General features: G+C 45.7%; 1 long non-coding RNA gene and 1 pseudogene across 1 annotated transcript; both read right to left on the bottom strand.

The window, feature by feature from the left end:
- Positions 1-3,098: 3,098 nt before the first annotated feature.
- LOC146177463 (uncharacterized) lies at positions 3,099-14,633 on the bottom strand (annotated as a pseudogene).
- Positions 14,634-36,404: 21,771 nt separating this feature from the next.
- Positions 36,405-45,149, bottom strand: LOC146177462 (uncharacterized). Its single transcript, XR_014701322.1, has 3 exons — positions 44,951-45,149; positions 41,909-42,007; positions 36,405-36,482 (listed from the first exon to the last, which is right to left on the bottom strand). It is a non-coding gene; the product is annotated as an uncharacterized LOC146177462 (long non-coding RNA).
- Between the last annotated feature and the right edge of the window lie 26,940 nt (positions 45,150-72,089).

The following is a 72,089-nucleotide window of genomic DNA, read 5'->3' as shown; positions in this document are numbered from 1 at the left end:
ACATATACTTTCTTCAATTATACAACTTCCGCAACTTGATTGCTTCTCTGACACGCATAACCACCCATTCGGCAACATCTATTGATCATGCACTGAAAAATATTGACACCGGTGTACATGCTGGAGTCTACCAAACACCAATTTCGGACCACTTTCCAATTTTTGTTAAGGTAGACACACCTACAACAGTAAAAGGTATGAAACCAAGAAATACAGCAAAGTTAAATTATGAACCATTCCGTAACAAATTGTTATTACTCAATACTGACTTAATATATCATGAAGATGTCAATATAGAGTTCTCTAACTTGATTAGCGCTCTGGTTTACCTTATAAATTGCAGCAGCGAAAGTGTAGCGTCTTCCCAGCGTCATAAACCAATTTGTCCCTGGATGAACGAAGAAATATTGAACATATTAAGAAGAAAGGACTATTGGTATCATAAATGGCTACATCATAAAGGCAACGAATATTATCTGTATCAGTAAAAATGCGTGCGTAATAAATCAGTGTCCTTAATGAGAGCCCGAAAAAAAAAAGAATATTTTCCTAGCCGAAATCAAGGTTCGGCTGAAAAGACGAAAAAAATGTGGGAAGTTATCAATGAGGTCACTCAAAACATGAAAAGATGTACCACACTTCCTTCTAATATTACTCAAAAAACTGTTGATGAATTCAATACATTTTTCACAAGTGTCGGTCCAGATCTAGCTGCAAAGCTTCCTGATGCCAGTGCAAACAATAATCTTCCAGCGTCAGTTGTTAATTCTTTCGCTCTGCACGAAGTTGAAATCAATGAGGTGTTGTCGGTTGTCATGGAGTTGAAAACAAACAAGGCAGCAGGCTTGGACGGCATTTCTGCAAAGCTTATTAAGGAAAATGTTGATATCTTAGGGCCCATACTATGCCGGCTGTTCAATCATTCCCTGCTGAATTACACATATCCGTCACCCTTAAAGGTAGCCCGAGTTACCCCTGTAATTAAAGATGGTGACCCTTCTGACCCCACTAGTTACAGGCCTATTTGCGTACTTAGCGTTATTAATAACATATTTGAAAAATTTCTGTCCAAACGTATTCTCCTTTTTCTTGAGAAATATAATATTATCTGGCCCCAGCAACATGGATTTCGCTCAAAGCACTCTACTAGCTCAGCAGTAATTACACTCACCCAGGCAATTAACAGTGCATTAGATAACAATGAGCTGGCCGCTGTTATATTTCTGGACTTAAGAGAAGCCTTCGACACAGTGAACGACGGCATTATGCTTAATAAATTAAGAATATATATAATTTCGTGATAGGGTGCTCGAATTTTTTTCTAGTTACCTTACTGATCGCAAACAAGTTGTCTCGGTGAATAACCTAACATCAAATGTGCAGTGCTTATACCCAGGAAAACCGCAAGGGTCAACACTCGGTCCGTTACTTTTCTCACTTTACGTCAGCGATTTTCCTCAGATATTATCCTCAGCCAGTGTTCTCATGTATGCTGATGACACTGCCATTATCGTTACTGCTTGTTATACTGCCGAACTAGAAAGCATGGCAAACACGGAATTGAAAAAAATTGCAGACTGGTATCTCGCGAACAAAATAACATTGAACACTAAGAAAACTAAATACATACCGTTCCATTCACGGAAAAAAATCACTGGACTCGAGTCATATTAGATTAACTATCAGTCAGACCCAGCTTGAACCAACCACTGTCTTTACGTACCTTGGAGTGACCCTAGATAACCATTTACATTGGCAACATCAGATTGACTCGATTTTCACGAAGATTGCATCGGGTTGCTATGCTCTGCATCAATTTCGCCAATATTTTGATGTCAATATTCTGAGAGTCCTTTACTTCACATTAGTACATACTCACCTGTCATATTGCATTGAGTCGTGGGGTTGGACTTATAATACTTACCTAGAACCCATTAGACGTTCACAAAAGCGAGCACTTGGAATAATCTCGTTTTCCGACTACTCTAGACCCAGCAAACCACTATTCATTCAACTACGCGTGCTGCCTTTTGACCTGCTTCGTCAGAAAAACACTGCTGAATGTATTCACAAAATAGTAAGTAACAACCTCCCCTTCGATATATCTATATTTAACATCCCGTCACGTGCAACCCGAAGCCACACTTACGGAAATTTTAATTTACCCATAAAAAGAAACGTTTATGGTGAACGTATGCTGCAGTTTAAGGGCGTCAAAATCTGGAATTCTCTACCCTATGACGTAAAGCTTGCCAAGAACTTTTCCACTGCAATAAAAGAATACTACCTTAAAATGAATGAAACACTTTGAGTCCAAACTTGCACTTGCCTACTGTAACTTTACATTGTTCGCCTGGTATTACCCATGTAACCCCTACATATAACTGTATTTTACCTGATGCGTTATTTTTCTGTGACATGTGACATTATGTATTTTTATAGTGTGGTGACATTATGCATTCATCTTTCTTTGCTTTAATTCTTGTATAAGTTCTACGAGCTTTTGTTTGATTTGTGAGGTTTTAGTTAATATTTTCTTCTCTTCATTGGTAGTTTTACGAATGTATAAGCGATAACTAACTTTCTTTAAGTTTATTGTAAAGTTCCTTCTTCTGATGTCTCTAACTTTGACGATCGGGTGTCTGCAACCTGTGCACGTTTACCATTGGACCCTTTACTAGCCGCTGGCTATGGCTCCGAGCAGTGTCTGCCGATTTTTCTGTAGCGCACCAACTATAGCGGCTGGCTGGAATTAGTGGTCCGGTGAACGTCACGGCAACCCTTTAAAGAACCCCAGGTGGTGGAAATTTCCGGAGCCCTCGACTGCAGCGTCTATCATAGCCTGATTCGCTTTGGGACATTAAACCCCACAAACCAAAATCAAGTCAATCCAAAACCAGGTCAAGCACAAGCTGGTGGGCATGCCACTTACATTGGTACCACTGCTAAAGTCAACACTAATGGTGGGAGATTATCAATGTGAAGGAGCTGGTGCGTGTTTATAAAACCGGGACCGATGCACAGTCACTAGCTCTACCTTTGACTTCCTTTCTTGATTTAGCTGCACCATTGGCAGCTTTTCAGTGCTCCTTCTGAGTTCAGTCTGCCTTCTTGAATGAAGCACTCATGGCACAGTGGTGGAGCATCTCTTCAATGAGTTTGTCCACATAAGCTGCAAAAGGTGATGCTACTAATGGCACAGTGTAGATGGCTTTACATACCATAGGTTGCCTTTGTCTTCACTGGGCAGACAACTTCATCTTTTTTTTGCACGCTGCATTTTCTTCTTCCATTTGGGCTCATCATTTGCGGTGGTTGCTTGCAGTCGGCCTGCATTTCATTCTGGTGCAGAGCTGCAAACTGCGTTCTGAATATTCCATATCACAGTTATTAACTTCTTCGCACAGGGAAGAAAGCACGATGAAATCTTAAACCTTGAGCATACCTTGCAAACATAATCACTGGTGTGAAAGCGACGGACTTTGGGGCAACTCTGGTTATCAGGCTGTAGTATGACTCGAGACTCGAAGTTTGCCCAAAAGATGAGAGCTGCTCGATATCATTTAGCAACGATTTGTCCAGAGCGATCGCCACAAGTCGCGAATAAGGTGGGGTACCTGGAAATGTTTGCTTTCTTCGGTAGACTGCATAAGTGTGCCACATGTGTAACTTACCTGGCAGCAGCCACTACCCATTCGGTATGTCATGATGCAGGCACCTTGGATAAACATCCCCATGACCAATGTGCACACTGATGACGTGGTTGAGCATGCCTAATGAAAGTTTCGGTGGTAAATATTGCCAGAGCACAAAGGACAGCAACTAAAAAGTGATGTTTACATCCTCAATGAGAAAAAGAAATTTGCCTCATGTATTGGACAATGAAATTGCAAGAGCAGTGTCTATCAAAACAGGTCAAGTGTTGTTTTTGTAAAAGCGTTTTCCGACATCTGTTTGAAGCCTCTGTAGCAGTCTAGTTGTCATCAGCGTAATGAGAATTTTTATTGAAAGGCAAAGGCCCCTTCCACATTTCTCTTACTGAACTTATCACATGCCTGCGGCAACCACCGTATGTGTGCATGACTTCTACTTGGTAATGGGCACAAAGACATACCGTGGCGTCACCTCTCGGAAGCACCGGTGTGACAAACTAAGTGGGATAATGCGCGTTGAACTGCTGCTGTAGAACGGCTTTCCAGAGAGTTTAGTTGCGCGTTAGTATTATGTTCGTTTATTTATTTCACATACACCTCGGTCTGGGCTGTATAAGCTTAATTTGAGGTAGTAAGAGCACTCAGTCGATAACAAAGTACTTCACCGAATTAGAGTTGCCGAAGTTGGCGAACTTTGATGACGACGCGCACCGCCTGCAGCTTTGCTTCTGCTTTTATGGCAAAAGAAAAAGACTGAAGCTGCCACACAACCAATAAGATGTAAGCGGTCACTGAACAGGTAATGGAAATCATTCGCAAGAGCAGCGGAGCGGAGCTACCATATATATTTGGAGCGCCTTCGAATAGCGCCGGTGGAAGCAACAGTTCGCCTGCTCCACGTAGTTGAGCAGACAAGCTTTAATTTGGGGAACACGTGGATTAATTTGTATAGCAAGTGTGAAGAAATGCGTTCCACGCAGCAAGTTCTTACGCTCTGACTAGGTCACTGGCACATCTTGGTTCAAGCGGATATTTGTCTTCCCCGCGCACAGTAACCTTCTTTGCGCATACCTCAACATATCACAACATTCATGTAATGCTTTATCTTTCGTTTATTCACGTACGCTGTCATTTGCAATCACTACTGTACTGGAGACGCTGCCTGAGACAACTCATCATGCATAACATTGCCCACGGTGGCAGAATCTTCTAGTTCATTTCAGTGAAACACCTTCATTCTGAACTACTTGAGACCTTCTGGCTATCGCACGATCCTTCGTTTTTTAAAGAGAATACTGCACCGTGATGAAGCCAGCATCGTTTTCATTCTTCCAACTATAGGATCGTTACCTTCACAAGTGATAAGTGGAAATTAAAATGCGCGCATCGTTCCTCCTGCCGCTCACCGATCTGTTTAGCGCTAACTCCATTGACTAAAATTTGCTCGGTGGAATGTATGCTGCACGCATTAGAATGGCCACTCTCTTCTTTGCCTATTCAAATCTTGTTTAGCGAAGGCTATGTGAGCTTAGTTTTAGGGTAGCAGTGGGAGCTTGCGCCAGGTTCTGTTGCTTACGTCCGGGTACAGAGCAGTAACGGACCATATAACAACAGTTTAAAAAAACTTTAGCAGCCTCAACAACTATGCAAGACCAAAACGTGTAATGCTGGTACTCCTTATCAACCAAAATTCGACTGTTAGCTTTTAAAACGCACCAATTCAATCGAGCTTCTGCTCCAGCAGCAGTAAGAAGAGTCACGTGAACCCACTTGCTCCCCTAGATCGACACTAGCGCCGTTCACTCCAGTGGTGGCGCTCACGCCCAATAGTGGAAGTTGTACAGCCTCTCTGTACAGAACCGGCAAGCACATTCATGGGCACCATGAAAAGTAGGAACGCACTTTCAAGTAAGAATGTGTTCCGTTGGTATAACTAACTAAGTTGGTATAACTAACTAACACTCGAGCACAAAGAGAGTGTTAATTTGTTTGTACAATGTGCGAAAATTTCATAATTTGTCTCTATAGACATTGGCGCATACTTGAAAAGTTTAGAGTGCAGTCAAAAGTATTCCATAAGGTTGCAGAAGCCAAGTAAAATTTAAAGTATGCGAAGATCAATGACAGTCTGCATTGCGAGTTTTGGGGAATATTGAAAAACTATGTAAAACCTATAAATATATCAGTTCAGTTCAATCGTTCAGTCATGTCCGACTCTTCGTGACCCTATGGACCATGTCACACCACGCTTTCTGGTCTATCACTACCTTCCTAACATCACATAACTTCATCTGCAGTCACCAATCAGGCCAATGTATCTACAACCGTTAAAGTTTGCAATCAGCTTACGCATCTAGTTCGCCGCATAGTCAATAAGCACGCCGGGCTACGCGAGGGTCAAGTCAGGCAGCTTGTCCACGTATTAGCACTTAGTAAAATTTTATATACGATTCCTTACCTTACACTAACTTGTCGTCAAAGACATAAGATTGAGGTTGCGCTTCACATAATGTACAACGCCGCCCTTAACGTCCCTGTACACACGTCCACGGAGCGCCTATACACTACGGGGCTGTTCTAGCCCCTGGGAGACCTCATACAACAACATCGCGACCGGCAAATGGCACGTCTTCCTAGCACCAAACAAGGACATTGGATACTACAGCAGGTTGCACTCAAACCTATAGACCTCCCTATAATAACCCTTCCTTCTTCGCTCCCGGAAAACCTCAGAATAATCCCCATTCCAAAAAAACGTTGCACCCGACACTAACACAGGCATACGTTCCGCTCGCGTTTCCAACCATGTTCACCCAACAGATACCACGATCATCTACACAGATGCATCACGAACTAACGTCGGAGCGGCTGCTTACTCAATTCAGAGCTGTAGCGATGTAGTGACGCATACCCTCGGTCCTTACATAGATATTCCTCCTACAGCGACTCTCGAGACCCTACCAATAGTTACCAGTATTCAAGACCTCGCACAAGCACCCCCTAACCTTTCAGGATATACCATATACACTGATTCAATACAAGCTGTACGCGCCATTCACACGAGTCGCATTCCTGAAGAACTACACGATGATCTACACAGACCTCTTGCCAAACTACGTCCCCACACTGTAACATTGAGGTATTCCTGGTCACGCTGGAATCCCAGGCAATGAGGTAGTACATCGCCTCGCCCGCGAACTTCAACACCTGGGCGCCTGGGATTCCCTGGCCTTATCCACCAACGTGGGACACTACTCTTCACAACAAAAATGAAATCAACGTTCACTACGACAACATTAGAGAAACTCTCCGTACACTTCCTCTTCCTGATAAATCTCTCACTACCACGCAAATCCGCATTCTTAGACGCATACAACTAAATACACTGCTTACTCCTGCCCGATCTTTTCTATACAGAATCATACATTCCCCTGCATGCCCAAATTGCCCAGAACACTATGCAAACTTGGAGCATTGCATCTTTTCATGCCCTGTCGCCCTCCAATTTCCTCACTTTCCACACCCTCCTCCCCCAACGTGGCGGGCTTGGTTAGCACTGACCAGCTGCAAGATCAGTTGGCCTTGGTGACCCTGGCCCAGGACATTCTTAACGCTTAATGTAATGCGTTAAATAAAATTGTTTCCTCCTTCTCCTCCTCATCTGCAGTGCCTCAAGGATGCCATCTAACCATCGCGTTCGCTGCCTACCCCTTCTTCGGCGACCCTCAACCTTTCCCAACATCAAATCTTTCTCCAGCGACTCCTCTCTTCTCATTAGATGACCAAAGTAGCTGAGCTTACTTTCGAATTTGACCCTCCAATGAGCAGTCAGGGTTTATGGTTGACAATATCGACTGATTTGATCTTCTGGCAGTCCAAGGAACTCTCAAGAGTCTTCGCCAGCACCAGAATTCAAACGCGTCAATTCTTCGGCGGTCAGCCTTTTTCACAGTCAAACTCTCGCATCCATACATCACAACTCGAAAGACCATAGCACGAGTTATACGGATCTTGGTTGGCAGACTAATGTCTAAGCTCTTTACTAGGCGGTCAAGGCTAACCATTGCTCTCTTTCCCAGAAGCAGGCGTCTCCTAATTTCATGGCTGCGGTCTCCTTCCGAGGTAATCTTGGAGCCTAAGAAGAGAAAATCTGTCACAGCTTCCACTTCTTGTCCATTGATGCTCCTCGACTTGATAGGGCAAGACGGCATGATCTTTGTCTTTTTAATGTTCAGTTTAAGGCCAAACTTCTCACTCTCTTCTTGTACGCGCATCAGAAGTCTTTTAAGTTCCACTTCACTTTCTGCCATTAAAGTGGTATCATCCGCATATCTAAGGTTGTTGATACGTTTTCCAGCAATCTTCACTCCAGCTGAAGACTCGTCCAGACCGGCCTTCCTCATGATGCACTCTGCATATAGGTTAAATAGGCAGGGCGACAGTATGCAGCCTTGCCTCACTCCTTTCTGAATCGGAAACCAATCAGTAAGATCATGCCCAGTTCTGACTTGTGGCCTCTTGGCCTGCAGGTTTTTGGGTTATGTTCATACTTCTGATGCTTTAGTGACTGCTTTGCCAATGCTGCCCATCCACTGACGTGCCTTCTCGACAAAGGAGCTTTGTTTGAATTGATGCCCCAGTTTGCCTTATTCTACCAGCGGAACTTCCTTTTGAACTCACATCTTATCCTCCAACTTTTGGCCTCTCAGCACCTACGGAAGGTCACATTGATGCCGGTGGTGTTGGCATATCAGCTCCTTTTTGTTAAATGCAACTATGACCAAGAGTATGTTATTGCATATGCAAGCCACTTTCTTAGCAAGCCAGAGTGCACCTACAGTTTTACGGAACAGGAATGCCTTGCTGGGATCTCCACTGCGCAACAGGCCCAATCATACATGTTTGGCCGCTCATTCACGATTATGACTGATCATCACGCCTTCAGCTGGCTAACCTTCAATATATCTATGTAGTCACCTTGAATGTAGCGCCCTCTGTCTATAGGAGTACAACTTCACTGTTGTATACGACAACAGGAGGTGGCACCCCCAAAAATGTCATTCTTGAATGCCTTTTTTTCTCAGCCAAGTGTGACAATGAAACCTTCTATCCTTACATATCAGCCATCATCCTGTACTTCCCTGTCATTGAGGTAGGTAAAACTGAGCAGCGCGAAGGTTTGACTCTAGAGCTCCTCCTTGCCACGCTATGAAAGCTAACGTTTTACGTCTGGTGCAATCTTATCATCGGTAAAGCTTTTCTTCCACAACAAAAGAGCACATTTGCTGTGTTGACAGAGCATAGGACATGCAAAGCCTCTAGAAAAGTTGCGCATGATTCAATTAGCTCATGTAATCAGGGGTCATATTAATGGCACGTCTGTGTTCCTTACTTCAAAAAACATTAGGCAAAGATAAAATTGCTTCATCATCACTGCGCTGTATGCAAACAGAATGAAAACTACAAGCAACGCAGATATTCCTGCAAAAAGATTTTAAGAGCGTTGAGAAAATTTTCAAGGAAGGGATAAAAAGGAAATAACATTAGTGTATATACTTATTCTTCGCAACATGCCATGCATCGAATTTGTGGTCAATGTCAGGCTTCTTGGTTTTCATGTGTTTCTTGATTGAAGGGTGCCTGTCAGTGGTGAGCGTTGTCACTTTCATTTTGTGTTTTTTTCAGGTCCTCAAGCGCCTTCACCAAGTCATACTTCTCTATGTTATTGCTTGTTTTGACCTGGTCATTCTACAAAAGATTTGCACAAAGTGATCCAGTTTAGCAAAATGGCATGACCAAAATATGCAAGCAAGAATGTTTTAAGTATTACAAAATAGTGAAAGCCAACCTCTCCAACTTGCACCTGGCCAAAGTTGACGACTTTGCTCGTTAAAATGTCCATGAAGGTGTAAGTGAGGAACTTGACGCCAAATGCAGGGGAGTCGCAGTGGCCATCTCCTGCCAACTCCACTTGGGCACTCAGGCTTCCCAAAACAATGCCTTGTTCAGTGTCCCAAACCTGCAACATTGGTAAAACGGGAGAAGGAATATGATTGCACAGTATAAAAGAATACCGAACAAGGGTTGAAGAGGCACCTCAGCCCAGACAAAGACAAGTCCCGTTGTCGAAACATTGGCTCGACTTGCGAAATGAGGCTCCCCGTGGACCCCGATTCAATGCTCTTTCAAGCCTGGAACATAATTCAGTGGTCTGAAGATACCTGTAAAATCGAAAAGTTCGCTATGCTCAATGCCAAATGAGCCTCTATAGCCGTGCAATATGCACTGTTTCATGTCTTAGTGAGCTCAATAACTATGCACATTTCATTTACATTTTAATTCCCAAAATGAACAAAAACTAAACCAAGGCAAAAAATGTATGTTTTGCTGGGTGCATACATGCTGGATGGCAGGCTGAAAAAGTATCCTTTGGTATGTATAAAACATACGGGTTGATGTCACCTGAATGTTTTCTTGCTTTAGCAGCCTGAATGTCTTCTCTGGGCTTGCACCAGAGGAGCAAATGGCAGCACATAATTCTAAGCTCCCGACAGGCTTCCTTTTAAGCATTGGCTGGCTATGCCAGCTTACTTTATGCTTGTATGCGCACATAACATCCACTCTAAGCATACAGCAACAGACGGAAGTGCAAACTTTGATTGGTGCCTCGCACACCTTGCACAATTTGAAGAGCTCCAGCAGTGAACTTTTAAAAATAATGAACTTCCTTTCTTCCACTGGAACATCAGAACGCTCATATCTGGAAACGGAAAGTGTCACACATCACACGTTCTTAGCACAGCAGCAGGGTATATACAAGCATGGCAAATATTTTGCAAGCACACAAAGTGCACAAGCAACAATACTCAGAAAGTGGTACCACTGCGTATGCAAAGTCAAATGATTGAAGTCTTACGTCAATCATTCTTCAAATGAGGGCTCATAGGTCACGTCATGGACATCTGGAAGAGCTGGCATTGATGGTTCAGAAGGAGGCTCAATTCTGTAAATACAAAGCAGGGACAGAATAAATAGGAGGTCTGGGCTACAGTGAATGCACCCCACCCCTAGGAAGTTCCTTCTCTCTTCCATATTAGACTTCTGCAAAATATGTCATTTCACCTTAACTACACCAACGTAAAACAAAGCACGGTGTGATTAGAACCAGAGTGATATATTCGTTTCGCAGCACACAAAACACAACCACAGCCCATAATCCTCAGACGAGGCGGTATAAAATAACAATTAAGGGATAATAGTCCAGGATGCCCCCTGGCCCAGCCTATTTTCCTCTCTCAAAGTGATCTATGGAGCTATTTGAGAGAGGTAAGGCAACAGTGATGGTGGAGGTTGAAAAGAATTTTTCTCCTTATCTAATCAACTGCTCCAGTTACATTTTTTAGATGTTACCCCCAACCAGAAGATGGAGGATGTCTCACTCTTCTCTAATACCTAAACAAGAAAACCTTAAAAAAAGGACCCCCCCCCCCCGCCCAGAGTGTTCCAAAAGATCTTTCAAAAGCTTGACGGAGTCATATTAGGTGAGGGTCCAGTCTTTTTGTTCTGGTTTTCTCTCTTCATACCTATCTCTCGAAGTTTCATTATTTGTGTCTTTACATATGAAGCAAGTCAAAACGAATGAGCCCCCTCCTCTTACCCTTGAAGATGAGGTCCTGGGCTGCAGCTTTCTTAACCCTCACCTTAATCCACTGCTGATTGAAAGTTTTGCATAGACTTAGCTGGACTGCTGGCCATTTGCAGGTACCAGAAATTCACTGAGCAAGCACAACTTGCTGTTACATCAATAAGGTGCAAACAGAAGACTTACATGAACGATTCCTCAAATGAGGCCTCATGGTTTCTGGCCTCTTTAAGACCACCCGCTGCATTTGGTGTAAAGCACCTGGGAGTCTCATGGTTACAAGATACACCAGAACTTCAATATGTCTCCTCCCGTACTGGCAATGGTGGTGACTCTGTCTGTGTCCCCTTTGACGTAACAGACTTCAAAAAAATGCCAGCCTGCACACCGCTTCGGTAGGCTGCTCATCAACAATGCCGGGAACTGCGCCGCAACGAAGCCTTCTTCGTTTTGAAGGATCGGGTGCGCCTTTGACGGCGTTCTGTTCAAAGTGCATGGAGCAGACCCTACGCGCAGTTTGGTTCGGCAGACCAAGACCCTCGAGCCATCGTTTCCGTTGCTCAGCGGCGGTCGCGAAGCGATGGAACATGACTCCCACAGTACCATCGGTGCTCATGCAGCCGAGGGCTGCGCACCGCCTCTTTGCCACGAGAGCAACAAACCACGAAGTTAACGTAGCAAACCACGTACTGTGCGCACTGTAGGCGCAATGAATGCAGCGAAAAGAAACGACGAACGGCGACGAACGTAACCGCGAGCTCACAGCGGTGATGGGCGAAAAGAGCAGAAAGGATAGGGTGGCTAATGGGTCGGAAGCGTGAGGATATAGATAAATAAATTACTTCAGCTGCTTTGAAATTCATAAGAAATGTACGCCCTATTTTGATGGAATGATTTGAAGCAGATAATAGACTAGCCCTTGTCACGTCACACGCATTTGATTGATATTAAGATATGTATTGGTGGGCATGAAGTGAGTACGCAGGAAGACAAAAACAGGCTGTATTTATTTTTCTTACAGCAACTTCAAGCATATTACTTGCGAAACAAAGAGTGTACGCTCAGCTAATCACCAGACCAGCGCCCTCAAAAATGTGATGTCATATCCGGTGACAAAAATTGCCGTTGCGTGCCGCCCGCGCCAGCGCGAAAATGCAACTTCGGGAGCCGGTTAAATCACTAAACGACACAATTTTGCCGTTCTCATTGTCCGTTTAAACATCACCATGCACCATTCTACACATATAAAGCATAACATGGTTAGCCTAAGTAGCGGTGCCCCTTTAAGGCATGAACTGAGGGAACTAGAGGATAGCCTAGTTTATTAACCAAGAGTATGAGAAGCGAAAAGTAAGAACGAGCAGCTTGATACAGAAAACGAAGCACTAAAGAAAGCAAATGAAACACTTGCAGACGAGTGTGAGAAGGCAAAAAAGCAGTTTGAAGAGCATGAAACTAGAATCAAAGCTAGTGAGAAATACGCAAAGAATCAAAACATTGAAATCAAAGGCGTTGAAAAGGTGGACAGTTAAGACCTGATAAAGATTGTCAGTGAAATTAGAAATGTCCTGAATGAATCAGTGACACAAGAAGACAATGCACTGTGTCACAGAGTGAAAACTCGCAAGGAGTCATCTGAGAACACAATTGTACAATTTAAGAACAGATCTAAAAGAAATGCCTTGCTTCTTAAAGCAAGTAAAACACGTGTTTCCATGAAAGACCTTGACGAAAACTACGACAGTACACCCATTTACATTAAGGAGCATTTATGTCCCGTAATTAAGCGACTTTTGGGACTGACTGTGGCAAGGACGAAGGAATGCCAGTGGAAGTGGACCAGGGATGACAAAATGTTTGCTTGAAAAGATGAACGGGCTAATGTCGTCAATGTACGTGCGAGCGTGACGTGCTGTTGATTGTCTAAACCCACACTGAACTTGCACCCAGTTTTCATTTTTTGTCTAGAATGGCATTACAGCCGTGGGTTATCAATACCATTTTAATTTCTGAAAAGACAATTGCTCTTAAGTGCTTCCATTTAAATATAAGATCCGCAGTAAATAAGGAAGATCAGTTGCATACTCTTCTAGAAAGTTTTACTTTTGATATTATAATATTGACGGCGACTTGGTATTCCAGCGATAATGATGTCATGACGGATCAAAGACGTAATACCTACTTTTTTAACAGAGATAATAAGCGCGGTGTTGGTTTATTGCTTAATGTGAAGAAAAATGTAAATAGCGATTTACTTGAAAAGTTCTGTTTTATCACTGAACACATTGAACGTCTTGCTGCGATCAGCTCCAGAAACCTTTTTGCTGTTGTCTATCGCCCTCCTGACGGCAATATAGAAAACATTTTGCTAGCTTGGAAAGTCTGCTATGGTACACAAATGAAAATGGTCTGACGCTATATTTAGGAGGTGACTTCAATATGGATCTTTTATTTCACTCAGCAGCTCAACGTAACTTTCAAACTACACTCTCCACAAAGGCTTTTAGCAATTTATTACAAACAGCAACCAGCATTATAATAAGCACGAATACTTTAATAGACCTGTTCATTACAAATTTACCTAGTCACGAGGTTTCCGCAGGCGTGTGCGCTGCAACCATAAGTGACCACCTATCCATCTACATGTGCACGAAATTGCCATTACCACATTCTGATACAGAAGCTGAAGACCGGTGCGAAAAGCAAAACATAAATGAACGAACTTTAAATAATTTTCGGAGGAAAATAATGGAGAAAAGCTGGGATAACTTTTCTAAACTGAACTCTGTATATGACGCGTATAGCGATTCTCTCAATCTCTTCACACCTGCATATTCTCAATTTTTCCCTTTGACGCTGAATACAAAAGCTAAAAAATCTCGCAAGCCTTGGATCACGAAAGAATCCATTAAGATGATAAGAAAGAAAGACAAACTACTTAAGCATTTCCTAACCACGTGTGATCCAAATGACTGGAACAAGTTTAAGAAACATAGAAGCAGAACAAATTTTGTCCTAGGAAATAAAAAGCGTAATTATCTATATAATGTTTTTGAACTCGGCTGCAACAAAAAACCTGAAGTAATGAGGAACAAAAAAATATTGGCTGTGGCTTAGCTTGGTTAAGCCTGGGGATTGCGAAGCAATACGTGGTACTACTATTGTACCGCTTGTGGTGATGCTTGGCTGTGCTATATTCACCATGGTGATGCTCCGGTCATGTTTGCTGTTATGGCTATGGTGACGCTTGACTGTACTATGTTTACCTATGGTTTTACTAACCGCTCAAACTCCGCCTTGAGAAACTTGTCCGGTTTAGGCTCCTTGTGAGTGAACATGCGGCACCCTTCCTTGTTAACAGATAGAAACCCGTCTAGGCTCGTAGCCCTGCTCAATGCGACATACACAAGTTTTTGCGAGTGATTTGGTGCATACTCGTATACAACGGCGTCAAACGTCCCTCCCTGTGATTTATGAATTGTCATAGCACTGGCTGGGATGAGAGGAAATTGTGTACGCTTGACTGCCATATGTTTCGCCAGTTTCCCCTTCAGTTGAAATTGCACGGACACCAGATCTATAGGTATCCAACTGTTTATATGACGGCCGTATTCACGTTGCGCAAGCTTAGCCTTAGCTACGATGCCAACTCCAGGTGGGCAACGCAGCCAAATCCGACACGGCTCTTCCTTGGCATCATAGTAATCGCTTTGACTGTAGGCGGCATCTCATGGCTTGACGAGAGGAGCGTAGTCAGGCCATAACTGCCACCGCGCAAGGTGACGGTAAGCGCCCGCTCTTACACAGATAGTATGACGTCACGCAGCACGCAGCGCCACTGATGAGAGGAGCAGAAGTCAGGCGGTAACTGCCACCGCTCAACTCTGCGGCGCGAGTTGAGCCCCACTCTTACACAGATGGTATGACGTCACGCAGCGCCACTAGTGAGAGGAACGGAGTCAGGCCGTAAGTGCCACCGCGCAAGGTGACGGCGCGAGTTGATCCCCCACTCTTACACAGATGGTATGACGTCACACCGCCAGGTCACGCTAAGTGCGGAGGATGCGGAGAAGAGCGCCCAGATCAGGGACACACCTGCGAAATAAAATGTCAGCTGTGCGGTAAAGACCATTCGCTTGGCGACAAGAAGTGCAGAGAACTCTACAGGACTCCCTACCAGACCAAAAAACGTCAATGGGAGCAGAAAATTGCCGAACAGCAGCAGCAACAGCAGCAGCAGCAGCAGCACAACGAGCAGCACCAATATCCCAACACCACACCTGAGAGCGGCCGCAGAGGACGCTCGAAATTCAGAAGAGACCACCGTGACCAACGCGGATATTCTCAAGACAGGGACGGAGGCTTCAGGGCGCAGAGCGGGGACTTCCCGCAGTTGGAGGAGGCCAACCGACGTCACCGTTCAAGCTCCCGCAGCAGCAGGGAGTGGTCCGGATCCAAGTCCAGGTCGGGGTCCAAATCCAGAGTCACGGCTAACTCCAGGGACCCAAGGAACCCGTCGGCCACCCAAAAGCGAAGCCCGAGCGGGGACAGTAAAACCGTGAGTTTCAGCAGTGGGGTTCCCCAGGCTAAAGATTAGGAAAACAAAGAAAAAGATAAAGAAATAGAAAAGTTAAGAAAGGAAGTTTCGGAACTGAGGGAGATAATTGAGAAACTCACCCAGGACCAATACCAATCTAAATCACAGCCAAATTCCGGGGCTCCCCCGCCTTCACAGGCTCTCCCCGCAAAACAAGTAGCCAAACCGACACCTCCACCTGCGACGCCAAAGGTGCTAACACCACCCGCGGCGTCAGACACGGAGGAGGACGCTATGATCACTGAACAGTGCAGGCCACCTCCCCCGCAGAAACGAAGAGGCGGGGAAACGGATCCGCTGGCGGCAATAGAGCGTAGACTAGACGCCAAATACGGGGCGAGACTCGAGCGGCTTGAGACAGGCATGACCAATATCATAGGCGCCCTAAACCGAATTCAGGAACAATCTAAACAAACAAACGCGGCTCTTGCTGCTATGGCAGAAAGGCAAACAGTGAGAGAAGAGATACTTGACCAATTCCAACATGGGCAAAACGTAACCAAAGATTAATTCGACGGTATGGCAGTGGAACTGCCGAGGATTCCCGCGCAAGCGAGCGTTAGTGCAACAACATCTCGAGCAAATAGTTGAAAAACCTCTAGCCGTAGCCCTACAGGAAACTGGCAAAGGAGTAATTAAATTATCAGGATATCAAGCGTTTGCTAGTGGCCGGGGAGAAAAGTCCCGGGTCACTACATTCGTCAAAAGGAACGTAGCGGTGATCGAACATGAAATTAGTTCTCGCGACATTGAAGCGGTTTTCGTTGAAATCATCACGGGCAGGAGGAAGGAACCCAGTATTTTCGTCCTAAACATATATAGCTCTCCTCAGCAGCGCAAAGTTAGGTTCAAGACATTATTTCGCAAAGCAATGAAGGCAGCCGGAGCTAACCCCCTGCTATTTGTAGGAGACCTCAACGCCTGCCACCAAGAGTGGGGATATAATAGGCAAGATCCGAAGGGCAGGAAGTTATGGGAAGATTTTCACGAATTAAACCTCATCCTGCAGACAGACTCTGGCTGCCCGACGAGGGTGCGAAACAGTGTGAGCAAAGACACAACCCCAGACTTAACATTTACCAAAAACATAGAGGAGCTTAGGTGGAACAACACAGAGCTCAACTTTGGAAGCGATCATTACGTCCTCGAAATAACGCTTAAACGGGGAGTCAAAGTAAGACGAGAAAAGATCATCAGCGCAATCGAATGGGAGAAATTCAGACAAATTAGGGAATCTGCCAACATGGACCAAAATATTGAAAATATCGACGATTCGGCAGAAACCCTCATGCACCACGTTAAATCCGCTACCATTACCCTAGAGGGGGACGATGCACCGAAAACAGTTGACAGGAAACTCCTACACATGTGGGAAGCAAAAAAAGGTATGGAAAGACGCCTCCGGTGTCAGAGATGGAACCGAAACCTAAGGCGAAAAATAGCCAGGTACAATCAGGAAATTGAGGATTATGCAATTAAACTCTGCGAGCAAAACTGGTGTAACAGGTGCGATGAAATGGAGGGCAACATGAGCCTTTCAAAGACGTGGAGCCTGCTACGATATCTTCTTAATCCCGACAGTTCGAAAACACAGTCAAACACAACAATAGCAAAGGCAAGACACGCGTTCGAGGGGACTGAAGCGGAACTAATGACTAAACTCGTAGACACATATGTCGGCGAAACACCATCCCTCCCTCTTAGGCAATACGCGGGCCCACCGAACGAGGCCCTCGACGCGCCCATCTCAGAAGCGGAAGTTAGAGCCGAAATCCTTAGCTTAAAGACGCGATCAGCTACCGGCCCCGATGGAATAACAAATAAAATGCTACGAAACCTAGACGACGCTTCCATAACGGCCCTGACCAACTACATGCAAGAAGTATGGAGTAGCGGTCGTCTTCCCCAGCAGTGGAAAACTGCAAACGTTGTGCTAATTCCAAAACCTGGCAAGCCCCCGAAATTGGAAAACCTCAGACCTATTTCTCTAACCTCATGCATTGGAAAGCTTATGGAACGCGTAATCCAAACAAGGCTAACTAATTTCATGGAGAAAAACGACCTGTGGCCGCATGAGATGGTCGGGTTCCGACCGGGCCTGTGCACACAGGATGTAATGCTCCGATTACAACATCACATAATTGACTCGAAATCCAGAGACGCGAAGGTAATTCTAGCACTAGATCTAACAAAAGCATTAGACAACGTAAAACACCAGGCAATTCTCGCGGGACTACAGGAATTAGGAGTCGGCGAGAGGACATATAATTACGTAATGGATTTCCTGACAAACAGGATGTTGAAACTAAAGTTGCAGGACCTAGAATCCCCCACTGTCCACCTGGGAAGTAAAGGAACTCCGCAAGGCTCGGTGCTCTCCCCCTTCCTTTTTAACGTGGTGATGAGAGGCCTTCCTGCCGCCCTTAAAGTCATAAAAGACCTGAAGTTCAGCATTTACGCGGACGACGTTAATCTCTGGATGAACAACGGCAGCGATGGCAGCATAGAGGAACGCCTACAGGCGGCGGCGGACACCATTGTGTCCTACGCGGCCGAAAGTGGTCTTTCGTGTTCTCCGCAAAAATCCGAACTTTTCATATATAATCCAAAATCAATGAGGTGCAAGGGCGACTTTAACGTAGAAATAAAGGTCGACGGCAAAACCGTACCAAGAGTCCAGCAAATCAGAATCCTTTCAGATCAGAGATTCTTTATTTCTCTTTCAAAAAATGAAAGAAGGAACTGCGACAAAAGGCGGTTAGGCCTGACGGGGTCACAGTTCCCCATACAGTTCACAGCGGCGCGCAACACGGAAAAACAAACGATAACAGAACATTACAGCAAACGCGGTAATTAATCATACTGGAGTAAAACCTAAAAAAAAGGAACAGTGTACACTGTACACTCAAAAAGAAACAACAGCATATGGCACACAAAACACGGAAAAGAAAAAAAAATGTACAGTAACATAACATGATGAAAATTTGCATTTGTCAAATACAAAACCAGACTAAACAATTATTCCACTTCGGAGAGTATCAACTGCTTTTTTATTTCTCTTTTAAATCTGCGTTTAGAGAGATTGAACATTGAACATAGGGATGGGTTTTTGAGAATAGTTGGAATCTGGTAATTAAGCTTCTGTTTACCGTAATTTGTCCTTGTTTTTGGGACGAGGTTTCTGTGTTGTCTGAGAGGGTATTTAGTAGGAAATCGATTAGGAGAGACGGAGAAAAGCCTATTGCTATGGATATGTTGTAACAAGCGGTATGTGTAGACTCGGTTAGCTTGAAGTAGATTATGTTTTTGGTATAGAGGTGATGTTGGCAAGTGTTCCGGTCTTCCATGATAACCCTCAATAGCCCGGAGTGCCTTTTTTTTGCAGAATCAAAAGCTTGCGATAATTGCTATTTGTTGTGGTGCCCCACACCAGTGCACAATAAGATAACTTAGAAAAAAATAGAGCATACTACATAGATACTTTTAATGAAACAGGTAAAAGGTCACTGGTCCTGTAGAGACAGCCAACAGTTCTGCTAAGATCTGTGGCAAGTTTAGAAATATGTGTATTCCAGGATAGGTGTTCATTGAACCAGACACCGAGAAACTTCTGAGTGGTTACCTGCTGTATTTGTTTGTTAGCATACCTTATAGAAAGTGAGTAATGGATCCTCGGACTTTTTATTCAAGAGGACGTGTATAATGACGGAACGATAAAAAAACTCACAACCTACGCGACGCAGGTAACAGGAATATTTAGGAGGATTGCATTCAAAGGCTGAGGCCTAAAAGAGAGAAGCCTCTTGAGACTGATGCAGGCGTACATAATAAGTCGAATATGCTATGCCACACCGTTCCTCAACATCAGGACCAATGAAAAAGAAAAGATAGACGCACTCATCAGGCGCTGCGTCAAGAGGGCGCTGGGTCTACCCATCTCCTCTTCTACGGAACGCCTGATAGAAATGGGAGTGTATAATAGCTGGACGGAACTTGCTGAAGCGGTGAGAATCGCCCAACATGAAAGATTAAGTAGGTCGAGCACGGGTCGAACCATCTTAGAATGGGTGGGTCGAAAAATAGATAGGGGCACAGCCGACAAGGTTTTCCTACCACCGCAATGTCGCGAGAACATCATTGTCCGTCCTCTCCCCCGCAACATGCACCCAGAATACCACAAGGAGAGACGGGAGAAGAGAGCAGAAGCACTGGTTAAAAGTGCAAAAGAATTCAGAGTAAAAGAAGTTGCCTACGTAGACGCTGCAAGCGGCCTATCAGGGGCGGCAGTCACCGCGGTAGTCGATGGTAGCGGCGCACCAGTCGTCTCCGCCACCATCCGAAGTAGAAACATAGACACGGCTGAAGAGGTCGCAATAGCGCTCGCTTGCGTCGGAACGAAGGCTAGATTGATCTTTAGCGACAATAAAACTGCTCTCTGGAATATCGGAAAAGGCAGGGTCTCACAAGAAGCCGCCCGAATTCTAAAAGCTGCAACTAAAATTGATCGCAAAATCACCCTAATTTGGGTCCCAGCACACACGTCCGTCCCCGGCAACGAGGCGGCCCGTGATTTAGCCCGAGATCTCTACTTCCGGGCAAACGCGGAGCCGCCCGACTGCTAGGCGATGGACGAACGTTTGCAAACCTATAAAGAAATAATCGAAAATTATAGATTAGGAAGACGTCTGATGCCGCCACCGGATCCTAGCTTAAATAATAAAGAGGCCATAGCCTGGCGGCGATTACAAGCCGGAAATTTCCCGAACCCTGTCTGGTTGTTTCACACCCAGATAGAGGAGAGAAAAAAACGATAAATGTAAAGCCTGCGAAGCGAGGGGGACCCTCGGCCATATAATTTGGGAATGCCCTAAGTCTCCGGGCGCTAGGGACAACATTAAAAGTAGAGAAGCCTGGGTAACCCTGCTGCGAAGCGACGTCCCCGCTGACCAGCAGAAAGCCGTCCGCCTGGCGGCTGAGGCCGCGAATAACCAATGTATATTCGCCAGTCCTTAGTCGCGGAGGTTCCAGCCACCGTTCCTCAGGCCTGCGTGCCAGGAGCGGGGAGTAGGGGGCCTCCTAAATCGGTGGAAATTAAAGTTTTAATCAATCAATCAATCACGCTAAAGGTCAAGCGTGGCTGCCACCACCGCGCCTTTTACAGGCTGAGGTGGTAGCTAAAGTAGCATTGCTTCACAGTAATAAATATAATGTTACGCACGTCCCGCGGTCCTGTATTGTAGGAAGGTGAGGGGTTGCTGGAGAAGCTGAAGAGAAAGAGGAAGCTGGTTTTGGTTCGCCCTGGGCTGGCCAATCCACCACTGTGGATATGTGCCATTATAATGAGGGAGACGAAGTTCGCTCTGGGTGCGCTAACAACCAGGGCATCTGACACCCAGCGTGTAAATAAACCACGTAACAGCTGTGGTGCAGTTAGCGGGTATCGATCACCACGGAATCTCTCCTACCCCGTCGAAGCAGAAGGATAGCTGGGCTACACCCTCTACTGACGGAGATGGCGCAAGTAGATGTTCCAACGCAGCCAATGCCAGCAGCTCCACCGACCACCCCACAGCCCTATCGGGAACCCCGGCGCTTCTACGGCAATCCCGGGGAAGACGTGAATGGCTGGCTCACCCACTAATATCGGGTGAGCAAATACAACTACTGGGATGCGAAGACCAAGTTGGCGAACGTCGCATTCTTTCTTGAAGAAACTGCGCTAATAAGGTTTGATAATCATGAAGCATCCCTTATTACCATGGATCGCTTCATGGAAGAAATGATAGCGGGATTTGGCAATACGGATGCTCGAAAAAAAAAGCGCTGAACAGACTCTGGCTCAGCGAGCGCAAGTACCGGTCGAGACCTCCACAACTTGCATAGAAGTCTTCAAGCTGTGCAGAATGGTTGATGCTCGCATGACTGAGGAAGACAAAGCGGGCCACCTCCTCAAAGAAATAGCGATAGACGTATACAGTTATCTCATCTGCAAGGATCATTTGAATAACACCTCTGATGTTACCCGACACTGCCGCACGTTTGAAGGCTCGAAGTGACGCCGTATCATCCCGAAGTTTGGTCGGCTGCCGAATGTAACAACTGTCGCCAGTGTGGATGTGCCTGAAGCGACGAGCATGGCAGATACAATTCGACAGATTGTCCGCGAAGAGCTTCGCAGGCCTCGCTATAGAGGGGTCATGGCAGACCCGTCTACAGTGGAATCGCTTCGCCAGACGATCGTCCACCTTCTGCCTGTTATGCTCCTTCTGATACATTTCCTTGGGACTCCGATGCTCTGCTGCTCATGGCCCGAAAATCCAACTTGCCACCATCAACGCCTACTACAGCCAGCACGCTCGTCTCGTCTACATCCAGGCCATGAAGCGTTGGACCCAAGCCACGATGAGCCTTACTCATCACGTGAATGTGAGCCGCCGGTGTGCTATACCTGTGGAATGATGGGCCACATTTCCTGCTTTTGCCGCAATCGCCGTCCATACCAGCAGTAGCGCTGGCAGGGGGTGAACTCCCGTACAAGGTTTCCCTCTGACAATGCTAATCCATATAGAACAACGCCTGGCTGTAATGAGTACAGAGCAACATCTAGCCGACAAGAGCACAGAACGGCGCGGTACCGAAATGAATCACCGGCATCTGAACGCAGCCTGACACCACCATCTCGGCGCTTACAACGCTCGCCTGCCATTCTCCCCGACGATGGTCGCCACCTCCGGGAAACTAGTCAGTGCGGCCGATGGTGGTGAGGTCGCAAATTATTCTAGCTTACCTATGGCTCTGCCTGTTTCAATATTAAAGAACAGATTTGAAGTTTTTGTGGACGGTGTACGTGCTATGGCGTTGGTGGACACACGTGCAACCATTTCTATTATAAGCCTCGCTTTTAAAATCTGCCTTGGTCATAAAGTTATGCTTTGTTGGGATAGAGCGACGACACTGTGTGGTGTGGGTGGCCAGCCGCTTAACCCACTTGGAGTCTTGTCCGAGAACTTCGCAATCGCCTGCCGCACATTCTTAACCGAGCTTGCAGTAATTGGTCGAGCAGCGCAAAACGTCATTCTTGGTCTCGATTTTCTCGAACAATGTGGGGCCACTCTCAACTTTCGGAATGGGGACATTTCTTTGAATACTTGCTTTGAATATGCTTTGTGTGAAAATTCGCAAGCCAATCCTAGCACGCTTTCGGTTTCGGACGACATAGTCATTCCTGCGATGTCAGCAGAGTTTATACGAGTTGTTTGTTCAAGGTGTACCAGTGATGCGTTCGACGCTGTAGTTGAACCACTCACTTTCAACTGCGCGAAGAAAAATGTTCAGATTCCCCGTTGCATCGTTTCAGTCAGGAATTGCCATTCTTCTTTGTGGACAACTAACTGCTCGAATGAACCTTTTGTATTACTGCGTGGCCTAAAACTTGCCAACTTTGAAAATGACGCTATTGAATCAGTGAAAGTGCTGAGCACAGACAATTCCAAGCCTACTGCATGCTCCGAATTAGATAAGACAAAATTTCTTGCCATGATTAACAAATCCCTGCCAACAAGTGACCGTTACATTTAGTGGAAGTTCTGTCGAAAAATGTTGCGGTTTTCGATTTCTCTGGACGCTCGCCACCACGATTCCCATTTCCCGTACTCAGCACAGAATCAATGCTTGGACTGCTGATCCAATCCGTCAGACGCCTAATTGTGTAATCCCCATCAGAGTGTCAGACGACCGAAGAACAAGTTTCTTGATATATCGCATAAGGGCACCATGCAAGAATCATCTAGTCGTGCGCTGCCCCTGTGATATTTTTCAAAAAGAAAGATGGCACATGGCTGTTTTGTGTCGATTAGCGAAGGATGAATACTGTTACTATGAAGGACGTGTGTCCTCTGTCACGTATTGATCACGCCATTGATTGTTTGCATTCTGCCTACTATTTTTCCTCAAGTGATCTGCGATCAGGCTATTGGTAGATTCCCATGCACCCAGAAGATAAAGAAAAGACGGCATTTACCACCCCATATGGACTATATGAATTTAATGTGATGCCGTTTGGATTATGGAACGCTCCAGCCACCTTCGAAAGAGTCATGGATACTGTTTTGCAGGGACTGAAGTGGAACATTTGTATGTGCTATTTGGACGATGTAGTAATATTCAGAACTACCTTTGGTAAACACAAGAGTCGATTAGAGGTTGTATTGGAGTGTATTGAGAAAGCTGGTCTGGTACTTAATTCCAAAAAATGTCCTTTTGGAGAACGCCAGACAGTAGTACTTGGACATCTCGTAGACAAGAATGGGGTCAGGCCTGGTCCGAAAAAAATTGAAGCTGTCACTTGTTTTAAACAACCGAAATTGTTAAAACTGGTCAGGAGGTTTTTGGGGCTTTGCTCCTATTGGCCGGCGTTTTGTTCCGGCGTTTGCTGACCTAGCATATCCACTTACTTGTCTTCTGCAAAAAGATGTGCCTTTCAAGGGGACTACTGATTGTGAATTCGCCTTTCGTCAGTTAAAATTTATTTTAATATCAGGACCTGTACAACGCACTTCTGCCCATCAGCTCCAAAAGAACTTCACACTGACGCCAGCGCAATCGGAGTTGGTGCAGTCCTCATACAGCGCCACAATGGCAATGAGCATGTCGTTGCATATGCAAGCCGTTCTTTGAGCAAGGCTCAGCGCAATTAGAGAGTAACTGAAAAGGAATGCTTAGCTGTTGTTTTCGATGTGCAACGGTTTTGGTCATATCTTTATGGATGTGCATATAAAATTGTGACGGACCATCATTCCTTATGTTGGCTTGTAAACCTCCGTGACCACTGTGGATGCCTTGCGCGGTGGGCTTAGCGCCCCCAAGAATTCAATTTTGTGTCTTTCAAGAGTGGTCGTAAGCATGGCGATGCTGACTCCCTGTCACGGTTAGCTCTAATTGCGAGAGTGAGATCGGATGAATATATAGCTGCTACCTCTCCAAGCTTCCCCGATGTTGGTGAATTCAAGATTGAACAGCGGAACGACAGCGCGTTGGCGCCGCTTTTTGATGCCGCACGTTCCCCAAACCCTGCGACCTCATTCCGCATTCGTGATGGTCTGCTATACAAGAAGAACTACTCGTCAGTAGGTGCATGGTTTCTTATGGTTGTTCTTACACGTCTTCGGTGTCAGGTTCTTCGGGCAATGCACGATGATTCCATGGTTGGACACTTGGGTTTTGCCAGGGCATTGCACAGGACTAAGGAACGTTTTTACTGGCCGAAGATGAGTCAAACTACTCAACATTATGTGGCCAGCTCCCTTCAGTGCCAGCGTTTCAAACACCCAACCTGCTCTCCGCTGGGTCACCTTTAGCCTATACCGCCGCCACGAACTCAATTCGAACAGGCGGGAATTGACCTTCTAGGACCATTTCCCCGTTCCACCAACGAGAATCGCTGGATCATCGTCTGCGTAGACTACCTGACGCGGTACTGTGAAATTGCTGCCATACAGTCAGCCACTTCTGATATCTCGGCCGTCCTCCTACGGTCCATCATTTATTGACATGGGCCTCCTCGTGTGCAAATAAGTGGCCGGGGGCGACAGTTTACGGCAGAAGTTGTAAAACTTCATCTCTGCTCTAGCCACTTTCGCCATTCAACTCCTACATCATCATCATCATAATCCGCCTAACTATACCCACTACAGGGCGAAGGCCTCTCCCATATTTCTCCAATTAACCCGGTTCTGTGCTAGCTGCACACACTTTACCCCTGCTAACTTCTTAACCTCATCTGCCCACCTAACTTTCTGCCGCCCCCTGCTACGCTTTCCTTCCCTTGGAATCCAGTTTCTTACCCTAAGCGACCATCGGTTATCCTTTCTTCGCACTACATGTCCTGCCCATGTCCATTTCTTCTTAATTTCCACTAGAATGTCGGTAACTTGAGTTATTTCTCTGACCCACTCTGCACGCTTCCTATCTCTTAATGTTACCTCTACCATTTTTCGTTCCATAGCCCTCTGAGTTGTCCTCAACTTAAGTAGAACTCTCTTGGTTAGCCTCCACATTTCAGCTTCATAGGTGAGTACAGTTAAGATGCAACTGTTGTATACTTTCCTCTTGAGCGATACCGGCAAGCTGCTAGTCATATTCTGCGAGTGCTAACCAAATGCGCTCCATCCCAATCTTAATCTTCTTGTTATTTCTTTTTCATGGTCCAGATCTGCGCTTACTACCTGTCCTAAGTAGACATATTCGCCTACTACTTCCAGTGCTTCGCTACCTAACGTAAACTGCTGTTCCTTTCCGAGGCTGTTGAACATTACCTTAGTCTTCTGCACACTGATTTTTAAGCCTACCTGTCTACCTTTCCTGTCTAGGTCATCAATCATTATTTGCAGGTCATCCCCCGAGTTACTTAGCAAGGCAATGTCATCAGCAAATCGCAGATTACTGAGGTATTCTCCATCTACCCTTATCCCTAACTGCTCCCATTCCAAGTCTCTGAGTACTTCCTCTAAGCAAGCTGTGAATGGTATTGGGGAGATCGTCTCTCCTTGCCTAACACCTTTCTTTGTAGGAACATTGTTACTTTCTTTATGCAGAACTATGGTTGCTGTGCAGCCACTAGATATATCTTCCAGCACTTTCACGTATGGCTCGTCTACACCCTGATTTCGCAATGCCTGCATCCCCGCCGTGGTTTCAACTGAGTCAAAAGCTTTTTCATAATCAATGAATGCTATGTATAAGGGCTGGTTATATTCCGAGCATTTTTATATCACCTGATTGATGGTGTGAATATGATCGATTGTAGAGTACCGTTTCCGAAAACCTACTTCATCCTTTGTTTGATTGCAGTCTAAGGTTGTCCTGATTCTATTAGCGAGTACCTTAGTAAATACCTTATACGTAACAGACAGTAAGCTGATTTGTCTGTAATTTTTAAGGTCCTTAGAGTCCCCTTTCTTATGAATGAGAATAATGTTTGCGTTTTTCTATGCTTCCGGTACCATCGATGACACCAGGCACTGCGTATACAGGGTGGCCAGTTTTTCTAGCACGATATCACCTCCGTCCTTTAGCAAATCTGTAGTTATCTGATCCTCTCCAGCTGATTTCCCCCTTTTCATAGTTTGTAATGCTTTCTTGACCTCATCCTTCGTAACTGGTGGAACGTCTGACTGTTATTCCCTACCACCAATCTCATTACAGTCCCGACTACTTTGGCTACTGTCGAGATCTGTATAGAACTCCTCGGCTACTTTGACTATCTTGTGCATATTCGTGAGGACGTATTGATATTCGTTGCCCGCCTTGTCCCTTATCGCATACATCTGGTTTTTGCCTATGCACAATTTCGTTTTTACCGCTTTAAGGCTTCCCCCGTTATTTACAGCATGCTCAATTTTCTCCATGTTATACTTCCTTATATCGGCCACCTTGCGGTTATTGATCAACTTTGATATCTCGGCCAATTCTATATGGTTTGTTGGATTGAAAGCTTTCATACTCTGGCGTTTCTTAATGAAATCTTTCGTCTCCTTAGACAGCTTACCGATATCCTCCCTAACTATCCTACAGCCTACTTCTACAGCGCAGTCAGTTATGATATCTGTGAATTTATTGTTCATTGCTTCTAGGGTAATCTTGCCATCCATTCAACTCCTTACCATCCACAAACGAATGACCTTACCGAACGCATCAATCGTACGCTTAGCAATATGCTCGCAATTTATATCGACTCCCGCTACAAAGACCGGGATGAAGTCCTTCCGTTTATACAATACGCATTTAACACTGCTAAGCACGTAACGACGAGCTACAGTCCTTTATTTCTTCTTTACGCTTGACTTCCACGAAGTACTCTGGACTTATTTTTGCCTTTCTCGCTCCCAGCAGAAACTTCGTTGGCTCTCTCTTTGGCTGAAGAAGTTCGCCGACTCGCAAGACTTTTAGCCTCTCAGGAACACTACAAACAACGCTACGACAAGCGCCACCAAGATGTTAATTATGCCCCTGGTGACTTGGTGTGGCTTTGGACGCCGTTGAGAAAACGCGGCCTGTCGCAGAAACTGTTGCACCAGCATACTGGTGCTTTCGTTGAGCTGGAACGCATGAGCGCAGTAAACTTTGTAGTCTCTCGTCTGACCACCCATGGTCGTCGTTCTCGAAAGACACAAATCGTTCACGTGGCCCGCATGAAGCACTGCTATAAGCGTGACGAACCTTGATTCGCCCTGCGGGCTTCGTCGGCGAAAGGGGCAGTGTCACGCACGTCCCGCGGTCCTGTATTGGAGGAATATGAGAGGTTGCAGGAGAAGCTGAAGATGAAGAGGAAGCTGGTTTTGGTTAACTCTGGGTATGCTAACCTGCTAACGACCAGAGCAACTAACACCCGCCGTGTAAATAAACCACGTAACAATATTATTAAATCGTTTCCCTGCCAACAGGAACCTCACTCAAATAACAGTGAACAACGAAATACTGCGTGATAAAGATTTAGCCGAAGCATTTAACAACTTTTTTGTAGTTTGGTATCAAGTTTTGATAATCCTGAAACACAAAGCCGTGTGAGTATAAGTTCAAACAGACTTTTTGTGGTACGAACGAGCGAATGCGAATACTACACAGTGTTTATATCGCTCAGATATAGCCATGTTACCGACATTGACAATATTCAAATAATTCCTGTTAAATATGTTCTTGACTTAATTTTACCACGGCGTACACATATATACAATCTCGCCCTCTCAAGTGGTATCTTTCCGGACAGAATGCAAATATCCAAAGTTATAGCAGTATTTAAGTCAGGTGACAAAAATTTATTTTCTAATTACCCGCATTTCGATTTAGCCAGTATTCTCAAAAAGGCGTAGAAAAGATTATGCACTTCAGATTAACAAATTTTGCAGACAAGCATGATCTTATCAGTGCATCTCAATTTGGATGTCCGAAGGGCAGGTCGACAGACCTTGCTCTTTTAACGCAAAAAGAAATAATACTGAAAACATTTGAAGACAAAAAAAATTGCAGCGGGCCTTTACATTGATTTTTCGAAGGCATTCGAGGGTCTCAATCACCTAACACTATTAAGGAAGTTAGAATTATATGGCATGCGGGGAATTCTATTAGCAGGAATGACATCATACTTGCAAAATCGAAAGCAATGTGTAGCAATAGGTAATCATTTATTGAACTATAAAGCAGTTACGACAGGAGCACCTCAAGAAAGCATCCTGAAACCGTTGCTATTTAATTTTTATATTAATTATATACCAACCATCAGCTCGGTTGCAAAGTTTGTCATATATGCTGATGACGCCACCTTGTTGTTTTGTAGTCACAGTTACGATTGCCTCGAAAATGCCATAAACAAAACTCTCAGCGATTTATATTTTTGGAGCACATCAATTTCCCTACAACTAAACAGCAAAAAAACCTAAGGCAGTAAGTTTCACCCCAAGACAGTCTACAATGACAAAGGGTACAAATCTATCTATTGGTCACTCAACAATAGAGGTGGTTGATACCATTAAAACACTTGGTGTATATTTCCATAAACATATGTTCTAGGATGTCGATGTTAATAACGTGATTTCTCGAATTTCAAGGACCGTGGGTATACTAGCTAAATTCAAATATTCCTTACCGCCTGCTGTTAAGCCTCATTTGTTTAATTCGTTATTTATGTCAAATGTAAATTACTGTTTTCTTGTTTGGGGTAACACTACATTCACAAAATTAAATCAAATACTCATTCTACAAAAGAAAGCCGCTCGACTCATTGCAGGTGCATAATCAAATACACACACCAGAAGCCTTTTCACGGAGTTTCCCATACATCATCTTCCCATACATAATCTTTACTCTTTCACCTTGGCCAGAAGATACAAGCAAGGTCTACATAACAATGAGGCCCTTATGACATCCATTGCAAATTTAAGTTTAAAGGAAGGTAGGTCAACGTACCGGTCACCAGAAATTTGGAAAGCTCCTTTTTTAGGCACAAACTTTGGGCCGTCGAATGTTGGAATTTTCACTTCCATCGTTACTTATCTCCACACTCACAATATAAATGTAGGAAATGTTAGTATGATAACGTTGAAGACTTTTTTTGCATCATAAGAGAGATGGTACAGTCATGGACAATATTTTGCGAGACGCCGGAGCCCCGTTTCAAAGCTGCCTCTGGGCCACTAGGCGGCGTGGTGCGCGCGTCGAGGTTGCGCGGGCCGATGACTAGGCGCATGCCCGTCCTATATGCGTCCGCTGGCCTTTCTCCTCGCTCGTTTTGTTTGAAGCGCTGCTTATTCCGCACTTGGGCGCGGCTGGCGCTGTTTACTGCTCGCGCCGCTCGAGCTATGCGGCCGTCGTGCTCGGCGTGCAGCTAGTCGAAAGCGATAACAGCACTCGTGCACGGGGCCCGCCACCTTTATACCGAATCATTTAGATCTGTTTCTTTTTTTCTTTCAATAATAACATAACTTCTGGCATGCGATAAAGGTCTCGTTTCTGCAAACTGCCCACTGCGATGAAAACATCTCGATAAAGACACTCGGTCCTTATGCTTCAACTGCGAGCGTTAGCGTGCATCGCAACTCATTCATAGTTATTGTGCCGACCAAAAGCGTAAAAGAGAGAAATAATCCTTAAGCAACAAGTTTATTGTCATAAAACAAAAAATAAAACAATGCAGACATCACTGGCAAACGAAAAATTCCTAATACTTGGTGAAACCGCCATCAGCAGCGATGACGCTTGCCAACCGGCGTGGCATCGATTCGTAAAGGGAACGAACCACATCTGTGTCCGCACGAAGCCTTTCCCATTCACCTCTGATCGCTTCCCAGAGTGTGTCTGCGTTGGCATTCCCAATGTGAGACCTCATCAGGTGAGCTTTCAATAGGCCCCACACATTTTCAATGGGACTCATGTCGGCTTCCTTCGGAGGCCATGGCAGCTGCCGCACGCCACGAGCGTCGAGAATAGCGCTCACTTTTCGAGACGTGTGTACAGGACTCCTATCTTGTTGAAAAAGGTAGAATCCATCTGGGAATGGTCCGTCAAGGACATATGGCGTTAACACACTCTCAATGATGTCGATGTAGGCGTCCGAGGTGAAGGATCCGTCGACTCTCACCAGAGGCCCCAGTCCATTTCTTGACATTTCGCCCCATACAGCCACGGAACAGCGACCACTGGAGAACACATTTTGCACGTATGGCGGGTCGTATCTATATAGGAGAAGAAAATCAGTACAAAGTTATAATTTGGGTCTTATGCATCAGGTTGAGCGCGAGTGAAAACTAACTTTTCCGTGTAAAAAGGTTTGATTAGCAACTGTGAATCGTTTCTAAATAGTTAGTACTTGAACCACGCTACTAAATGACAAGAGTTGTTTCGGAAGAGCAATTACTTTAGAGTAAACTGCGGCATCGGCACTAAGAAGCGTTTGCTAATGGACTCTCTTCGGAAGGGCGCTTCTATCAACATCGTGCACCTCCGAGATATTGCATGCTGAGGAGGAGTATTCGGCATTGTTTACGACGTATATTTCATTTGGGAACACGAAGACAGCAGTTTGCCGCTATATCCTACTTTATTCGTATTCTTCATATAAAATATTCAGGATTTACTTAGACGCAAAAAAAAGGGTATCCATACCTGCAATTCACTGGCCTCCAAACTCGGCACTTCTGGTCCCAGCGGGTGGAAAAAGAAGACTCGTCCGAGAATATAACTTCGGACCAGTCGTCCACAGTCCACCCTTTCAGAGAGTTGGCGAACTCGAGCCGTTCCTTGCGCTGTTTAGTTGTCAGATGCGGCTTCTGGGCAGCCATGCACGATCGGAGACCAATTTCTTTGAGCCGCCGCCTGATAGTTTTAGCAGATATATTCAGTGCAAGTTCCTTGCGGATTTCTTCTGCAGTCATGAAGGGGTCGGCCACCGATGCCGCTATGATCAGGAGGTCATCTTCTTCTGTTGAAGCTCTCGGTCGACCTGGGCGCTTGGAATCTGCCAGGCTGCCTCCATTGCGGAAAACGCGAATGGTTCGGGCTACTGCAGATTTGGAACGACCGGTACGGCGAGCAATTTCTCGCTGGGGAACACCTTCCACGAAGAGACATGCAATCAGTCTCCTGTCGTCGATCGGCACTCTTGGAGGCATTTTGCAACTGGCAGGATTTGCGATGAAATTATATAGGTTTTCCTGGATATCGCTAACCAATCATAAATCAAGTAACGTCGATGGCTGAGCAGAAAATATAGGCGTTATGTGGGAAGAGTGCTTGCGCTATCTCGCCTTTCTACGATCAGACGATGCAAGCATGTGCTCATCAGCCTTATCACGTCGGGGACGTAATGCCGTAAAATGTACTGTCATTTTATGTGATGTAATACCGTAATTTTCGAACTATAGTTGTTTAAAAGTCACTCTGAGGTGAATGGGAGGTGAATGGGAAAGGCTTCGTGCGGACACAGATGTGGTTCGTTCCCTTTACGAATCGATGCCACGCCGGTTGGCAAGCGTCATCGCTGCTGATGGCGGTTTCACCAAGTATTAGGAATTTTTCGTTTGCCAGTGATGTCTGCATTGTTTTATTTTTTGTTTTATGACAATAAACTTGTTGCTTAAGGATTATTTCTCTCTTTTACGCTTTTGGTCGGCACAATAACTATGAATGAGTTGCGATGCACGCTAACGCTCGCAGTTGAAGCATAAGGACCGAGTGTCTTTATCGAGATGTTTTCATCGCAGTGGGCAGTTTGCAGAAACGAGACCTTTATCGCATGCCAGAAGTTATGTTATTATTGAAAGAAAAAAAGAAACAGATCTAAATGATTCGGTATAAAGGTGGCGGGCCCCGTGCACGAGCGCTGTTATCGCTTTCGACTGGCTGCACGCCGAGCACGACGGCCGCATAGCTCGAGCGGCGCGAGCAGTAAACAGCGCCAGCCGCGCCCAAGTGCGGAATAAGCAGCGCTTCAAACAAAACGAGCGAGGAGAAAGGCCAGCGGACGCATATAGGACGGGCATGCGCCTAGTCATCGGCCCGCGCAACCTCGACGCGCGCACCACGCCGCCTAGTGGCCCAGAGGCAGCTTTGAAACGGGGCTCCGGCGTCTCGCAAAATATTGTCCATGACTGTACCTTCGTTAGGAATTGTATAATGATGATGATTTCTTTTTCCTTTTTTTTGTCGCTCCTTTATATATGTATTGTGTTCATTACACTGATTAATCAATTTTTACCATGCAAATGTAGCTTTCTTGTTTTATTATGTTTGCTTCAGTTCATGCAATGTCGCAATGTCCTTTCACATATATTTTTTCTATAAAAGGTCCTGAAAATTATGCACTGCTTATGTAAACATTTACGACCGCTGTATGCTGTATTGTACGACCCCTGCATGCCTTGTACCGTCTTTGCCAAAAGTAACCAGGCTGCTCCGATGGCTGTCGGAGCAAGCGCGCGGCCGTGTGGCGGCGTTGCGCTCGCTGTGGCTTATCGGTGCTCGTCAGCTCCGAGGGTACAACAGCTGACGTAACTTCACACCTTCACTCTCGCCCGTCGGATGATAAAAACTAGGCGCGTATGATGCGCGGGCTGCAGTTTGACGTTTTCGAAGCCTGGTTGTGCCCAGCGAGGGCGCTAAGTATACCGACGAGGCTATTCGCTCTTCTCGGGCAATTGCGGAAAACAGAAAAGCTGGTGACAGTACAGACAGGGTGAGCTCTGGGTGTTCGTTTCTAGGACGAATATGTGCTAGGTTTGCCAGACAGTGTTGCTCTGAAATAAAGGTTCCGCGAACAAGAAAGTAATCATGTGCATCTAATGGCTAAGCGTGAGGAAGGTTTAATTATAGTTCGTTACTTAAGCGAAAACTTACCTACAAGCAAATGCAGGAATTTGTTAGAATCAATCATTGCACTTATCTATACACAGCCTCCCGAAGAGGCTAACACAATTTTGCAGGCCGAAAAGAGAGATAAGGTGGCTTCAAAGGGTTCACAAGCTTTCCCATATCTTTATACAGGAGTCACGGCCCGTAAAGTGGCAGTACGCAAGGCACCTCGGAGTAAGAATATTGAAATTTCGAGGTGCGTTATTCTTTAATACACAGGCGCATCAAACACGCAGGAAAGCGCAATTGTGCTGATGCGTTTCAGCAGCGGATTACAGCACACAAGCACGTATAATTATATAGCGAGAAATGCGACTTATAATACCTGCTTCAGGGCAATTGCTCAGAAGAGCGAATAGCCCCGTAAATATACTAAGCGCCCTCGCGGGGTACAACCAAGTTTTGCACACATGAAACCGCAGCCCGCACATCATACGCGCCTAGTTTTTATCATCCTGCGGGTGAGAGTGAGTGCGCGAAGTTACGTCAGCTGTTGCACCCTCGGGGCTGGCGAGCACCGATAAGCCACAGCGAGCGCAACGCCGCCACACGCGTTGCGCTCCACGAGCCGCGTCAGACTGGAACGGCCTATCCCACTCCGTCGTTACCATCACCTGTCCATCATCCTTCAGTGCCAACATTGAAATGTGTTTATCACGTGAAAATCTGTAAAAAAAAAAAAAGTGCAATATTTTATGATTGTCTACCCCACCCCTTATGTAATACCCCGAAAGGGGCCTTTAAGGTTAATAAATGAAATGAAATGAAATGAAACACGACCGCGCGCTTGCTCCGGCCGCCTTCGGAGCAGCCTGGTTACTTTTGGCAAAGACGGTACATAGGGGCTTGAACCTCGTCAAGTGACGTGTTTTTCACTTTTGTTCGAGCCCCTGCCGCTTTGACGGAAATAAAAATTGAACTGAACTGAACTTGCCGCTTCGAAGCCACCCTTTGCCGGGTGTGTTCGCGGAGTCTCCTCGGAGCTTTGTCGATGCCGAGGTTCATCGCTAGTCGTACCGGTGGCTATTTAAAATTTAACAATGAAAATATTGCTTCGGTAACACCGAGGCCAGGCCAAAACAGAACCAATCACGACCGAAGTCACCGACAAATATTCCTTCACGAAGGTACAACTGATGAATGTACTCCGTAGGATCATAGGTAACTGCTCCTTCGCAGAGTCCAGAGAAAAATGATGCTCTGTTATGCTACTGCCTTCAAGCGCTGAAGAATCTGGGTTGTGTGCCGCTTCTCCTGCGTCAAAGAGATGGTTTCCCCTGGTGGCCGCCGCATTGGCATGGTATCAATCATGGGTGACGAACTCTAGCAATGGCAATTTGAGACGTCTTGTCGCCGGGCTCATACTAGGTCCCAAATGAAGATGATTCCTGCGGTGTGAGCAGCATACGTGTGCTTGAGGTACCAACAGCACGCGGGAGCATGCTTGATGGCAAGAATCTATTGTAATATACCGGAGAGGCCGGATGTGTGTTTACTGGCACCAAATTGAATGTGATCTGTGAGAAAGAGACACTACAGTAGGAAGAAAAGGAAGCAAGTAAGTATATGACCTTACAGCCCCCAGTACGTCGCTAATGCGGCAACGCAGGCTGTATGTGTGAAATAATGGAAAACCTTTACTTAAGCTTCGAAGCCTTTGAGTTTCTTGTCAAGTTGTAATGGGTCCACTACGCGAATAACGGTAGCCCCGTTTGCTTTGTTACTTTCTTCAAACGCTATATACACATTTTGTTTGGGTAAGTTTGTATTTAAGTTATTTTTTCCCCCTTTGTGAAGCATGATATGAGAAAGTATGCATATTGAACACTGTACTTATTGCACAGCATGGAAACGGTATGTCGCTTGTTCACAAACTATGCGTTGAATAAATTATGCCTCTCGTAATGAAGTTTTCTCGTACGTGCACAATTCTGTGACAATAGACATCTTCATCGTGAAGTCTAAACGATGACTTGCTAGCAGCTTTTACAGTTTAGCGGTGTGTGCAACAATGTTAGAAATAAGGTTTTTAAACTACGGTTCTAAGAGCGACCAATGCAGGAAATCGAGAACCTAGTGCGATTATAACATAAATGACTGAAAATTATTCAATTAAAGAAACACATATTTTCTACACCATGTGCTTACGTTAGGCGGAAAATTTTTAAAGAGCCATATCAGGGAGGATCTACTACGCGTAATTCATTTGACTTAACACTGCCATCATTTGGTTCAGTCAGCATTCCATCTTCAGTGTGTTTGCGTCTATCAAATATGATAGTTGGCTTATGGGGTTGAAATTTCAAAAGCGACTCAGGCTATGGAGACGCTCCGTTGAATATGTGGGCATGTAAAATCCTCTGTTAAAGTTTATCGCTGAAATTGGTTTCAGTGTTTCCTTTCCAGAGAATTAAAATTCAAAGGTTACATATTCACCATTTTAAACTCGAAGAAGCAAGAAATATTAGTCTTGTGAAACTACGTGTTACGAAATGTCTTTATTACGTAATAGAATGTGGCCCATCTCTTTATGCTGCCGTTAAAATGATTAAAAGATTGTGAATTCCACTAATGGTCATATTTCTGAAACAGCTGCGTACAATTTTTTGCAGTCAAGGCTCTCCAACTCGAGATAATTTTTCCAGCTTATTTCCCACAAAACTGCAGTGCACTCGTGGGCTGGCAGCTTCGGCTGAAACGGGAAAAAAAATAAAAGAGAGTAAAGTTAGTTTACTAACCTTTTTTTGTTTTCTCCTCGTGCTGACAGTTTTAAAGTAACAGTAGGCCCAACTACGGACGCTCTATTGAATGAACCTAATAAGCGCGGCAGTTAAACCAAAGGGTTGTGCACAGGGAACGTGATAAGATGAAGTGCGGAAGCAGAGTAGCATTAGGGTACTGATTTCGTGTTTCATATTTTTCCTTTAAGCACACTCGACCTGTCCAGTGTTGCGGGTATTAATACAGCCCTTGTTGAGCAGTGGTTTAGACCTCGAACTAGATTTCACTCCATGTTTGATGCATTTCGACGATGGTTCTTCTCTGGATTTGCTGCTTAATATTTCTTTATCATATTTCGCATTATATAGATTTGACCTTAGTTACGGAAGCCATCTGGGTGTGTCAATATTATACGCTCGATGCGCTTAATCAGCTTTGCGCGAGGTCCGTGGTGCCGCTGCATCCTTTAAGCCACGAGAGTTGAGAGAGAGAGAGAGAGAGATAAAACTATATTGTCGGGAGTAGTCTTACTGGGTCTTAGTGGAAGAGCCAAGTGGCCGTTAGCTGGTGGCTTGCGGCGACTTCTTCAGCGCGGTTTACGGCGCCCAATTGTATATCGGGGCTCGCGTTACACAGCACTTCCTCCCTGGATTCCAGTGAAGGAGCCTCTATGAGAGTCTTGGGAGGCGGGTCGTCTGAGCAATCCCAAAGGATATGATTAAGGGCGGCTTCATCTCCGCACTTAGTGCATGATGAGCTTATGCTGTGCGGAAATAAGTGTGAGTAAACCGTTGGAGGAAACTACAAACGAACGCCTTCCCCATGAGTTGAAGATCTTCCCGACCAACTCTCCTCTAGGGGGAAGAGCTCCTTTCATAATAGGCTGAGGCTTATACTATTTCGATATAGAGCAGGTGAATATTTGGGTAAATCTGCACGAGATGGCGATAAAAGCGGCGGCCGTAGACTTCGGCGCGGCTTTAGAATGAACCGAACTTGCAGTATATTTTTGCCATGCAGAGTTATTGAGTATCGGAGGCTAAAATACGAAGCTCGTTTTCTTGTCTACAAGCCAAAGGAAGAGTACAGCAACGTTCGTTTACTGGCAACGTGGGAAACAACAGCCTAGTCGCTTATCAGTGGCTCTCAGTCGGTGATAAATATTTTTCTTAGATATTCCAGATCGCTAAGCCACAAGAGATAGCTAAATGACAGGAGATGGTTATGTTAAGAGATTTTGTTGCTTTTATGCGAAATGCCCCGAAGGCTTTAGAGTGAAAATGTCTTTTGTGTGATGAAGCATATAGAGGAACCTTAAGAAAGAGAGACAGAAATGAATATGAAGAAGCATGGCGGTGTTTCGTTTTGTTATTCTCCGCTGTAAAAGTACGCACTCTATAGCGTCGAAAAAAAGGGAAAGGACAACGGAAGAAAAAGATACAGAAGCTCAGAAAACCAACTAGAAAGCCGATAGTTTCTTTGAGAGCCAGGCACGTAACTACTATGTCCACCTAAGTGGAAACGAGTCATTTTCTTTATTGAAACATTAGATATCTAGAACTGGAACAATAATTAACTGAAAGCATACGCGCCAGCAATATGCCTGTTCTGCCTAAAAAGCAAGTTGTGTTTTCAAGGGGATAACGGCACTTATATAGAATCACCCCTAAATGCTGTAGCTTTTCAAGTGCTCCCATTTAGTATTTAAAGGCGCTCCTGTCAACGCTAAGCTCCAGCAGGGCTTTCAGCGACATATTAATTGATCCGCGAGCTCTACTGCATTAGAGTTTTGGGTTGTCATAAAGCTGTATTGTACCAAACCTTCCAAATATTTTCGATCATAAATTTTATTTACCAGTAAGAGCAGATTACTGAACAACTCATGCTTAGGAATTTGTGCACGCATGTCTCTACTGTCCAGTCAAGGACAAAAATGAGCCATGCGGTTAAAAAAACCAGCGCTATTGCCGCATTTTTAAATTTCATACAAGAGAAACTCTTCCTCACAGCCTCTCTTTGCCTCAAAGGATACCCACCCTGTTCAATCCATGACCGTTAGTAGCGTAATCAGATGACAAGTTACATTGCTTTATGAACAGAATCGTAAAATGTCTGCCTTCTATTACTGAAAGCTGTAAAACATGCCACGACAGTGAAGACAAATTTTGATGCTTCCACTTTGCATGTCATTTTCCTGATGTGCACGCTGCAAAGGACGTGTAGAGCGTGAAATGTAAAATACAAAAACATCACTCGGAAACCAGAGACTATCCGTACTTGTAGATACGCAAGGCTTGTAAATCTTGGACGGCATGCAATAAAAAAAATTGCTGTAGTTTAGCTTGTCTAAACCTGGATTTACGTGAAAGCAATCTGCATGGCTACGCTTAGGTTCAGCTTCAAACTAAAGACGCGACTTTTGCACATAGTAGTTTCCTTAATCATTTCAGCTTTACTTATGCAATAGTGGAATCGCTTCACGTATGAGCACACTTTGCCTCTCGTCGTTGACCATTCTCATTCGGGTGTAGAAGACTTCTCTATTGGTATGGCATATTCTCTACGTCGAACTCCGAGGCACACCGTCGTCACAACGTTTGAGCGAGCCTTCTGTACTAGCAACTCACTGTTGTCGTTCGCCTCTACCAGCTACCGAATTGTCTGTCTTCTCTTCTCATTCTTTTATTTCTTCTTCTTCTTCTTATTCTGCTTCTTTTTCTTCTACTTCTCTATCTCTACTTCTGTTTCTTCTACTTCTCTCTCTTCTTCTTCTGCGTCTTCCACGGTGGCGGGTAACACGATGCCACGCCGACGGCTTGAAAACTCACCGCAGTGTAGCTGATTATGATGATGATGATGGTGAAAACTTTTGTTCAAAGCCATATTGGCTTAGATTAAGGGAAGGCTGATCGGGTCCCTAGTCCGGCACACCGTTGGTAAAAGCCGCTGCCCGTGCTCTTTCGACGAGGGCTCGTTGCTCCTTCAGGTCCGAGTTGAACAGAGCCGCCTCGCAGCCTTCCCACGTTGGCTTATTTATTATGTAAATACTGGTATTTTGTTTACAAGCCCATACCATATGGTTTAAGTTTGCCTTCTGGCCACAAAATGTGCACTGCGCCGAAAAGAACTCGGGCTCAAATCAATGCGGGACCAATAGTCCCGCTGAACGCAGCGATGAAGTTTATACACTTGGATATTTCGTATGAAAGTATTATTTCCACTCAACAATTTCAAATATACCTGCGCATCACATGGCCCTATTACCTGTAACAACGAAGAAGCAAACATGTGTGGCGCCACTGATGCACTTGCCCTCTTGTATCGGACACATTCCAGTGTGTTTACGAGTCCGTAAGCACTACAGACAATGTAGTAAGATTAAAAGGCAATGCAGATATCGCGAGTTACTATTTAGTAAATAGGAGATACATTTTTCTTCAAAATTCATGTGAGATGTTCGAATAACGCCAGCAGATGGTTTCAGACAAATGTCATTTTTGGCAGGCGATTTCTGGTTGAAATGACACCTTCACGGCGTTAAACGTAAAAAGCGGTCGTATATATTATTCATCTACAAATGACAGTTAGCGCAAGCTTCCTGGCCAGCCAATATGTGGTTTTCTTACAGATGTTTGCATTTCACGCCTCAGTAGTCTCTGCAATATATTAATCAATAGCGTGCACAGCTCTTTGTGTTGAAAACCGCCGAAGCGTACTAGTTTCACCCCGTGTTTGCTGGTTATTCGTTTGAAATGCGGTGCGAGAAATCGAGGGCTGTAGTTGCGCCGGTATCTCTTCCTTTACGACGTGGGTTAGGGTGTCCGCAGACAGAAACTAATACTGTGCTTTTGCATATCTTTAGACCAGTTCTGAGATTTTGTTTAAGGGTACACTCAAAGGTGAGACAGATACCGCTTCTTCCTTTCCCTTGAGCACTAGTTTAATACATATATATGATAAAGTTCATGCAATAAAAGGACGTAGTGAAGGCACCACCGCGTCTTTTCTTAAGCCGACGATTAAGTATTGCTTTAATGTTTAATCTCTCCCTCATATTGCATTACGTAGGCAATTTCTCTTCACTGGTCACCGCATCCGAGAGGTTCGGGGTTTCATCGTCAGGATCATCTGGAAGCTCGCTAGAGAATTAAGAGATACCTACTCTCCGCTTGCGAAGAAATCGACTTATCTGTGGTTGCATTTTTAGGAAATGAAGGTTTGACCCCCGCTTGTGCAATAAAAAGGCTTCTTACTCTTGGTACTCTTTACACACAGAAGCTCTTGCATTAAAAATCTGTCCTCATAATAAATTCCAGCGTGGGTGATTACCGTACTGCTGAAGAGTTAACACTGTTTCCACACATTTTAACTGACAGTTTCCGTGTAGAAAAAGTCCCAGGAGACCGAATAGATTTATTTCGCACGAGCACGATACCGTCTTTTTTGTACAGAATCGTAATCGACTCCGTTATTAGCGCCTATGTAGAGAAATGGTGCAGAGTATTGCTAGCTTCAGAATCATTCCTAATACAGTAGCTAATTCCTGCTTTGCGATCCAGACCACATAGGGTTTGTAGCCGCCGCCATTTATTTAAATACAAATATTTGAGCTAGAAGAGATAACCATTGATTTGTAGTTGAAAACATTAAAACACCATGCAATGTCCCAGATGCATGCTTGTCATTTTTCCAGGTGTCAAGGCTCAAAAGTAGGCGATTTGACGTGTAAGGATACCGTGCATTCAATTGCTATCTCTTACACTCATATGAAGCAAGCTGCCCAAGTTAGCAGTTTCAAACTCCACCATGCTTTCGGCTCTACTGACGTCACATAATCCACCGGCTATTTTTACGTCTAGCGATTTCCACTAAAATAAAAGAACTGCGGCACCAGACGCGGGCTAGTAATGAGTCAAAAAAGGAATGCGTTCTGAAGCACCATTGCACCCGCGACGTATCAGTGCCAGGTCATTTTGCCTGCCGAGTACTAGCCAGATGTAGGCTGGCAACATTTTCACGATGCAAGAAATTTCAACGGAGCGCAAGGGTTCGGGTGTTTATCGGCTCTAAACTAGAACCTACATCTTGTATTCTCGAGCTACGAAGATTGAAAGCGGAGGTCAAACCCCACCCAGCTAAAGCCGAGCTCTTGATTTTTAAAAGCTGCAAGGATTTGTGAAGATGGGCGCAGACTCTCTTATCACCGATGGGTGATTCTTTTATAAATGGAGGTACTAGTGCTTTCGCATTAGAAACGCAAATGATATAAACTTGCGGGCGGTATTTGCAATCACAAGACCGAGAAAGGTGGAGAAAGAGAGTTAGAATTATAACTCGGCAAACATGAAATGCAAAAAGATTCGGTTTGAGTGTCATGTAAACTTTCCAATCTCTCACCTTGTCATCTGCAGGGAAGCATTCCTTGGGAACGAAGGACTCGGAGCAGTTGGAAGTAACGGTCAAGAAGGTCACCTTGAATTTATCTCCCACATCAGACTGTTATAAAAGAACGCAAATATGTGAGCTGTGCATGCCCAATTCTTAACGCTCAGCGCAGTCCAAAAGGATATTTGCTTTATGCACATTGAGAATTTTTTTGACGAATACCGTGGGACAGCTCATGGCATGCAGATATATGATTCCAAATTATAGATACTAAATATTGTACTGCTTATTCTTGTAAGCCTATTCAAAAACACTGACTTGCCCATAATCGCCAACTATATTCAGCTTACCAAGAAGCACGTGTTCTTTTCATAATCTGCAATTTTAAAGCAAAAGTTTCACTGGGCCAGCTGCGCTGTATTTCACGTAAGCCGCCGTTGACCTTCAGCCTCTCGGCTTGCTCGCCGCCCACTTCGCACGTGGAGTGCACGAAGCGGGCGGCGCTCTTTCTTTTCTTCTTCACATCCTTGGAAAACTTCGTTCGTATCGGTACATGTCGCCAGTCTCCGCGGCACGCCGCGACTAACGTCATCACTTCGTTATACGCCTCTCTGCGCATGCTCCTTACTCTTCAGATGTTGTGCCACAGTATGGGTGCGAGCGCTACCACTGGAGCGTACGGCGCTAGCGTAGACCTAGGGGAGCCAGTGGGATCACGTGATTGCTTTTTCTACTGCTGAAGCAGACGCTGGATTGGATTTGTGCGTTTTAAAAGCTAATAGTCGCATTTATTTCTTTATTTTGCATTCGTAGGGAGTGCCAGCCTTGTACTTTTCATCTTGCATCGTTACTGAGGCTGCTGAAGTGTTTTTAAGCTGCTCTGTACCCGGACGTAAGCGAGGGAACCCGGCGCAAGCTCTCATTGCTACCGAAAACATAAGCTCACAGAACCTTCCTTAATCACCATTTTATTGGACAAATCAGCGAGTGATCATTCTCATGATATGCGCCGCAGACATTTCAGCGAGCGAGATTTCATCCATAGAGTTGGCGCTAAAGGCTCGGTGAGCGGCATAAAAAACGGCACACGTGTTTTAATCTGCATTTATCACTTGTGAAGCTAACGATACTACTGCTGGAAGGATGGAACCGATGCTGGATTCTTCACGGAGCAGTACCCTCTCAAAGAAAAGACGGATTGTGCCAAGGCCAGGAAGTTTCAGATTATTCTAAATTAGCGCGTTGACACGGAAGTTTCACAGAAGTGAACTAGTATATTCTGCCACCTCCGGCAGCGGTATGCATGGTAGCGTCTATAGTGCTGTAGTAATTTCGAATGACCGAGTCCGTGGATAAACGAAAGATAGAGAATTGCCTGCTGTTGTGATGTGTTGTTCGAGGTATTCGTTAAAAACATTACTGTGCGCGGGAAAAACAAATATCCGTCTAACCAAGAGTGCCAATAGCGGTAGTCAGTGCGCATGAATTCCTTGCGTGGACCGCACGTGTTCACACGTGATAAAAAATTAATCCATGTAATTCCCACAGTCAAACTTGCGTTTGCTCTACTACATTCAACTGAGCAGGAGAAAGGTGCCGCTTCCGCCGGCGCTATGCGAAGGCGCTCAGCATCTGTTAGGCTCCTAACAGTCCTCTGCTCCAATTGCAGAGGAATACCGTCACCTGTGCATTGATTGCTTTCATCTGACTGATTGTGTGGTAGCTTAAGGTGTTGTTTCGTTTTTGTTTTGTTTTTTCATAACAGTAGAAATGCTACAGCCGATGCGTGTCGTTGTAGCTGCTGTCACTATGATCTTGGCTCGCTTCAGCGCTTACTAAGCTTCCCGACAATGGGCTACTCTGGGTTCTCGTTTTTCGATGGTCTTGGGAGCCTCTTTAGCATGGCGACAGACTCTGTGCTTATGGAGTTTACGTATGTGCGTATTTAACTTGTCTATACGAAAGGAGCGGAGTAGATGGAACCTAATGGTCACGGGGGTTGAAGACACAGCTATAGATTATATCTGCATATTCGCATACAAACATCGCCCGGAATAGCAGTGCCTTGCTTTGCTTCGAGCAGTGATTTCATGGCTTGACCTTGCTTCGTTTTACATGGGTTTGGCCCTCAGGAGCGCATGGGGTCCTCCTTTCCGGCTCTAGAACTAGATATAGGACAGTTTAGTTGTTATTTAAACATGTCTTGTTAATCTGAGTGTAGAAAAAAAGAGGCAAATGGGTTGTACACAAAATGCTGTAAAATTATTATTTAAAGCATACTGCATATTCCTTACAGCCTATACGTGGTGAGCATTTGTCATCGCAAAGGGCTTAACATTTATGCAGAGCGTATTTCAGTAAAAGAGAGACAAATTTGGCTTTTCCTGTTCCTCCTCAAAATCTGTGAGCAGAGGTGATTGAGAAGTAGGCAAAAAAGCCTAACATTTTTATAGCGATAAAAATACAATGTCTATAGTTCAAGTGACATCGCAGAAAAAAATGTTAGTAAACGCGGCACATTCTCATAATCACAAACGACGTTATCAAGCATTAGTACAACGCCGCGCGTAGAAGATATGGTTTGCCAAATAAAGATGTGAACCTAAACTTTCTAGACTAACTGATCTGCGAATGTTTCCAGCTGCTTGGCGTTCGCACATTTCTGGAAACTGCGCTAGACGGGAAGGGAAGCGTTAAGATTATATATCACATATATAGCGTGAGTGCTTCCACAATGAAGGGACAATGAAGGCTAGGAAGTTGTGCCAAGCTTCGGAGATTCGAATTTTCTCACGCGTTCTGCAAACATTCATGCATGTTGCTTTTTTTCTCCTTCAGACACATCCCACCAGCGGCATATCATGAAATGTATGTAGACATTTTCTTGCTCTTCGGAACCAAATAGTTTGGTGGAGCTTGACGGATGAGGGAGGTTGCGCATATGCACCAATCATTTGTTAATGTGAGAGTTGGATAAGCGCAGCTACAATGAATTCGTCTCAAAACATTTGATGAATGTGCTAAAGAGTTTGGCTTATGCTGCCATGGACTTACCTGTTTTCTTACTTCCCTAACATTTAGGATGGTGACGTATCTGGAATGTGCTAACTGAGGTCGTTGTTGCAGAGCGAATTCCGCAAGTTTGGCATATTTAGGATTGCTGCCGTGGCTCACCCAGGTCCAATCTTCCGCTTTATCCTCCTCTTGACATTTTGTCGTAATGACGAATATGACGAGTGATAGCAGTCTTGTCGTGCTCATTTCCTGCATAAAATATAATGAACTGGCGCTGCTGCGTAGGCTTTGGAAGTGATTAATTGACTTTTAGTGAGTAAACCTGAAGAAACAAACGGCACCACTGGCCAGAACATCCTATTAGCCTTAGCTTGTCTGGTAGGAGCTGATATAGTTGGTTTATATTGTCGGATTTAAAAACAAAAATTACTGGAATTCACTGAAAGTCTCCTTTGTTGTAGGAGGAGGATATATCCATTGCTGCGTCTTCAAATGAATGGGCAAAGGGTATTTATAAAGGCTGCTTATAGTAAAAGCAAAAGCCAGAGACTCGCCCACTTGTATAAATTAAATTTTGGCTGGAGTTGATATATTGACTTTTTACTGTCACGGTGCCGAGGAGGCAAGTCAACGTTCAGTATCTCTGCAGGTCGGACAGCGCGTGTGTTCCATTCTCCTATTTTAATTATTCATCTGCTTCTTGGTCACCAAATGACACCTGGTTGCATTACGTCCTCCCTCAGAAAAACAAATATAGGCACTGACAGGAGTAAAGCTCGCCGGTGAGGGTAAGAGAACAGAACAAATCACCGAAAAAAAAATGTCTGTGATTTGGCCTGTGGTTAAACGTGGACATACGCGAGAGCTATCTGCGTGGTTACGCCTAGGTTCAGCTTGACATGACTTTTGCGCATAGTAGTTTACTCTATGGTTGCAGCTTTATTTATGCCACAAGTGACACTTTTGACCACTAAAGTGCTATGAGGATAAAGCCTCTATTGCGTGGTGTACCTAAGCCCTCCACTATAGCACCTCTTTTCCTCTGTTTTCACTCCCACCTTCGCGATGACGCGTTAGCTTAAGCTACCAGCCAACATATAAAGCCCGCTTTAACCAAGCCATAAAAACGTGTCTGCGTGGCCTAGGTATAACGTGAATGCAAGGGTTTTTGGCAGGATGATTATGATATCACCCTTGCTATGAAAGGAGATGCCCCAGGTGGCAGCTGCTGCCAAACGTAATGTCTGGAAGTCCTACGTCCAGTTGGTGCTCGGCCATGTCAGTTGCCAGCTACCGCCTCCCACCACTTCTTCTTTCTTCGCTCTTCGGACAGGCACGGAAAGTCACGATAAAATGGCGAGACTGTGGCCTGTGTAGCGCTCGCTACCATAAAAGGCAGGCAGAACGTCCAAAACAATCTTAAAATACAAGCACCGGCAGTCCCGGCGTGAAATGGGCTTCATGCGGAGCACGTGCGCTACTTCTGGATGAGGTTGACGGCGTGGACTATGCACAGTGGCGTCAGGAAGAACTTCATAAGTCACATCAGATAGAGGGCGCTCTTTGTAGGGCAGTAAGTAGCGGCTTAGCAAAGTCTCCGAGGACGCTTGGTGGTGGACAAGGGTCCGCACTCGCTCTTGGCCATCAGGGGGGGGGGGGGGGGGTAATCGATGTGTCGATGGCATTGCTTATAGCGAGCTGCATCGGTCGCCTATCATCGCTTGATGGTCATGGGGCTAAGTTTGCGGGTGTCCTCTGCGTGCTGAGTAAATTATTCGGCATGCGGCTTGAGCGAGCAGTCGTCAGTTGTCCATATCAGTATTGCATTAAACGGTTTGTACGTCACGGCCATATACGAGGCGAAAGGACGTAAAGTGAGTAGATTCCTGTACTGCTGTGTTATAGGCAAAAATCATGTACGGGAGGACGTCTTTCCGCGCGTAATATTGTACATTCACGTACATTGCCATCATGATCACTATGCTTTTGTTAGGCTTTCAGTGAAGCCATTTTTCTGCAGGCGGCAGGCAGTAGTTTTGCGATGGCGCATGTAACTCATCTGGAACCAATCCTGCAGGATCTGCACTGTGAATACGCACCGGGCCGTATAACAATCAGGTGCGTTAAGAACTGTAGGATTTCCGAAGAGGTACCTCGGTGTATAGCCTTCTTACCCGCATAGTGCGTTAAATAGTCAGTCGCAACTACAATCCACTTATTACCGGCCGACGATAGGGGGTACGGTCTGGGATATCCGTACTGACTTGGTCAAAAGGGTTACGCTGCTCCAGAAATGGTTGGAACAGACCTGCAGGCTTTACTGTAGGTTTCTTGGCAATATCTTCTCATTTAAAATCCAAAATTACTGTTAATCGTTGCAACTTCATCTTGTAATCGGTGAAGGATGTATTCATTACAGCGGCTTCAAACGGATGGACGCAGGTTATTTATAAAGACTACTTAGTAAAGGTAATAGACAAGGACTTGGCTAATCCTCCAAAATGAACAATACAATTTTCGGTAAACACAAATACATTATTTTAGTGTTTTAATATTGCCACCCATAGTAGCCGTATTAGTCGTGAAGGGGGAGAAGAGGAAGATCGCGCGGAGTGTGCGTGGTTCTGGGCCGCCGGTGCTTTGCCTGGTCGAGATCCTGTTCTCTGGGTCCTGCTCATCAGTATCCTGACCCGTCCTTTGAACCTGTCCTTCTGGACAGCCATCCAGGTAGCAAAAGAACCCGTGACATTCTGGTGGAGGTGCTGGGTCACTGCAGCACAGCCCCTCAACACCTGCTACTCTGATTCCGCCGCCAAATCTAAGCTGGTACACTGGGCCGTACAATGGCCCAGTGTACCAGGACCCAATGTTAGCAGAAGGACGCGTTTCTCCCACCATCCGTGGTATATCTACAGATGACTCCTCGTACGGGTTAAACGTTCCACGGCGATGCCTCCGTAGATGTAGAGGACTGGCTGGGACAGTACGAACATGTAGCCTGCCACAATGGCTGGAATGCCGATAACTATCTGCAGAATTTGCATTTTTGCCTGGACACTACCGCTCGGCACTGGTTTGAAAACCACGAGACCTACCTTACGGCCTGGCACGTCTGTAAGGAAGAGCTGCGAAGGACGTTCCGCAATCAATATCGGCGACAGCGAGTAAAGACCTTCTGCAAACTATAGAGTGCAACGACCTGAGGAAACAGTGACAAGTTGTGTTCAAGACATATTACGACTTAGCGCCCGGACCGAACCCCGTGCCACTAAAGAAAAATATGTGCTTGCACTAACGCGGGGTGTCGAGAGTGACATTTTCGGCGGGCTTATTCAAGATAGGCCGACTACAGTGGCCCAATCTGTAACAAAGGCTACGAACGTCGAGCGAGCCTTGGTTACGCGAGTGGACCATTGTCGTCGCCTTGTTGAAGACACCGGCCTTTCTGGAGGTCCCAGATGGATAGATTGATTTATTGAAAGGAAAGGCAGAGAGGTTGGCCGGAATTATTCAAATCTGGCCTGCTACTTTGCACTAGGGAAGGGGAGAAGACAGAAGATCATGATGGGTGACGATGTGGGAGAAGGCATATGGAATTAATATACAAGCACAGTAGCTTACCTGACAAGCGCAAATCAAGCCCGCTGGCGCAAAAAAAAGTGCAAAGAGCACGTACTGCCTGGATACCCTTCCCCTTGTCCTGCCAAGCGCTCAGCAGCAGTTCCTATGACGAAGGCCTCTTGTCCAAACGCTTCAAGGAAGCGGCTAGCACACTTCTTTAGCCCGCATATATTGGGCACACCTATAATATATGGTCTACAGTCTCTGGGATACCACGAGTTGAACATTCCGGCGAGTTAACCTGTCGAATTAAATGCAAGTACTTGCGCGTGAAAGCCACGTTTAAACGAAGTCTATGTAGCAAGCATGCCTGATGACGCGGAATATCACGCGGAACATAAAATTTCCATGTCTGATCGAGCCTTTTTAGACGAACGTGTCGGGCTTCTGGCTGGGCCCACTAAGCTGTTGTAGCATACTTCCTACAACTCGTAAGAAGGCATGTCGTATCCGCTCTTGAAAAAGGCACAGCTGTTTGGAGGCCATTGCAGCGTTTCTAACCTTTCAGCTGCTCGCTTTTAGCTCAATTCCCTGGACACTGCAAACCATCGCGAAATCATCGGCGAAGTTTACGAGAGAAGATACGGCAGCTGCTTCCACCTGCTGATGGCACAGTATCCTGCGCCCTCACGGACGCCGTCTGCGAAGAAGTACAACGTGCCCTTTATCCACAATGCTCCATTGCATCTTCACCTACTCAGACTGTCGAAACATACGCGTCCGTCGCTAGTCGTCAGCCACCGCAGCAGCCGTCAGTGCTGCCTGTTCGCCGCCAGTACATTGCCTACAACAGCCGTATTCCTGCGTACGACCTTCGTCCGCAGCAGTACTGGATGAGCAAGGCCGACGCGTGCAGGATAACCGACCAACGCCCGCTATGGTCCCACTGCGGACAAGCAGGCCACGTCTACCATCGCTGCCCATACCGCGAGCTCGGTCTTCGCAGCTTCCAGTGGAATGTTCCCCGCGCGGAGTTCGGTGAGCCGTTCTTTGACATTGTGGAATATCTACACCGTTCACCACCTCCCGACCAGTCTTCACGTCGCGACCTTCGCTCGCCACCGCCCCCGTTGGTACGATTCTCCCCTTCACAGCAATAGGCGGGAAAGCCTCTCCCCTCGTCAGGAAAACAAAGTACGGTGATGTCTGGAGGTGGCATTGCCGAACCCGTTCCTATTAAAGAACCTCCAAGTGCCTCGCTCAGTTTCCCAACACGAACCTACGACCGACCCGGCGAACTTCCCACCGAACGTTCCGCCGAACTTCCCGACGAACTTCCCGACGGAGCTTCCGACGACCCTCCCGGCCCAGTGTACAATAATCTTCATGTTGTGATCGACGGATACGACGCGAAAACACTCGTTGACACTGGTGTAGACTATTGAGTTATGAGTGGGGAGTAATGCAGGCGCTTTCTCAAGATAACGGCGCAGTGGGATGGGCCCGTTATCAGAGCCGCTGGAGGCCAATTCGTGAGAATAGTTAGCAGATGCACTGCTCGCACTGAGATTAACGGCCTCAGGTGTCCGGTGACCTTCGTTGTACTGTCGAATTCTTTCAGAGACATTAGTCTCTGCATTGAGATTTTGAGCGAGTGTAGCGCTTTAATAAACTTTAACGACCGCCGCCTCACGCTTTGTCAATCTAGATACACCTCGGCGAAAACAAATCCCCAAGTTTGACGGCACGTGTTTTGGTGGAGCACGTGACTTTGCCGCCTCAGTCTAGCGTGTTTCTCCCTGTCACGTCCAATCATGTTGCTTCTAGCGAAGGTCTGCTGGAAGGAAGTGCTCAGCTGCTTCTTGAACGGGGTCTTGGCGCTGCTCGAGGTCTCGCGCAGTGAACACTGGCTGCGCAGACGTCCTTGTCACAAACGTTCGTGGCACTCCACAGCACTTTACGAAAAGCATGGCTCTTGATATGAACGAGAGCGTTACTGCCCCGATTCAAGTTGCTGCCCTGTCCGAAGGTGCTTTCTCTCCCTTCTCAGCAGAACGTGCACCTTTGGGTGTAAGTATCGCACCGAGAAGGGTGCAGCGGTAGCGTAGCGGTAGAACATCCGCCTTGCATGGGGTTCAAATCCGCGGGGAACATCCGCCGGGGTTCACATCCCGGTTCCGCGCAATTCTCCACCGGATGAAAAAAAAAATCCGCGTGTCGATGGAATTGCATAAACAGGTTTGGGGTGCGACCTGATGCCGGTGAACACCCCCGGCAACGCACTCCCTCACCAGAACAGGAGTTGGCCACCCTGGAGCAGTAATTGACCGCAACCTCCTATGATAAGCTCCATAAAACCACGGCCCTCAGTCACCAGCGGCTACGGAACAACTGACCACGGCGGCGGTCAGACCTGTGACGCAGCAGGGGGTGCTAAGAAAGCCTGGCTCCGCTGGACAGGCCGCCATTGGAAACTGACCCTGGCAACGTTTAATGCTAGAACCCTAGCTAGAGAAGCTAGTTTAGCAGTGCTGTTAGAGGAACTAGAGGGCATGAAATGGGATGTCAGTGCTTAGTGAGGTTAGGAGGCCGAATGAGGCATATAATGTACTGAAGAATGGGCATGTACTGTGTTATCGAGGTTTACCAGAGAGGCGACAACTAGGTGTAGGTTTCCTTGTCAATAAGTATATAGCGGGTAACATAGATGAATTCTATAGTATTAATCCGAGGGTTGCAGGCATCGTAATTAGGACTAATGAGCGGTATAAACTGAAGGTTGTACAGGCCAGGAAGGTTGTAACCTACATGTAGTTATGATGACCAGGCAGTTGAAAGCTTCTATGAAAATGTAGAATCGGCAATGCGAAAAGTACAGACGCAGTATACTGTACTAATGGGCGACTTCAATGCCAGGTTAGGGAAAAAACAGGCAGGAGACAAGGCAGTACGTGACTATGGCATTTGTTCTAGGAATAGCAGGGGGGAGTTACTAGCTGAGTTTGCAGAGCGCAATCACTTACGAATCATGAATACCTTCTTCAGCAAACGGAAGAACCGGAATTGGACATGGAAAAGTCCTAACGGAGGGACTAAAAATGAAATTGACTTCATAATGTGTTCAACCCCCGCCATTATGCAAGATGTAGAGGTAATCGGAAAAGTGCGATGCAGTGACCACAGGATAGTGAGGTCCCGAATTAGCCTAAATCTGAAGAAGGAACGGAGCAGATTAGTAAGAAAGAAAACCATCAACGAATTAGCGGTTAGGGGGAGGGCAGAAGAGTTCAGGATCTCGCTACAGAATAGGTATTCAGCTCTAACTGAGGATGGCGACATTACCCGAGAGGCAATGAACAATAATTTCAGAGATATCATTACTGAGTGCGCGGTAGAAGTAGGCGGTAGGATAGTTAGAGAGGATACCGGTAAGCTTTCTAAGGAGACGAAAGATTTTATTAAAAAACCCCAGAGTATGAAAGCTTCCAATCCAACAGACCACATCGAATTGGCCGAGATATCAAAGCTAATCAATAAGCGCAAGGTGGCCGATATAAGGAAGCATAACGTGGAGAAAATTGAGCACGCTGTATAGAACGGGGGAAGTCTTAAAGCGGTAAAGAAGAAATTGGGCATAGGCAAAAAACAAATTTATGCGATAAGAGACAAGGCGGGCAACGTCATCACTAATATAGAAAAGATAGTCAAAATAGTTGGAGTTTTATACAGATCTCTACAGTAGCCAAAGTAGGCAGGACCGTAATGAGATTGGCGGTAGGGAAAAACAGTCAGACGTTCCACCAGTGACGAAGGACGAGGTCAAGAAAGCACTAGAAACTATGAAAAGGGGGAAATCAGCTGGAGAGGATCAGATAACTATAGATTTGCTGAAGGACGGGGGGGATATCGTGCTAGAAAAACTGGCCACGCTGTATACGCAGTGTCTGGTGTGATCGAAGGTACCGGAACCTTGGAAGAATGCAAACATTATCCTCATTCACAAGAAAGGGGACTCTAAGGACCCTAAAAATTACAGACCAATCAGCTTACTGCCTGTTACGTATAAGGTATTTACTAAGGTAATCGCTAATAGAATCAGGACAACCTTAGACTGCAATCAAGCAAAGAATCAAGCAGGGTTTTGGAAACAGTACTCTACTATCAATCATATCCATACCATAAATCAGGTGATAGAAGAATGCTCGGAATATAACCAGCCCTTATACATAGCATTCAGTGATTACGAAAAAGCATTTGACTCAGTTGAAACTTCGGCGGTGATGCAAGCATTGCGAAATCAGGGGGTAGACGAGCCGTACGTGAAAGTGCTGGATGATATATATAGTGGCTGCACAGCAACCATAGTTCTGCATAAAGAAAGTAACAAAATTCCAATAAAGAAATGTGTTAGGAAAGGAGACACAATCTCCCCAGTACGATTCACAGCTTGTTTAGAGGAAGTATTCAGAGACTTGGAATGGGAGAAGTTAGGGATAAGGGTAGATGGAGAATACCTCAGTAATCTGCGATTTGCCGATGGCATTGCCTTGCTAAGCAACTCGGGGGATGAACTGCAAATAATGATTGATGACCTAGACAGGAAAAGTAGAAAGGTAGGCTGAAAATCAATATGCAGAAGACTAAGGTAATGTTCAACAGCCTCGGGAAGGAACAGCAGTTTACATTAGGTAGCGAAGTACTGGAAGTAGTAGGCGAATATGTCTACTTAGGACAGGTAGTAACCGCAGATCCGAACCATGAAAAGGAAATAACAAGGAGAATAAGATTGGGATGGAGCGCATTGGGCAAGCACGCGCAGACTATGACTAGCAGCTTACCGGTATCGCTCAAGAGCAAAGTATACAATAGTTGCATCTTGCCTGTACTCACCTATGGGGTTGAAACGTGGAGGTTAACCAAGATAGTTCTACTTAAGTTGAGGACAACCCAGAGGGCTATGGAAAGAAAAATGGTAGGGGTAACATTAAGAGATAGAAAGCGTGCAGAGTGGGTCAGAGAACAACTCAAGTTACCGACATTCTAGTAGAAATTAAGAAGAAGAAATGGACATGGGCAGGACATGTAGTGCGAAGAGGGGATAACCGATGGTCGCTGAGGGTAACAAACTGGATTCCAAGGGAAGGAAAGCGTAGCAGGGGACGGCAGAAGGTTAGGTGGGCGGATGAGATTAAGAAGTTCGCTGGGGTCAAGTGGATGCAGCCAGTACAGAACCGGGTTAAGTGGAGAATTATGGGAGAGGCCTTCGCCCTGCAGTGGGTATAATCAGGCTGATGATGATGATGATGATGGTGATGATGATGATGATGATCGCACCAAATCTCTCTATGAGCAAGAGAGCCAAATTGATAACGCGGATTGTGGAATTCCAAGACTGCTTCTTCACGTCATCCGGAGTTCGCCAGACGACCGTTGCCAAACACAGAATAATTACCGATGACGCTGTTCACCCTGTTCATCAGTCACCTTACCAGGTTTCTTTCAAAGAATGCGAAGTTATTCAGAGAAAAGTGCACGAAATGCTGGCCTAGGATATAATTCAACCCTCGCACAGCCCATGGGCAGCTCGGTACTAGTAAAGAAAAAGGATGGCACTCTTCGATTCTGTGTTTACTATCGCCGCCTCAACAATGTCAAAAGGAAGGATATTTATCCCCTTCCTCGCATTGATGACGCACTTGGTCATCTACGACATGCCTTTTACCTTTCATTCTTTGATCTGAAAAGTGGTTATTGGGAAATCGAAGTTGATGAGTGCAATCGAGAGAACACTGCTTTTATCATTCCCGATGGTCTGTATGAGTTTAAAGTCATGCCGTTCGGCCTCTGTACCACCCCAGTAACATTTCAGCGCATTATGCACACCGTATTAAGCGGACGCAAGTGGCAAACCTGCCTATTCTATCTTGACTATGTTTTAATCTTCTCAATTCCACGTTCTCCGATCCTCGTTTTCGTCTGAAAGCAGTACTGCAAGCTATACGAAGCGCAGGCCTCACTCTGAAGCCAAAAAAGTACCCGTTTGTTTATGATGACCTAAAATTTCTTGGCCACGTCGTCAGTAGCGCAGATGTCCGTCCAGATCCCGGTAAAGCAGCCGCCGTCGTCTCCTTCCCCACACCATCGGACAAGAACGCCGTGCGAAGTTTCGGCGCCTCTGCGTTTAACAAAGGCGCTTTGTTCCCAATTTTTTCTTGTGTCGCTGCTCCACACACACATCTCACGAAGGAGAATGTCGCCTTCCTGTGATCCAATTTAGATCAGCGTGCATTCGACCGCCTTAAACAGAGCTTACAGACCTCCCCTGTACTCGGGCACTTTGACCAGGACGCAAAGACGGCAGTTCATACCGACGCCAAAAACAAGGGCCTCAGAGCCGTACTCATTCAAAAACATAACGGGACCGAGCGTGTAATCGCTTACGCAAGTCGAAAATTATCGAAGGCGGAGACTAACTACTCTACCACTGGAAAAGAATGCCTTGGGGTAGTTTTGTGATTAATAAGTTCAGACCCTACTTTTACGGACGCCCATTTCAGGTGGTTACCGATCATGACTGCGTATGTTAGCTCAGCACTCTGAGTGTCCCTTCAGGGCGACTTGCATGGTGGGCCCGTCGATTGCGAGAATTTGATGCTACTATAGTTTGTAAGTGCGGTCGCAGGCACATGGATGCCGAGTGTCTCTCGAGAGCCTCTATAGAATCAGCATCTGACGGTCAAGACGACGAGTATGAAGATGCTTTTATAGGTACCATAAGCACGGTCGATATGGCAGCGCGGCAGCGACATACTGAACTCTGTGAAGTAATCGCTCATCTGTAAGGTCAAGAAGGCACCATTCCACGTGTGTTCTTGCGCGTTCTACTCGCATCACGCCTCCGCAACAATGTGTTATACAAAACGAACTTCGCAGCGAATGCGAGGCCTTGGCTACTGGTTGTTCCGGCTGACCTATGTAATGAAATTATGGACGCCTCTCATGACGACCCAACGTCCGGACATTTAGGTGCCGAACACTCGCACGAATTCGTTCTAAGTATTACTGACCTCAACTTGCTAAGACTGTTCGTCAGTATACCAGGATCTGCCGCTAATATCAAAGACGTAAGACTATGCCCGTACAACCCGCAGGACATCTTAAACCCATTCGGCCACCTATGACTTCGTTCCAGCAGGTAGGTATGGACCTGCTCGGACCTTTTTCTATGTACAACTCGGGATGCCGCTGGATTGCTGATGCTACGGATTATCTCAAGCGGTATGCTGAATCGCGAGCTTTGCCTTCTGCGACAGCGGCTGATGTAGCAAAGGTTTTCGTCGAGTCCATCGTCATCCGTCACGGTGCTCCCGAAGTCTTGATCACTGATCGCGGTGCCGCGTTCGTGTCCCAGCTAATGGCAGAGATTTTGCAGTTAAGCAATGCGCACCCCCGCAAAAATACTGCATACTACCCGTAAACAAACGGGCTAGCTGAGGGACCTTAATAAAACTACAGCCGACATATATATCTATCTACGTGGACGTCCAGCACCATACATGGGACGACATTCTTCCCTACGTAGCTTTCCCTTAAAACACCACCGCAACTAAGGAAACATCCGGGTTTTCGCTGTTCCGCACGGTGCATGGTCGAGAGGTGATTAACATGCTTGATGTCATGCTTCCCCATGAGCCGGGTGCCTACTATTACGACGATGTCCAACTGGTAACCCAGCACGCGGAAGAAGCCCGACAGTTGGCAAGGCTACGCATTCAATACCGCCAGCGCATCGTTGCACGCAGGTACAACCTCCGGCATTGCAAGTGTCATTTCGAACCTGGTGATAAGGTATGGGTGTTGACTCCCGTTCTGCGTCGCGGTCTCAGCGAAAAGCTCCTAAAACGTTAAAAAGTCAGAGAGCTTCTAGGAGATTTGTACTACGGGCCAACGGGAAACCTATGAACCCGTGAACGAAGCACTGTAGAGAAATAAAGTACGGTAAGACGGGTCATTACAAGATGATGAATTTCGATGAAACCTGTGCAAAAGCAGGCAGGCTGGTAATGTATTGAAATTTCTATCGAGAAAGAGCATTCACTCACAGAGTACCACAAGTGGTCGAAATTTCCGGAGTCCTCCACTACAATGTCTCTCATGCCATATTCGCTTGGCACGTTAAACAATACTAACCAAACCGAACAATGAATGAAGTGCCCGAAAGAAACTTACTGGAAAGCATGAAAGACACAAGGCAAAAATTGAATGCGCTTCTACGGTTATTTATCTTCACATGCGGAAGATAAAATTTTTTCAACGAATTGGAAATGTGCATAGCTTAAAAATGTAAAGAAATCGGAAAAACGAAGATGCAGAATCTTTCATTCTATAATAAATAATCAGCCAGTGCCCTGCTCTATTATTATCAGTATCATGCAGAACTGCAGAACACTGAAGTCAAAATACATTACCTGCAAAACAAGAGGTAATGACAAATAAATATCTATCTTGCTCGGAAAAATACCATGTGTCTTTTCCATCTTTTACCTTGCAAACCAGCCTTTTATCTCCATGTATGTCTCAATGGGGCAGTAGTTTCAACATGAACAATGTATTCATATTTATGAACATGCGTTCAGTAGATAACTGTACTTATACTGACATACGGACGTGTACATACCGGAAATTGCCACTTGGGACTCAGACGCTAGCAGCAGTAAACATAACGATTGTTCATTTATGCTAAGGATGCTTTATTTCATGCAGCTGAAACTAAATTAAATACTCCTTCTGCGATATTTCCTATCGCATCAAACGAGGAAGGAAAGCTCAGCGCAACATAAAACAAAAATTAAGCAATCTTAATATTTTTTTACAAACGCACACTGAATAGAACAGCAATAGACGGGAAACGTGGATATTCGCTCTCGTTGTTCCGAAGTTTTGTGCTAAGAATCGTTGGCCTGCAAGCTTAGGATGGCTAGCGGGCAACTTTAATTACCTCCTGTGCACTTTATTGATGCATTTGAATACCACAGCTGTGATCCCAAAAAAAACGCGCGTCATATTCATTTCTGGCTGCATAGTATGCTCAGCTGTGTAACTAGAAATAGCACGAGAAAGTTCTCCCGAATAAAAAATGGCATTGAAGGCGTGGTTGCTGGCACCGTGAAGTGTGAGTATATAATAGCCCCTTAGTGCGGCGCACTGCTGTGAGCAATGAAACGGTACAAGTTTTCTACTTCTCTAAAAAATCCACTGCTTTATCAATATTTCTTACAGAATATGGAGTAATTCCTGCGTAATTCATGTTTGCGCTTATTTTCTCTCGGTGGCCATACTGGCCATCGAAAAGCGTCTTGCAGTGCGAAAGGAGTGCAGTCAATTGACCAATTGTTGTTTAGAGTAACAAATTGAATTGAAAGAGAAGGAAAGGGTAGGTTAGGCTGTTGGCAAGGGTCAAGCGGATGCAGCTAGCACACAGGATCGGGATAATTGGAGGAAAATGCGAGTGGCCTTCGCCCTGCAGTGGGGACTGTCGGGCTGATGCTGACGACTGGCCGTCGTTTGCTAGAAGCTGTAACTGTTAAGGATAGAACCACGGCGACAAGCATCCTCCCTTTCGGAGGTAATTCTGTAAGAGGTCCCCCAAATACTCGCGCCAACATCATCTCGCCAAACAAGGTCGCCACAGTCCATGATGTACTCCGGAGCCGCTCGTGTGCAATCTAGGCTCCAAGGCAGGGCCACGAGGCCCCTGCTTAGATCCGTACTGCCCACTCGCTCGACCTCCTCGGGTGCGCCCGAGTAAATAGCAACATCTCGTGCACGAGCGAAAATTACCCTCCGGTTTCGCTTTATAGCTGAGGCTTGGCAGGTCACCGGCAGAGCACCTTTTTTGCACACTAATCGGTCAAGCGGGGTTTAGTTCCAATGCCGCAAAGCTAGAGCGCGGGAATCGGCAGAAACAGAGAGAGGGAGAGCCTCGAGAGGAAAGTGCTCCTCCTATCGGGCGTCACAGCATAAGGACGCCTCCCCCGATTTCTCCGGCGCAGAGGGCACCCGCGAGAGGGAAGAGAACCATGAGCGTCATGAGAGCGGTGTTTTGATAGGCCTGAAAATGTGATGCATTTCAGTACCCCTCTTTTTATATTTTTTAATGCAAGTACCCACAGCATTTTAAGGGGGTTATAGCAGGAGGAACAATCGGAAAAAAGAATATCCCTTAAACGAACATGCGATAAAAACTTAGAACAGCTAAGCAAGTTAGGAAAAGCAAAAAATAACAAAATAACCAACACCGAAAAGACATCTCGATGTAAACGGTCTTTGGGCGCCGCGATGCAAAGTTCAAAACACTGCAAATGGAAAAGGTGCACTATCGTACGAAGCGCATTGCTAGCCAAAAGAAATGAAGCAAACGGGGTGATATGCACATTCGACAGACTGTCTTACAATAAAGACGGAAACTCTGAACTTCTTTAGGAAGCCTATTCCAGTCTGCGAAAGCATGCGGAAAACTAATTGCGATAGCAGTCAGTGCGACAGCGCAGTTCAAGAACGTTGAGCTCGTGATCACATCATTTAGAGATGAAGGGCGGAGGGAAAATCTGCCAAGTCTTATTATTCTGTAAGACCAGGGTAAATTCAGAAAAAGAGTGATTTTACAGCTAATCAGTGGTATGTTAGTATTTTCTAACCAGGTTCTCTTTAATGAATGTAATGCTGCTACGGCAGGTATATTAACCAGGAACAAAATTTTCAGCTGAATTTTCGACATGCTCAAGGTTTTGAAAACAGTAGAGCTTTGAGGGTCAAATACCGCGGAAGCGTATTTGAGTACTGTGCAAAAATTTGTTATGTAAAGCAGGTTTTTTACTTTCTGGGGGCCGTATAAATATTACATCTAACGAGTCATAGGAGATGACTTTAAGGTTAAGTAGTGAACTTGTTTGTTGATTGTGAAAGTTTCCTGGAAATGGACCACGAGATATTTGTAATGTTGCACATTTTCAAGAAGCAGTGAAACCGGTGAAACTGGAACAAGCCCCTACTCTTAACGTTTTTCATTGGCCACAAGTGCAAGTCAGGCTCCCTTGTAGGCGACAGTCCAACTTGTTGTAGACATCTTATTCTTGATGGCTGCATTCCTGGGTATGACATTAAGGCATGTGCCCGGCATTGCGTTTTCTTGACAGCCCCATCGGCACGTCACCAATGAGGTAAAGGCCGCCTCAGCCCTAATCCTTGTAAGGGACACCTCTAATTATCGTTAGGTTGAGGGAGGGGATTAGGGAATTTTACAGTTGTGCACAGAATGTGTATGCCTAATATATTAGTTCTAGCGGAGTGGCCTCTCAAACCATGCGTCGAGTGGGAGCCACTGAGAGCACGGATTTAACGTCCGTGCACTTCTGGTTTTCTGTGATACCCATTTACGGCTACTTTACGCCTTAAGAAGTCTTAATATAAGCAAGGTAACAGAGTGCAAACGTTTAATGTTTCGTGCTTTATGGTGTTTACTTATGGCTTACTACTGTAAGATACGTGCTAAAAAGTGAAGTGTTCTGCTTGCGCTTTCAGCGTCGCGCGCTGTGATGAAGGAAGAGGTACATATCCGTAGCAGCTGGAATGAATCAATTTTGCTTACGGCTCTTGTGTAAGCAACACCTTATTCCACAGTGGTTCACGGCGCTAACACATAAAACGACAATAACCACAACAGCACGGCTAGCTGTATGCCATTGATGACTACGATGTTTGCTTTCCTCAGGTTTCCTCGTGTGTTTGTGCTTGTCTGATGACCATCACATTTTTGTGTATAAAATGACTTCCTTTTCTTCCATTAAAACCAGTTGTTAGTTCGCGCTCTATGGTGTTGTGTTTATTGTCGTTCTATTTGTTGGCACGATGAACCGCTATAAATAACCAATTAGGCGCAATTTTTGCCATATTCTTCCACACTTTCAAAGAATTGTACATGTCCATTTCAGTACATAAATGGGGAGCCGAAGTTTTACATTCATTATAGGTGCACAGCTCAGCCCTTTCTCTGGCTGGTTTGCTGCGATGAACATGCTGCACTATTGTTATTCAGTAAAAATTAGTGTTTCTAGAGGCTCCGGCATTTTACCCGATACTTTGTAATTGATACCAAAATTGCTACTTCACGCTCTTTTTGCAAAACATGGTATTGTCTCCCAAAGCTTTGCGTTCCAATTTACTAGTTTTACCACATGTGATCAGAAATGTTAACTAAAGTTGTAAGTTGTAGACTAGTTTTTATTGCAATATTTAATAAAGAACTGCGGCAGAACACTAGAGCGTCCGTTTTGCCCAAGACAGAATGAAACAAAAACAATTCTCGCTTCACTTTTTAATTAGAAACACCATTTCGACGAAGTACAACGATCATCTTCCAAGTTAAAATATGAATTCGAACGAAATGCGAGACTAAAGTGCTTCACTCGAACAATGTCACGTCTCATTAGTGAACACAGCATCTAATGATGCAGTCTGTTAATGTTACAAAGCAATCTCAGTTATCTATTCTATGGCGAGATACATATATTCCTGCGACAGTATATTAATTGAGTCGACTGAACTGCCGACGATATATGCGACTTTATAATTGAAACTTGGTTCAACTGAATTTCCTATATCATGATTAAATTTCATTGCACTGGAAATGTTCAATTAGATTTAGAACCATACCATCTTAAATAGATTGATATCCTGTGGAAGTTCTGTTACTTTACAGAGTATATGATTAAAATTTAATAATGACAATCCAGTCATATTTTTTCTTGAAGTTCACTGTTTTCGATATATTTAAATTTGTATGCATAGCCTCTTATAGGGGTGGTTGTTGGCTACGCGAATATATAACAAATTTTAATAATTCCGAGCATATTTGATGCTCCGCGGCGCTAGGGCAGCATGCTTTGCACTGCGGCGTTTTGCGTGCACAAATCTGTCAAATTGCAGGTGCGAACCACTCTTTTGTAGTATCGCGTCGCGAAGCCACTTCGCCCTATTAGTTAAATGCTTGTACAGGTGCGGACATAAGTACGCCGAGCATGCTTTTCCGTTCAAATTAAAATCACGGCTTCTACAATAGAGATAAGAACACAATATTAAAGGCAACTGAGGTCGGCTACTGGTTAGTACATACTCCGACTACCAGTTTCAATTATTCAACGCAGGAAAAAGTTTAGATAGAAATTGCGTACTCCGTTTACTTTTGTCCGCACCGGTATCTTCCTTTCCGCAGCAGCGGGCAGAAGCGCTGAGACCGAACGTATTCACGTTCAGCTTTGAAAAGCGTGATGTTAACTATTCTTTGTTTATGCATATTCGGTTTACTCATACTCGGTTATCAACTTACATAGTAAAAGCGCATAACCTACGCATAAAACACACTGGAATTAAGCACGAATCGAGGTCACTTGAGGAATACCAGGCGTCAAACAATGCTGCTGTGATTAATCTTGCCACACGCTCGACAAGTATCGAACAAAATATTGGCCATGTTGACTAGCTGAAGAGCTGTGTGGAGGAATGTCACGAAACAAATCGGCTTCAATGAGAGCTGCGGAGACAAAGGTCCAAACTTTATGACCTTAAAAACAAGAGTAGGCGCTACAGTTTTCTTTTGCATTCGATATTTAGATAAGCATGAACCCCACAAAAGTAGAGTTTATGTTGTGAACGTTTGCAGAAACCATTTAGGCATTCAATCACATTCGGCGGGGCACTCCGTATTAGAAACTTTAGCTGAAGTCAACAAAGTCTGGTCATAGTGAATTTTATGTCTTATAAAGAAAAGCTAGGAGCTCTCGCTAAAATGAAATGTTGAAGCTTACTGCCTTAATATATCACATGACGTTTCAGAAAACTTTTCAAAGAAACAAAAAAGTCATTAGGAATTACGTGAATATAATGTGTGGGAGATCAGATATGATACTTTATACTTGAACGATCAAAATGTTTTTGATGAAATCCCTGGTAAGGACAACCGTGTAACGTGAGAAAGTAAAAAATTTGCTGCTGTTGTCACTGTTAGTTAACTGCCGCAGCATCAACAATAAAACTGAAGATTTTTTGGGTCTTGTAGAGCTGACAAATCCTACCATAATAATTGGATGCGAATCATGGATGCATGGTTACATTGAGGATAATAAAGTGATCCCATCTATTATTGCTGTTATATATCCGTATCACTATACACATGGGGTCTGTTTTCGTTTTTGTTAATGAAACATTTTATTCGCAGAATCTTCTTATCGACGTTGGAGCATGCGAGGCCCTCCGCGTGAAAGTACAGAAAGGGTAAATATGTGGCTATACGTTCATTTTATCGACAACTGAGATGTATATCTAAATATTTAAGCGCGTTTGTAAAAGCATGGAATCTGTTTATGAAGATTACATAATGACAGAAGGACACTCAACCTACCGGAAATTGATTGGTCACAACTGAGGAAGTTGTCAAGCAACGCAAGAACGACTAAATGTACCCACCTCATTCGCTTTCACCCAAATCGAGACTAATGCAACACGTGGAAATCATTATAGACCCTTTCTTAATTAATATTCCAGAAGCTGTGCAGGCCTCAGGTTCCTTACCGGGGACTGGCGACCACTTCTCTCTAGTGTGAAAAACAAGATACCGTACGGCACAGTCACTGAAAGTGGTCAGCGTCGTATACATCGCTATATTTAGGCAAGTGTTTGATATTTCCACCGCTCTCGAATCCGACTTTCATAAATGTGAAACCTTATATGAAACGATGACTATTGACGGGTTGTAGCAGGTATCAAAAGTTTTTTCCTGCTACCAGACACATTGTGCTTAGGTGGACTTTGACATGACTATGAACACAAACAAGCCAAAACACTACGCAGGCTCTCAAATAATAGGCAGGTTCCATACAAGGCATATAAGAAAATATCTTGAGTGCACAATAATTAAAGGCTAAAATGCGTGGCAGACGAGTTGAAGGCAGCAGTTAAGAAAGCAAAGGACTCCTTTTTTTCTTTCTTATTTATCATCTACGGTGAAAAGAGCGCTCGAAAGATTTTTCGCAGTAAATGAAAAAAGGGTAAAGATCAGATATCGATTCTATCTCTACAACATAAAGGAGAGCATGTCAGCTATAGATTTGATAATGCCCACTGTTTCAATGAATTCTCTATTCTGTGTTTACTATTCCTCCTAGCAATTATCATGATGATTTCAATTATGATTTATAATTGTTTAACCCCTGCAATGAATAAAGTTTGACCAAAGGTTAGTTGAATTACCGCTCAGAGGGTTGAAAGCTAGCAGTGCTCTTTGTCCGGATAACATACTCTATCCTTGTTTGCTTCGGTGCCAGTGAGTTCTCCAAATATTTGCGAATCCTTCACATAAAGACTTTGTTTCAGATGCACTGCCTTATGATTGGAAACTAGCAATGCTGTGCCTGTGCTTCAATCTGGCGCTCTCAATGCCGCTTCTAACTATAGTCCGATTCCTGTGAAGAAGAAAGAGGAACAGACGCGCAGCGACTGGAATGAATAAGTTTTGATTAAGGCTCTTGAGACGCAACATCTCTTTCACACTTCCAACGAATAATACATGTCCATTTCTGCACATAAATGGACCGCAAAAGTTTGACATTCATTAAAAGTGCACAGAAAATCCTTTTGTTTGGGCTGGTTTGTAGCAATGAACATGCTGCACTATTGTTTTTTAATATAGAATGGTGTTTCTAGAGGTAGTGGCATTTTACCAAATACTTTATAATTGATACCAATATTGCTAACGCCTGGACTGCGTTGTTTTGCGTGCACAAATGCTGTCATATCGCAATGTGCCCCACACTTTTATAGTGTCACGTAGTGGTGACAAGGCCGTACAAGCCAAAAGAAGACGCAGGCGTGATGGTACTGAAATAACCCTTTATTGGGGCTGACTTGCGCCCGCAAAAGCACTAAGCAACTCGGCAGCGGCGATAGCAACAAACGTGCTCGTCGGTCGTCGAACAAAGAATGCTCGTCACACTCGTCAACGCTCAATTTAAAGGCTGCACAGAACAATCTAGATAACGTCGCAAACGGCTACGAGTACGGGCTTGAGCATTGTGGAAAGACACCCGAGTGGCCGGAACCTTCGAGACAGATCTCGGTGCATCTTGCGCTACAACAAAACTGATAATGGTGTGACTCGCGACATCGAGCATTAACAAACAAAGATTACGGAACTGATACGCGGTCCAGAATCAGAGTGATAAGCCTGTATGCCGCAGGCTGTTAAAAAACAACAAATACTGTTTTGAAGGTTTCGCGGCATTACTCCCCCCCTTAAAAAACATCGCCTCGATGATCCAAAACAAAGAAACTTAAACATAAACAGTGCAAAGTTTAAACACCACAGATTCTTTAACGCGCGTAATATGGCTTCAGTCGTACAACATGTACAATTTCTGGGCGTGCGCGTCGCCGTTGTGATGCTGACGTTCCGTCGGGAATGACTTAATAGTCCAGTGGTCCGATATGGCGAAGGATTTTGTGTGGCCCAAAGCATCGACGCAACAAATTTTCACTTAATCCACGACGGCGAATTGGTGTCCAAACCCACACTTGGCCGCCTGGATTGTACTCTGCGTGGCGTCGTCGTAAATTGTATCGTCGGCTGTCGGTGCGCTGTCGGTCTTTAATACGCAGCTGTGCGAGTCGTCGGGCTTCCACTTGCACGCTGCAGGTAGGCGTCGACGTCAAGATTGTCTTCGCTGGTTACGTGCGGCAGCATTGCCTCGTGCGTCGTCGTGGGCTCCCTGCCGTACACAAGCTTAAACGGTGTCGCTCTGGCCATCTCCTGGACTGCCGTGTTATACGCGCAGATCACGTGCGGCAAGATGGCGTCCCAGGTCTTGTGTTCAACGTCGACGTACATAGCGATCATGTCCGCGATCGTTTCGTTCAGGCGCTCCGTAAGGCCATTGGTCTGGGGATGGTACGCAGTTGTTCGTCGATGGCTTGTGTGACTGTATTCCAGGATGGCTTGCGTCAACTGTGCCGTAAACGCCATTCCCCTGTCCGTGATGAGCCCTTCTGGGGCGCCGTGTCGCAAGAGAATTTGTTCGACAAAACATTTGGCGACTTCTGCCGCGGTGCCATTTGGTAGTGTTCTTGCTTCGGCGTAACAGGTAAGGTAGTCAGTGGCCACGATGATCCACTTGTTACCCATAGACGAAGATGGAAAGGGGCCGAGGAGATCCATCCCAATTTGTTGAAAGGGCAGGATTGGGGGCGGAATCGGGTTTAGTAGTCCTGCTGGTCTGATCGGCGGCGTCTTGCGTCGTTGGCACTCACGACACGTTTTCACGTAGTGGGCAACTTCGGCAGGCAATCATGGCCAGTAATACTTCTGGATTCGACGCAACGTGCGCGCAAATCCGAGGTGGCCTGCTGTGGGCTCATCGTGCAACGCCTGCAGAATTTATTGCCGAAGGGTTTTAGGCACTACGAGAAGCTGCGCGATCTTGTTGGGTGCGAAGTTCTTCACGAGGAGGCCATTGCTTATCGTGAAGGATGATAAATGTCGCCTGAACGCACAAGGAGGGGAAGCGGTCTTTCCTTCCAAGTAATCGGCTAGCGCTTTCAGCTCAGGGTCTGATCGCTGTTGTTCTGCGAAACTGCTGGCGCTTACCGGTCCCAAAAAGGCGTCGTCGTCATCGTCCTTCGGGGGAGCGTCGACAGGAGCGCGTGATAAGCAGTCTGCGTCGGAGTGCTTCCGGGCCGACTTATAGACTACAGTCAAGTCAAATTCTTGAAGTCGTAGGCTCCATCTGGCAAGGCGGCCGGAGGAATCTTTCAAATTAGCCAGCCAGCATAGCGCGTGATGGTCGCTAACAACCTTGATAGGTCGGCCGTATAGGTATGGACGAAACTTAGAAGTGGCCCGGATGATTGCAAGGCACTCTTTCTCGGTCGTCGAGTAATTGACATCGGCTTTTGTGAGGGACCTGCTAGCGTAGGCGATTACTTTCTACTGTCCGGCACTCTTCTGGACGAGAACGGCTCCTAGGCCCACAACTGTTCGCGTCGGTGTGAATTTCGGTCTCGGCGTTTTCATCAAAGTGGCCAAGTGCAGGAGGGCATTGCAGGCGGCGCTTAAGTTCGTCGAAGGCTTCTCCTTGCGGCGCTTCCCATTTAAAAGGTACGTCAGTCTTTGTAAGCTGCGTAAACGGTTCGACGATGCACGAAGTTTTTGACAAATCGTCGATAATAAGCCCACAGCATAAGGAATCGGCGCACAGCTTTCTTGTCGGCAGGCGGTGGGAATTGTGCAATTGCAGCTGTTTTCTCCCGGTCTGGGCGAATACCGTCCTTGCTAACGATGTGACCTAGGAACCGGAGTTCTTCGTAGGCGAAGTGACACTTCTCTGCTTTTAGCGTTAGTCCCTATGACTTGATGGCTTCCAGCACAGTCTGTAGTCGTTTTAGGTGGTCTTCAAAGTTTGACGAGAAGACAACAACGTCGTCCAAATATACCAAACAAATTTCCCACTTCAAGCCTGCCAGGACTCTGTCCATTACTCGTTGAAACGTGGCTGGTGGGAAGCAGAGGCCAAATGGCGTCACCTTGAAGTCATAAAGGCCGCCCGGTGTGATGAATGCTGTCTTCTCGCAATCTCTTTCGTCGACCTCAATTTGCCAATATCCGCTCTTCAGGTCCATCGATGAGAAGTACCTTGCATTGCAGAGCCGGTCGAGAGTGTCCTCGATGCGGGGAAGCGGGTAGACATCCTTCATCGTTATGCTATTCGAGCGGCGGTAATCAACGCAGAAGCGAAGTGTGCTGTCTTTCTTCTTGATCAAAACGACTGGTGCCGCCCAGGGGCTGTTCGATGGCTGGATTACGTCATCACGCAGCATTTCCACAAGTTGATTGCGAATGGCCTGCCGTTCTCGCGGCGATACACGATAAGGGCTTTGGCGCAGAGGTCGGCCTTGTTCGTCCGTTATAATGCGGTGCTTGGCCAGTGGTGTTTATTGTACTTCGATGATGACGAGAAGCACTCCCTGTAGTTTGGAAGAAGACTGCGAATCTGGTTTTTCCTGCTGTTGGTCAATACTGAGTTGATGTCAAATGTGGGCTGACGGAATTGGTCCGGTGCGTCTTCCAGTGGTTGCTCGTGGAGGGCGAATACATCTTTGAGGTCCGCTAATTTGTCGAGAAAGCGATGGTCGTGCCCTTGTTGAGATGCCGGTATTCTTCAGTGAAGTTTGTTACCAGCACCTGAGCTTGTCCTCTACGGAATTTTGCGATGCAGATACCTCGTTCCAAGAGCAATTGGATATTTCCTTTGACAATGCCTTCAACGGTTTCGATGTCTGTGCTACCTACGCTGACGGCGACGCTTGATCGGGGCGGCACAGTCAATTCTCCGTCGAGGACGTTTAGAGCGACGTGTTGCGTCGAAGTCGTCGTAGCAGGTATGCCTTTGTCTGCAGAGAGCTTGATGAGCTTGGATCGGAGGTCGATGATAGCCCTATTTTCATTTAGGAAGTCCATGCCTAAAATCACGTTGCGGGAACACAGCTGCAAGGCCACAAAGCTGGTGGGGTAAGTACGCCCATTTATGGTTATTCTTGCAGTACATCCTCCCGATGGAGTAATCAGGTTGCCACCTGCGGTGCGAATCAGCGGGCCATCCCAAGCGGTTTTAACTTTCCTGAGATGGGAGGCTAACGGTCCGCTGATGACTGAATAGTCAGCTCCGGTGTCTACAAGGGCAGTGACTCTGCGACCGTCGATATCAACTTCAAGGTCGCTTGTTCGCGTCGTCGCATTGCACGTGGGCCTTAGTGTCCGATCTCGGCTCTGTCGTTTCTTCAGGTCATGGCCGGGGATATCGTTGTTACTTCGCTGGGCGGCGGTGTCGGCTTCCACTGTGGTCGTGTTGTCATCGATGTCGTCGTGTGGAACGGTGATGAAATTGTTGCATCGTCGTTAGTGGTCGTCGGTGGCGGAGGATCTTCGTCTTTTCGCCGTTGAGCAACCTCACCTAGAAAGGTTGCTGCCTTTAGTTTCCCCTACGGGGCTAGAAGACCGTCCTTGCACGTAACCGCGGCCCGGCGACGCAAATCGGGCATTGTACGGTGATGGGGAGTGTGACAGATGCCTTGGCGACGAGTGCTCTCCGCTGCGCAGGAAGTCGTTGATTTCCTGTGGTCGCTCGCCAGGACGGGGTCGTGGGGCGTCGACAGCGAAACCACGGAGGTCGATCCGCCTGTACGGGCAGTGGCGGAGGATGTCTCCTGCCTCACCACAATGGAAGCAGAGCGGTAGGTTGTTTGCTGCCCTCCGGGCGTCGCACTTTCTGTGGCTTGGGGGGCGGGGACCAAGGGGCGGCTTTCGGAAGCAGGGTGGTAGCGACGAGGGCTTGAGAGGTCGCGTCGGAGTGCAGGACGACATAATGCAGCTGCATAGTCTATCGCTGCTGATTCGTGCTCTGGAGCCGTCGGAGTCGTCGCTTTAGGAACGCCCAGCGCCTGCTGGACTTCTTCATGGACGATGTCCGCGAGCGTCGCCACCTCCGGTTGTTGCGATGATAGCATCAGTCGGCGGAGTTCCTCTCACACGATCTCCCGGATGAGGTCCCGAAGGTTCTCTCCGCTTGTAGATGCGCTGGGGTAGTGGCTTGAGTAGTCCGGTTGAAGTGGTCGCTCGTAATGGCGCATCCGGTTGTCCAACGTCTTCTCGATGGTAGACGCTTCTGTTTCAAATTCCGCCACAGTTCTTGGCGGATTTCGCACAAGACCCGCAAAAAGCGACTCTTTAACGCCTCGCAATAAAAGTTTGACTCGCTCACCTTCGGTCATATTAGGGTAGGCGCGGCGAAAGAGGCGCTTCATCTCCTCAACGTACGCCAGGAGAGGCTCGTTAGGGAGTTGAAGTCTTGACTGAAGGAGGGCCTGGGCTCTTTCCTTTCGGACGACGCTTGAAAACGCAGTCAGAAACGCTTCCTTGAAAGTCTCCCAATCCTTCATAGTTGCCTCAGGATTTTACAACCAAACTCGGGCATGTCCTTGAAGAACAAAGTAGACTTGCCTAAGTTTCGCGGCATCGTTCCAGCCGTTGAATTATGCCACACGATCGAAAAGGTCCATCCAGTCTACCGCATCTTCATCCGGTCGTCCATGCAGGCAGGGGGGCTCACGAGGCTGGACGAAAACGACCGGTGCTGTAGGCTGGGCCATTGTCAGCGTCGATGCCTTCCGAAACCGAATGGAGTCAGGCAGCAGCCCGTGTTCGGGTTGTTGGCATTGAAGTCGGCGGCTGGCTCGGAGACCTGTTGGCTGGTCTTCCAGGGCGACAGGAACACGGCTTGGGTCTTCGCTTGAAGGCTCAAAGGCAGCGCCTCCACCAGATGTCACGTAGTGGTGACAAGGCCGTACATGCCAAACGAAAACGCAGGCGGGATGGTACTGAAAGAACTCTTTATTGGGGCTGGCTTGCGCCCGCAAAAGAACCAAGCAACTCGGCGGCGGCGATAGCAACAAACGTGCTCGTCGGTCGTCGAACAAAGAATGCTCGTCAAACTCGTCAACGCTCAATTTAAAGGCTGCACACAACAATCTAGATAACGTCGCAAACAGCTACCAGCACGGGCTGGAACATTGTGGAAAGACACCCGAGTGGCCGGAACCTTCGAGACATCTCGGTGCATCTTGCGCTACAACAAAACTGATAAAGGTGTGACTCGCGACATTGAGCATTAACAAACAAAGATTACGGAACTGATGAGCGGTTCAGAATCAGAGTGATAAGCCTGTATGTATGCCGGCGGCTGTTAAAAAACAACAAATATTGTTTTGAAGGTTTCGCGGCAATAGCATGGCGTAGCGAAGCCACTTCGCAGTATTCGTTCCTTGCATGTACAGGTGCGGACATAAGTACACGAAGCATGTTTTTCCGTTCAAATTAAAATCCCGCCTTCTGCAATAGAGTTAAAAAAGCAGTATTTGTCCATGGAAAAGGCCCCTGGGGTCTGCTACCGGCTAGTACATACCACGACTGCCGGTTTCAATTATTCAGCGCGTGAAAAATTTTAGAATGAAATTGCGTGCTCCGTTTACGGTTGTCCGCACCGGTACGTTCCTTTCCGCCACGGCGGGCAGAAGCGCAGAGACAGAACGCATTCGCGCTCAGCGGTGAACAGAATGATGTTAACTGTCTTTTGTTTATCCATATTCGGTTATCAACTCACATCGTAAAAGTTTATAACCTACATATAAAACGCACATCATCATTTGGGTCATAACTAAGAATTGGCATCCGGTGATGAGGCGAAAGAAAATTTAAACAACTTAACAAGCAGCACATATAATCCATTATTCTGTGATGAGAAAAACAGATAGAAAAGACCTCTAAGCCCAAATACATGACCTATATTTTCCCTTGAAATCGCAAACCGAAATTCTTCACCTTGTTCTCCTGCAGTGCGTTCCTGCATATAATCGCAGAAACAACTGACACGCGGTTACACTCAAAGTAGGCTCTCTACAGATCATTCGAAGAAAAAAGGAAGAGGCTCAATGCTCTTTCGATATGCCATCCTTGCCAATCAATATGAAGTTTTTAGAAATTACCGCCCACATGCGGGTAGGTTTCTTTGTGGACAATACGCTTAAGCTTTCGCTGCTTCTTTGTTGCGCCAGGTGCGTTGATATTTTAGTGCACTAATGTAGAGAATGCACCCAGCCTTCGTATTAACGCTTGAAAATTGCGAACGCGTGTCGCCATATTTTAAGTTGTTTTTGTGTTAACGTGATCACTGGTCTTGCATTATTGCGCCAAAAAACTGCTCTAGGAATTCATTTATGCACAATATGCGTGCAGGATTGCCGAATTTTTATTACTGCTGGTATATTTAGGCCCCTCTTTATAACCCCCGGATGTCCACATTGGCTAATAAGATCGCCAATAAGATTTCTCGTACATAGCAGGCTTCTACCTTTTTGTCGCCAAGCTGGCCGCTACCCTTGCTAGTTGCTCGCTATCTGCTCGCTGCTCGAGCTGCGCAATGTTTCAAGCATCCTCTTACGAGGGCGACGTTGGCGGTTCCGGCCACAGAAAACGAAACTTTCCAGTTTTTCGCTCCACTCCAAGTGTTGACTGGTACCATTTGCCGACGTCGAGACCATCCAACAAAAATGGAAAACCCCATCAATGTGAATGACTACAGGAATTCAAAGGATAAAACAGAAGCTACAGTTAACTGGGTTCTGTGGGCTATTTGGCTTAGGTCGAGCACGGATTACATAGCAAAAGTAGAGCAGTAGCTCTAATTTGGTTGCTAAGAATGCGAGTAACTGCGGGTATAGCTGCCGAATAAAAAAAGCTTCATTCCCCTAGTTCCTGATTGTACGAGCGGTATTCATGGCCTGAAGCTGTTATCAGGTGACATTGAAGCAAATCCTGGACAAGACAGTGCCCTCGCTGACATAAAAAAACTGTCCTCCGGAAAGGCTGAAATTCTGGAGGATGAAATTTTTGAAATGTCAATGAGAGGTTGCCAATATTACCGATTTTGAGCTGGCAAGGCGTTTGGTGAAATTGCACCAA

This window comes from Amblyomma maculatum, chromosome 10 (genome assembly GCF_055883805.1).
Source record: "Amblyomma maculatum isolate TAMU_Amacu chromosome 10, ASM5588380v1, whole genome shotgun sequence".
Classification (NCBI taxonomy): Eukaryota; Metazoa; Arthropoda; class Arachnida; order Ixodida; family Ixodidae; genus Amblyomma; species Amblyomma maculatum.
Note: the sequence above shows the minus strand (reverse complement) of the source record. Positions and strands in the feature narration are given on the sequence as shown.